This window comes from Podarcis filfolensis (assembly GCF_964270895.1).
Source record: "Podarcis filfolensis genome assembly, chromosome: 5".
Taxonomy (NCBI): Eukaryota; Metazoa; Chordata; class Lepidosauria; order Squamata; family Lacertidae; genus Podarcis; species Podarcis filfolensis.
The window spans coordinates 51,998,705-52,070,793 of NC_139608.1; the positions used below are offsets into that span (position 1 = coordinate 51,998,705).

At 41.4% G+C, this 72,089-nt stretch overlaps 1 protein-coding gene across 2 annotated transcripts; it reads right to left on the minus strand.

Moving 5' to 3' along the window:
- Positions 1 to 7,169: 7,169 nt before the first annotated feature.
- CACUL1 (CDK2 associated cullin domain 1) lies at positions 7,170 to 46,439 on the minus strand. 2 transcript variants are annotated; one of them, XM_083616721.1, is made up of 9 exons: positions 45,710 to 46,439; positions 42,661 to 42,787; positions 35,050 to 35,152; positions 24,824 to 24,919; positions 20,273 to 20,375; positions 17,025 to 17,114; positions 15,783 to 15,855; positions 13,660 to 13,703; positions 7,170 to 11,811 (listed from the first exon to the last, which is right to left on the minus strand). In XM_083616721.1, the coding sequence occupies exons 1-9, from the start codon at positions 46,422 to 46,424 to the stop codon at positions 11,771 to 11,773; spliced, it is 1,392 nt and encodes a 463-aa protein (XP_083472847.1). In that variant the 5' UTR covers positions 46,425 to 46,439; the 3' UTR covers positions 7,170 to 11,770. The 2 variants fall into 2 exon arrangements, with proteins under 2 accessions (XP_083472847.1, XP_083472846.1); XM_083616720.1 differs by having other exon boundaries at positions 15,783 to 15,921.
- Positions 46,440 to 72,089: the final 25,650 nt, after the last annotated feature.

Consider the following 72,089-nt stretch of genomic DNA (forward strand, 5'->3'; position numbering starts at 1 on the left):
GTCTTTTATAAGTTAACTGTTGTTTGTTTGTTTTTTAAGCTGGATTCAGCCAAGCTTGGCTAGAAAAAAAGAATTCAGTGCAATAATTAAAAAGAAATCAAATCAACTGTATATCACTTGTACCTGACACACATCTCAATCGTTTATAACCCTTCTGTTAGGCTTTGCTGGTACAGTTATTTCATGTAATTGTCCCTTTGACTCTTTTACTATTGTTCTGTACGATGGTTGTATAAAAGAAATTTGTACAAGGAACACTATTTAAAAAGAAAGAATTAATCTAGGCAGTACTTAATTTTCAAGTGTTTGTCCGAAAGCTGTAAGTGATCCAAATGCAAAGACAACATTCTTTCCTTAAGCGATGCAAGGTTATTCAAAACGTGGCAATTGTAGAATCAGAAGGGATCTCAAAGGTCATCTAGTCCAACCCCCTGCCATACATGACTAAATAATTCTGTGGATATATGGCACAGGCTGAGGAAATGTAAAACATCTGCAGTGACTCTGCAGAAATGTCCACTTCACACTGATGAGTTGCTGAAGGTCAGCCTCCTTTGAGCAAACGGTTGCTAAAGCAACCAACATTGGCCGCTTGGATGAAACCTTTTGTGTATAATACATGTTTATGGAGCGGTAATTTCATTAGTACTCTCAAAATAGATACTTGAGAGCACACAGCTGCTCACCAAACAGCACTGAACCTTCAGCAGGACCAAGACTTCGGTTGATAAGCCTCCCCCTCTCTCTTAACTGCAGTCTTGAACAGTAATTGACATCAGTTCCTGGAAGCAAAGATGGTAGCCTGGGGGAGGCCATTTGAGTTTCTCACAAAGCCTTTCAGTAACAGATTCTTTAAAAGAGAGAGGGGGAAGTGAAGTTGATTTGGCACTAAGAAGTAAATTCAAAGATAAAATGGTTTACACTGGCTATGTGTGTACCACAAATTAGAAGGTGAATTGCGGTAGTTTGGGAAAGGTTCTTGCTAGTGCTATTTTTCTGGGGGTACACAAGGGCACTTCCTGTAACAACTTCATGATGAGTACCAGCGCAAAAATATTTGTTATTTAACCTAATTAGAAGACTCAATTAGCAAATTAATCACATCATCAAGAATTTCATAGAAATGAAAACAAAGTATAAAAATGAGCATTGCCTTGGAACTTATGATTTATAAATAATCTCCAGTGTTCAGTCAATCTATTTGGTACCCTTCCTTTCCTATTCCTTCTGTAATTTGTGAGAAATGCTATTTTCCAAACTCTTTTATACCACTATCAGTAGTTTTGAAGATTTCCAGTTGCTAGCAGTGACTTGCCTAGCTGCTCTTATCTAATATTCTGTATGTTTGAGATCTGATTCTTCAACCATTTCTTTTAAATTGCCAAAGGGAGTGGTTCTGCTGTCCTTGGGATATCATAACCAGTAATGGCTTCCATTGTATTCAATATCTCTCACCAATTACCATATTTTTTGCTCTATAAGACTCACTTTTTCCCTCCTAAAAAGTAAGGGGAAATGTGTGTGCGTCTTATGGAGTGAATGCAGGCTGCGCAGCTATCCCAGAAGCCAGAACAGCAAGAGGGATTGCTGCTTTCACTGCGCAGCGATCCCTCTTGCTGTTCTGGCTTTTGAGATTCAGAATATTTTTTTTCTTGTTTTCCTCCTCCAAAAACTAGGTGCGTCTTGTGGTCTGGTGCGTCTTACAGAGCGAAAAATACGGCACTTGAGGACAAGTCCAAAATAAATGTAACAGGCTTGCATTTGACATCTCCAGTAATTATCATCCTGAAGATTGTGTTTTCTGCAAATGAACAAACATCAGATACTAAGTTGCAAGTTATATAAATTCTATTTTAATGTCACTAGAATCAGATTTATACAATCACACCCATTCTTCCACAATAATTGGTTTACCGAATCTTCTCTCCATATACCTTCAAAACTACAGTATATGTGTGATCCTGACTTCAGCAGCTGAAGCCATTTACCGGTAGGTTTATCACATTGACAGCAATCAAAACAGCATGTTACTTACATCCCTTGAGAATTGATAAGTGCATCAGGTAAAGAAGTCAATGCAGTGGGATTGCAATGCCTAGCAAACTGTACGTTTTGTTATTTTCCAATCAACCCTTGTCAAAGGCAACAAACCTTCTAGAGGGAACAAGGAACCAGAGGAGTCAATCACACTTGATACAGCAATGTGCCTGCTTATATAACCAAACCCATGCATTTTACCTGAAATTTGTTGACAGACAATGCCATTTATCAGGTGAAAGAAAAGCTCAAGAGGCATTGTTCTGAAGCTTAGTAACTTGTGTGTTGCATCACAGATTGGCTTTCTTTTCAAAAATGAATCTGTGGTTCAAGAGAAGCTTCAAGAGAAACATCTTCAATCCAATGCCATTCTAATTCCACTTTTTAAAATGCCACTGCTTATGTAGCCTGTAAAGAGGAGAGGAGATATAGCCATCTTCTACATAGACAAACTCCGGCCCTCCAGATGTTTGGTACTACAATTCCCATCATCCCTGACCACTGGTCCTGTTAGCTAGGGATGATGGGAATAGTTGTCCCAAACATCTGGAGGGCTGGAGTTTGCCTATGCCTGATCTAAAGGGCTGTCACATGGAGGATAGAGCAAGCTTGTTTTCTCCTGCTCTGGAGGCTGGGACCCAAACCAATGGATTCAAGATAAAAGGAGATTCTGACTAAACACCAGTAAGAGTTGTTCAAAAGTGGGGCCAACTCTCTCAGAAGGTGGTGGACTCAGCTAATATAAACAAATTTGCAAAGCCATTTCCCTTAAAATAATGCATTTATGTGTGTGTGTGTGTGTGTGTGTGTGTGTGTGTGTGTGTTTTAAACTACTACAGTAGTACCTTGGTTCTCAAACTATCTTTTCCGGAAGTCCGTTCCAAAACCAAAGCATTCCAAAACCAAGGCATGCTTTCCCATAAAAAGTAATGCAAAATGGATTCATTCCAGACTTTTAAAAACAATCCCTAAAACAGGAATTTAACATGAATTATATTAACATGAATTTTGCTATCTAATGAGACCATTCATCCATAAAATGAAAGCAATAAACAATGTACTGCAGTCACACAATCAATCAATCAATCAATAGCTGAACTGGGTTCCACACAGTCACAAAAACAAAACAAAAAAAGCAACAAAAACACAAAATAGCAAAAATAGACAGACCTCAGCGTAACACTCAAAACCGAAGAGTAGCACTCAAATCGGAAGCGTAACACTCAAAATGGAGTACGTTCAGCTTCTGAAAAAAGTTCGCAAACCAGAACACTTCTGGGTGTGGGTTCCAAGTTGTTTGAGTACGAAGGTGTTTGAGAACCAAGGTACCACTGTATATGCATTTTTAAGTGCATGTACCAGTCAAACAGACATCTGTTAATGACTGGACTACTAACTGGGCCTTTCCAACTAATCTCAATACTTGGACTGGATGGTACTGGGAGAGGCACCATTTATATATTACATTAGAAGAGACCCCATGTGTTTCTTAATGCCATCATAGATTAATCTTAGAGAAATGAGGCTCTGGCTTCTGTCACAGTTACCCTTGCCCCACTTATCCAAGATATGAGAAGGTCCAGGCCACAGCACTTACCTGGAATTCGCCTTCTTCAGAGATTCAGACTAAACATCAGGAAGAACTTTCTGACAGTAGGAGCTTTTTCAACAGTGGAACCGATTCTTGTGAGAGGTTGAATGGCCATCTGTCACGTATGACCTAGTTGAGATGCCTGCATTGCAGGGGGTTGCATTAGATGACCCTCAGGACCCCTTCCTACAGTTCTATGATTCTAAGTCACACACAGCAAACCTGATGTTTGCTAAGAATGGACAGCCCCTCCCCCCAATACACACACACACACACCAAATGAACAAGTCAAGCCCTATGGGAATAGAGCATGCTCACTGGACACAGAATGCTGATAGACTGTTGAGAGGGAGATGCAGAAAAGTGGGTGAGAAAATGAAATTGAGCAACGGGGAAAGGATGGGGAAAGTGAGGCAAGTACAGAGAGATGAAAACTTTCTCACTGCTGCCTGGTCCACAAGAGAAAAGGCCATTTTTAGATGCTCCCTGAGATGCCTAGAAAAATGAGAGGAGAAATTCAGGATTTTTATTTAGCTGCCATTGCCCATTCTCACACTGAAAATGGAGGGGGGGGAACCTCACCAGCACCCAAATATGCTCAGTGAGCAAGAAATACTGAGGGCTGGAGAGAGAAGAGTTTTGGATTTGATATCCTGCATTATCACTACCCGAAGGAGTCTCAAAGCGGCTAACAATCTCCTTTCCCTTCCTCCCCCACAACAAGCACTCTGTGAAGTGAGTGAGGCTGAGAGACTTCAGAGAAGTGTGACTAGCCCAAGGTCACCCAGCAGCTGCATGTGGAGGAGAGGGGAAGCGAACCCGGTTCACCAGATTACGAGTCCACCGCTCTTAACCACTACACTAAACTGGAGGAGATGACAGGGAGAAACTGAGAACAAAGGAAGGGTAACAGAATGAGGTAACTAGGCACCACTTTCCCCTTCCAATAGCATTGTGGCTCATTGGCTGGCTCAAATGGGTTGGAAACAAAATGGGGCTACCCGTAAGAATACAGGTTTCTGTATATCTGGGGGACCCTGAGCCACACAGATGTATGTGGCTTCTAAAAGAAACCTACTCCGTTAGAACTATGTGCATAGTGGCTGGGCAGATAGCTCACTTAGGCAAGTGCAGCAACTCAGTGGTGGTGGTAGCCCAGGTGCAGGGGACAATACTGGCTGCTCTGAAAAGAAGATGCTGCTTTTTTGGAAGACAGAGTAGGAGCATGGATTGATAACAACCCTGTGTCTGGTGGAATGCATGAAGCGGTACCTAGAGCTTGCAAGGTGGTCCTTGTGGGATAACTTAATGTTTGACAGCCGAAGGAGGGAGGGAAGGATTGCAGGTGGTGAGCGGATGCAAGAGATCCCAATGGACACAGAGAGTGAGGATGGGGGGGGCAGTCTGAGTTGGTGGGCAGAAAGAAATGGAAGAGGGAAAGTCCTAAGGCTATGTCTGTGTGCACACAAAGAGCAGGGATGTAGTTTGGAGAGCTTCCTGCAGAAGGCAGTGAACAAGCATATCTGAAGGTGTTGGCTGTGGCTTTTATAAGTCTACTATTGAGCTAGAGAAGTAGCCCTCGAGCAGATTCATTTCTCTCCTTGCCAACTGAGGATTTTCAGTTTATCATTTGCTGGGTTGGAAGCAACAGTGATTGACAGTATCCGGCAATTGTTTCTGACCTATGTGTCCCTCGTGCCTACAAGGGAAGTCTGGCATATATGATGAAGCTCTAAAGTTGGGTTCAGAGTCTGAAAACATTTACTAACAACCTGATTCTGTGGCCTATCTACTAGGAAACAGGTCCAACCTACTCAGGAACAAGGCACATTATGATTTGTACTACAAATTTTGCCTATGCTGACACCCGTTCATCCCCCTCCACCACTGCTTTCTCTTCAGCAGCTAATGCACCAATGCCAGTCAACCTGGCAATGAGGATAAACTTTGTGGCTCCCACCCGATAGCCAAGAGCTAAGGTAACTCAATATGCATGAGACCCCGCTGCCACATTTTGCTCAAGAGCCTGCCTGTTCACATCCTATGTCTGACCACTGCCCTCCACCTCACTCACATTTGTGGATAGGGCCTAATGGAGCCACTGATTCTGTTGAAAGGATAAAGGCGTAAAGAAAACTTGGTAGGAATAGTCATCCTCACCCTCCAACCCAAGATATAAAGAATTGTATGTAAGCATGCCTGTTTATGAGGGGGAAATTGGGATCGTTGTTAGATGTCAACATTGTGTATGTACCAGGCAAACTCCATCTGCTCTCTTAAGTTTTAACGGCAAGCAGGAGGTGCAATCACATAATTTACATCACTTGAGCAAATTAGTAGGTTCCCTTCTTACAATAGTGGTTGTCTAAGCCAACCCACCACTTTCACAATTAATAAGTCCTGGTAAAATGCCACAGCAACTATAGCATTCACTGCACAGTGGTACCTCTAGGCTAGGGAACCTCATACATGGGACTAACCCCAAGGGGACACATTATATTTTTTGCTGCTTGCTGATAAGAAATCTCCCACCACTATATGACAGATCCCACAAGAGCATTGGCCTTCAGCTCTTAGGGGTCAGGACTCACTTCTGGGTCACAGCATGATCCAAGGTGGTTCGCAACAGAAGCACTACCACAAAACAAATGTATGATAAACGATTAAGAAATGGGCCACCAAAATCTATCTTTGAGTTAAAGGTGGGTCTCAGATTCAGAAATAATAGGAGGCTACTGATCTAGAGAATACAGTTCCAAGGTTATCTCATTCCATCAGCAACAGAAAGCGCAATCACGAACATTATATGGAGGATAGAGGGGGAAGCCATCCTAATCGGCCTAGATAGATGAATTTTTTTATTTAAAAAATTATTTCAGAATAAGGGGTTTCTAGCCACACAATCACCCTACCCTAGCAACAAAAAACTGGCTGGCAGCTTTAGAAATTAGAAAGGTTCACCCAGAGGGTAGAAATACACGAGCAAACAAACCACTGAGCAGTGAAGTGGCTAAATCACAACACTTTTTGTGATGTCTTAAATATGAACTGCTGTTCCATTACCAGCAAATGTAAACTGGCATAATTATGTCTGGCAGACAAAATAGGGATTCAGGAAATGAAGATCAAAAGATCACTATATATGCAAAGCACTTTTCACAGCTCTCCTGCAGCCTAAAAAAAGCAGCTAGGTATAAGACTGATGCTGAAAATTTGTTCATGTCAGTGAATGGCGTGTGAAGAGTTCAAACAGCCTGCAACTCCTATGTGCACTCTGCACAGTAATATATTCAACAGTATAATATTAGGAACCTTTGCACAATATATCTGAGATGGAATTCTCAGAGAAAATAATGTCATTACTTCTCTGGCTGATTACTGCAGAAGCATCCTTCAAAAGGCAGGCAGAGTTTTCCTTGGGACACTTCTGCACTCACTGTGTAATGCCAGCACTATTACTGGCCATCAAAGTTTCTCTCAGCCAGGCAAACCAGTATGGATAAGTGGATGCAAGTTAAAAATGGAAACTTCAAAACCAAAATGTTTGTCTAAAAATATTTTAATAGAGCAAATTTCCCAAGAAACAAATCTGATATATAAGATGACACCTGATGCATAAAATTTTGCTATTTAGGTCTCATTTGAGGGGGAAAACAAAACACACACACACACATACACACGTGTGGCAAGTTGTCTGATTCACAGAAGCACCATAGCTAAGACCATGCTGCTTTGGTTAAGTCATGGCTTTAGAGACCTGACACACTGATTGACCAAGAAAAATGTCTACAGAGTAACCATTGTTTCATGTTTTGTCGTGTTCTTTCATGCTCAGCTCACAAAGATAAAACCCTTTGAAGATAAGGAAACAAATGATTTCAGCATTAGATGCCAAAACATACAGAAATCTTAATACTAATTTACAACATAACACAACATTTTTTTTATTTTTACAAAAAGTTTTCAGTATCCTAGTCAGGCAAGATGCTACATAGGGCTAAAACATTTTTCCCCAAAGAATGTGTAGAATATTGACATTAGAGGAAGGCTTTGTCCTAACTTTTAGAGAAGGACTGGTTTCAAAAAGGTAATGTCCCAAGACTCAACATTCAATGACACAAATAAAATTATATAACCTGAAACAAAAGTTGCATTCTACAGGTTATTTACAAATCACAAATTAGATACGAGTTAAAAAAAAAAAAAGCAGCCCAACATACATAATAAACCTGCACACTCTTGGAAATCAAAAGGGTGTTTTATATTAACATTCTCATCCGCTTGATTCTGATAGCTGTAGTTCTGCCAACAACAAAATATCAAATGAGAATCCCATTCTAATCCGTAGTAACATAGACTATGTGGAATATATTCAGTCTCAAACAGTACCAACACTCCAAATGAAGGGAAATCCATGGCAATGGTATAAGTCACCATGAATACTTTCTGCTTATGTTTCCTTATTGTAGGGGTATATCTCACTGGTCAAAGCAAAATGGCAGAAAGGTAGAAGATTAACTACATGGCCTTTCTGGTTAAACAAGAACCACAAATCCCAGGCATGATCGTCAACCTCCCACCCTTTCAGTGGTACCAAATATTTCACTTGTGCTTCAGATGGCTATCCCTCAGATTACTTTACCTCTGACCACTCTAAATGAAGATAAAGTGGACCAAACGGCAGAGGACCATTGGTAGGAAGTTTATGATGGGTTATACTAAGCAATGTAGTGCTTTACCAGGGTGATCTGCAGTGCAGTGGCGACATTAACTGGGGAGGGCAGAACAATATGGGTTGCACCCAACTAAGTTGCCCCATGAGCACAAGGACTTCCACCTGTGCAATGGAACTTCCCGTCTCTCTCCTCAGTGCCCCTCAAATCTCTTCTGGAGGGCTGGAGGGGAAAGCCAGAACAGATTTGGAGGGGAGAAGGAAAAGGAAGTAAGTCCCACTGTGGAAAACCTTGCATTAATGAGATGACTTCAATGGATACAACTCTTAGGTTTCCATCTTTTAGAGAAGACCCAGCACCATGGAATGACTGTAGGCATGGTGTCCCATATGCTTAGCTCCAGTCCTCATTCACTAACCAGAGCAGGGATGAGGAACCTATAGCCCTCCATATGCTGTTCAGACTACAGGTGATGAGAAACAGCCCGACATGTTCCCCACTCCTGCTCTAGCAGTTGTAGCTCTGCCATCTTCTGCCACACAACTAAAGCCTGAATGGGAGGATTCTGGGGAGAATGCGACAACAATAGGAATCACCTGGATGTAGCGAAGTACCCATCCTTAAAAATAAATAAATCATAAAAATTATTTTCATAACTGCAGAAGCAAGTAGCTTTTATATCAGGGATGTTGGTTTTATTTTCTTCAATCTGTTTTTGTTTGGTTACTAAAACTACTAAGTTGTGCATACATTCTGCACGCTCCATTTTCCATATCCAAAGGTATCCTCAGTCAACTGGTGTGAGTGGCATTTGTACAGATACATTCTGCATTAAATACAGTATTAGATATATATGACCTCCCTACAAAAGATACCCCCCAGATCTTTCCAACATCAGAAGGCCTTATGTGAACTCTGTCCTTGAGGGCAACTGAGGTCTGGTGGTGGGGTGCCAACCTGGAGCAGATGCCAACTGGTCTAATGTAATTCTAGTGGAATGACTATGTACTTGCTCATCACATTCAATGACTGGGAGCTCAGAGCGCAAACTTATTGACACTGAGTGGGATGTCACAATATACTGCTCATGGTATCAATTTGCTGGGGATGAAACCACAAAAAATGTTACACTGGTAAAGGTCCTAGGTAGTCCATTGTTTCTAATGGAAAACAGAGTCTTTCTTCCACAGCAGAATCTGCTCTAACAAAATTATACCTGCCTCTCACTTAGTAATTTTCATCTAATTAATTGTTTCGAAGAAAAAAAAACAAACAAAGAACATGCAAGGGATTAATTTTTAAAACATTTCAAAAATTAACAATCTGTAATTTCCTAGTGTCTTTCATTTGAACATCAAAAGAAAGGAGGACAGCCTATGTAAAAGTAGAAAGGAATTTTCTTGCCATACCTACTGTCATGGTTTCTTTGAAGTGATGCATAATTTTTGACCATTAACTAAGAGCCCAGTTTTCCCATCAGGTCTAAAAGATTTTTTGATATTGCAAGGGTTTCGTTGTTCTTTTTAAAACAAACCAACACTTTTTCCAAGTACCATTTTGCTATTTAAGATAATGCTCTCACACCATAATGGACAAACATATCTCTCAAGAGTTCTACCCAATGAGATTTCAAAACTGTGCAGGGCACTCTGTGCACTAGATAAGCCCAGTGTGACCAGTGCACAAAAGTGGGGAAGGCATGTAATAAGATTATTTTTTTTTACTAATAAAGAGAGCTGCCATTTATTACTTCTGGAAATGCAAAATGCTTCCTCTCCATGGCCTTCCACGGGCACAACACTTATATTAAAGGTTCATTCATAATGAACTTCCCCTGAGCACTAACTTCTCAGAACAACTGCATCCAGTTTGGCTTTGCTGTCTCAGTGGCAATCGATATCTGCACTTACCTTTTATTGCAGAGAACGACCTACTCTTTCTATTTAAAAAACCTCCTCATTGTGTGATATCCAACTAAATCCTACCCAGAAGGGACCTGATGAAATCAATGGACTTTAGTCATGACTAACAAGTCTGCTCTATGGATCTACTCTGAGTATGACCTAGCTGGTTACCACACATAAGACACAGGGGATCCCTTAGTTCTCTATGCATGCATGGCGCTTCTTCATAGAGAACACGGGGTGGGCAGGACAGCACCTTGTGACTTGCCTCTGATCTGGGACCAGAAGTAGAATACAGGGATCCAAACTCATCCCATATGAGGTACAGATTGCTGCATATATATTCATACCCACAATGCAGTGCAATCTATTGCAGGACGTTCAAGCTTTAACAAGAGGAAAAAATCCTTTACGTGCAAATCAAGTACACAATTCACTTACCTTCTGAAAAGGGTACAAGCTTTTCATGGGTGTGTAAAATTGACCTAGAGTACCTTGCTACCCAGAGGTAAGCTACAAACAAAGTTTCAGCTACGTTCTTTAAATCTATTATAGCAGTCCAATAACAAGGTAATCAAACAAACAGATTACTTAAAACCATAAAGAAAAACCTATCTGTACTGTCACAGCCCAACACGGTAGATGTGAGCCAATAACCTGACCCACAATGTCTTGTCAAATCCTTCTATCTGTATGTACCAGCGTTTCAACTCTGAATTGAAATCGCATGTGGGAACCGCTTTCTATCTGGGGTTTAAGCTTTTGCAATCATTACTGAAGCCAACAACAAAATACAATAAATGCTGAGACTTGCATTAATACTTCTCACATGGAAGGAAACAGGGAACTTAATTAAAATTTTCGTTCACTCTTGTTTTCCTAAGTGATAGGTTGCAAGAAAATCTTGCAAATTTGCAGCATGTTTAATCAAATCACAGCTTAAGAGAGACAAAGCTGCAAAGCACACAGCAAGGAGACTGAGGGCACAGAAGGACCTATTAATGGATATCTGAATAAAGGGGGGGGAATAGGGGGAAGGGGGCTGAATAGGTGAACTATATAGATCTGGAATGTCAAGAGCCAATAACATAAGACTGACTCTAGGATGCAAACTTTTTGTGGAACAAAAGAAATACTCCCAAGTGATCGATTTTTATTCTTTCTAAGCAAAACATTTCAGACAAAACCTAATGGGCACAAGCTCAGCAATGTCCACACATTTAGAAAGTGCAAAGTTTCTTTCAGAGGAAGCTGCTTTTTTTTGGCTACCATGTTTTAGTATGCACTGGTCTTTTTAAAACAGAAACAGGAAGGTCTGCTCCTCACAGGATTGCCCAAGAAGAACTTGTCAAGACTGGTCACATTGTTCCAAGTTAGCCCCCAAATAGCAGCAAACAGATATTTTATTACATGGCAAGAAACATGTCCAAACTCCTCTTGTAGGTATAGCTTGCATCAAAGAACCTGAGTATCAGTAGAGCCCAACGGGGCTTCTGGATACCCTCCCTTCCAATGTCACTCCAGTGTCCGCTCGTATTGAGAATAAAATACTCGTTGCACAGTCACTATCTGCATCCTCTTGAGCTTGCACACGAAGCAGAACCATCTAAAACAGTAAAAAAAAAAAAAAAGTTTAAAGAGAAAAATGATTCAAGGTAGCATCTTTGCTGGTGCCCTCCCACCTGATCCATCATCTCAAAAGACAAGCATCCCACCCATTCTTCTATGCGCACAAATACCCTAAGAAACTTAAAGGACATCTTTCCATATGCCGGAAAAGTACATAGATGGCTGTTAAGCCATAAAGCCCTAAACACCACCATATTATACAACACGCTACAGTAGTTTCATCAGTTTGGCGCACCAAGGACTGCAGAACGACACTGTTTGGCAGAACAGACCCGCAAGATAAGGCCTGGGTATTTCTGATCCTGCCAATTCAAGTAGCATCCATTCAATGATATCATGCTGAAGGTAAAGTTAACCTACAGTATGCGGATGATACCCAGCTCTACCTCTCTTTTAAATCAGAACCAGTGAGGGTGGTGAAGGTCCTGTGTGAGTGTCTGGAGGCGGTTGGAGGATGGATGGCGGCTAACAGATTGAGGTTGAAACCTGACAAGACAGAAGTACTGTTTTTGGGGGACAGGAGGCGGGCAGGTGTGGAGGATTCCCTGGTCCTGAATGGGGTAACTGTGCCCCTGAAGGACCAGGTGCGCAGCCTGGGAGTCATTTTGGACTCACAGCTGTCCATGGAGGCACAGGTCAAATCTGTGTCCAGGGCAGCTGTTTACCAGCTCCATCTGGTACGTAGGCTGAGACCCTATCTGCCTGCGGACTGTCTTGCCAGAGTGGTGCATGCTCTAGTTATCCCCCGCTTGGACTACTGCAATGCACTCTACGTGGGGCTACCTTTGAAGGTGACTCGGAAACTACAACTAATCCAGAATGCGGCAGCTAGACTGGTGACTGGGGGCGGCTGCCGAGACCATATAACACCGGTCTTGAAAGACCTACATTGGCTCCCAGTACGTTTCCGAGCACAATTCAAAGTGTTGGTGCTGACCTTTAAAGCCCTAAACGGCCTCGGTCCAGTATACCTGAAGGAGCGTCTCCACCCCCATCATTCTGCCCGGACGCTGAGGTCCAGCACCGAGGGCCTTCTGGCGGTTCCCTCATTGCGAGAAGCAAAGCTACAGGGAACCAGGCAGAGGGCCTTCTCGGTAGTGGCGCCCGCCCTGTGGAACGCCCTTCCAGCAGATGTCAAAGTGATAAACAACTACCTGACATTCAGAAGACATCTTAAGGCAGCCCTGTTCAGGGAAGTTTTTAACGTGTGATATTTTACTGTATTTTTGGTTTCTATGGAAGCCGCCCAGAGTGGCTGGGGAGGCCCAGCCAGATGGACGGGGTATAAATAATAAATTATTATTATTATTATTATTACACACACACACACACACACACACACACACACACACACACACACTTCAGTGATCCAATACTAAATTTACAACTTCTTGAATCTTTTTTTGCTCATCTGTACAAACTTTATTATGGGCTCAGGCTACCAATATTTTAGAGATGTAGAGCAGGCATAGGCAAACTCGGCCCTCCAGATGTTTTGAGACTACAATTCCCATCATCCCTGACCACTGGTCCTGTTAGCTAGGGATAATGGGAGTTGTAGTCCCAAAACATCTGGAGGGCCAAGTTTGCCTATGCCTGATGTAGAGGGAAGTGGAACTACAGAGAGCCAGTTTTTCTTACTCCTCAAGGTTACATTCCAAACCTTCTGCACCCTGGCACCTTCTCTTTGACCCGTGTTGCAAGTTGCCATACACAGGAACTTAACTTTGAAACTGTTGGTGAGAAGGAGTTGTTTGCTTCACTGTCTCAAACGAAGCGTCTGTTGTTAATCAAATAATTTATAATGGTAATCTAAATTACTTACTGTAGGTTAATTCTTCTCCAGCTCTTTTACGTGACTGGTCACCTCTAAAAAAAAGGGGGGGGTAGCAATGGAAGGAATTATAGAAAGTTAGCATGAAGCATGACATCAACATAGAGTTCAAAAACAATACAAATAAAATATAATATTTATGTATGCCAGAAGAGCAACAATAACAGAAGGAACAGAATGTACCAGAATCAATTTATTCTGCCTGACAAGTATTATCTCTAATATTTAGGGCCAAGTTTTGAATTACCTGTGTGTCAGGGTTTTATTTCTGTATGGTCTTACTCCACACCAGCAGTTATTTGAAATGAGCAGCTGCAGAGGATAAGCAAATGATGTGCTTACTTCCCATGCTGGCAGCACACCGCTCTGTGGCTAGTAACACTGGCATGTGAAGCAGACACATAATCTACCTATCCAACACAATGGCCACCTTTCTAAATGTTACAGGGACGGATCCAACCATGCAGAAGTAGCTATCCTACCCAAAATCATAACATGAGATTGACGCCTATGGCAACTTTCTTTTGGAGTTGAACAGCAACTTCACTGAGGGGCTGTTTTCATTAGGATGCCATAACCTTTTCCCATCCATGCTGCTAACAGCCCAGAATCGGCTATCTTAAAAAAATAATTATACTAACCAAGCATGTTAGCAAACATACATATATTTAATGAGCCATCTAATTTTGCCTAAAAGATCTTTGACACAAGGAGCAACCCTGCCATTAGTCACAGGAAAGCAGCTTTATTTAAGCAGCTTATTTAGAAACTGGGAAAGGGCAACAATTACTAACATGGGGAGTTTCATTTGGCATTTGTGCCTCAGCCATCAGACTAGTTAGTGTCTTGATGAAATTTCTCAAATTTACTATTTCTCCAAAGGGGTTTGAACTGAGCATCTTGGAAACCATACTGATAAGCTACTGAAAGAAATGCTACCAAGCCACCATTGTTCCATTTAGTGAACAAAATAGAAGAGTTAACATTCCACCAACATATGTATGACTCATAGCTAAACTATTTTGTATTGTAAGTGACCTCTAGCAGTACAGCTAACTTATCCTCCTGGAACATTGCTAGTACTAAATATCAGCCCCAAGGCTAAATTTACCCAGAGTCACTGGGGAACAGCAGTTTAAAATTCAAAACGAAAATGAAACAAAGCGCTTGATCAGATTACCAGGCTAAAATGATTAGGTGTAACTGTGCAAGAAACCTACAGCCATTCTGCAAGGGTTCAAGTACAGTGGTACCTCAGGTTACATATGCTTCAGGTTACAGACTCCGCTAACCCAGAAATAATACCTCGGGTTAAGAACTTCAGGATGAGAACAGAAATCGCTCGGCGGCGGCTCAGCAGAAGCAGGAGGCCCCATTAGCTAAAGTGGTGCTTCAGGTTAAGAATAGTTTCAGGTTAAGAACGGACCTCCAGAACGAATTAAATACGTAACCAGAGATACCACTGTACAACCTCTTAAGGAGGGTGTTGAGAGAACTCCTGCTTTTCCTGGCAAAAGCTGAAAGTGTGTACACACATACATAAGAAGAACATATAACAACAAACAAAGGAGAACAGTAATAATTCCCATCTACTCCGCCATCATAACATTCAAAACTCTGGTAGCTGGTTTATCAAGGCTATCATATGGCTTTAAGCAGACAGCTTTGGGTGCTTTTGTAGCAGTTGTTCAAAAGGCAATGTCTTTGTTTTGTCCTCTTCGCAGTCCTTGAAAACTGTCCCCATCCCTGATAGCTCCTCAGTGAACACATTCTCCACGGTCAATGGAAACACCAAGGAAGAGAACAAAGAAACACGTGCTCCTTCCCCAAAACATTTACAGCAAACAGACAGTACAAGGGTAGGGAAACAGTTGTTATTATTGCACTTTAAACTCTACTCTCAGGGCAGTTCATAAAATGTTTGCTTTACACACAAGCTGTTCTGACTTTTCTGGGCAAGTACAAGGACTGCTGGCAGCAATTATTCTGACTGTGGCTGCACTTTATTTCAGCTCATAGTCATAGCCATGACTGACCCCACTCCCAAACCCCAACAATTTGAGACACTTGCTGAAAAAAACTGGGTACTAATTTTTAAATGCCAGGGTTATTACCTGGAAAATCCTTCCTGAATAAGTTCTTGTTGGAGTTTCTGGTCTTGAGCAGCATATTCCTCAAGCTCAGATTCTACAGCAGGAGGGAGGATGTTTGGAATAAATTTAGAAAATAAAGCTGGTGCCATCTGAACCCATTCTGTGTAGAAATGGAAAGTAATAGTGAATGAAACAAAATCACTCGCACGCACACACATTAATTCATATGGCAGGCCTGTAACATCCTAGCACTGAGCTTTCACACGACACAGAAAGGATAGCTCAGTTGGTTAGAGCGTGGTGCTGATAATGGCAAGATTGCAGGTTCGATCCCCGTATGAGACAGCTGCATTTTCTTGCATTGCAGTGGGCTGGACAAGATGATCCTCAGGGCCCCTTCCAAGTCTACAACTCTATGATTCTATGAAAGGATTAAGTATTATCTTGCTGCATGCTAAATGCATGTACAAGGCACCAGATTGCTTACCTATAGAAGAGAAAGATGTCTATCAGGGAGCAGCCTGGTGGAGTAGGTGCGCCTAGTGTTTTGACAGCAATCATAACCACAAACGTACCACAAATGCATCCAATATCCCATGTGCCACACAGTTTAACTACACACCTTGACATTAATGGCTCTGATCTAGGACTTCACCTGCAAGTCCACAATCTGGTCAAAATAGAAAGGACTGTAACACACACACACACAGAGAGAGAGAGAGAGAGAGAGAGAGAGAGAGAGAGAGAGAGAGAGAGATATACACCTTCTTGTTGATCTGGTTATTGAGACTTGCCTAAAATATACCGCTCTTGAAGGCTTCAAAGCCAAGCCCTTTCATTTTTTGCCATGCGTACATAAGCCAGGCCATGATGTCAACAGGGCAGAAGTCACAGAAGGGACCCTGAGGATCATCTAGTCCAACCCCTTGCTATGCAGAAAAATGCAGCTGTCCCATCCAGGGACCAAACCTTCAACCATGGCATTATCAGCACCACGGAGACAAAAGAACTTGCTGCTTGATTTTCCAGGGACATCAGTCCTGTAAATTATAATCTATTCAAAAGAAAAATGATTTCGCTCATTTCCTATGTTTGTATTCCTTCTGTGAAGCGTAAGATACACTACGTATCAATATTCTTTATATCTACTATCCATCAAAATGTGATACCATTTCTCCCCCATTGTGTTATTGTTTTCTAAACGATGTGCGAAATTAATAAAGAGTATTTAAAATAATAATAAAAATAACAATAATAATTTACCTGGCCTAAGCATATACAATCCTTTGACAATGTTTGCCATAGTGGAAGGGTCTATCCAAAAAGGCGTGGTCTGAGCTTCTAGGAGTAAAGCTGAAATGATAAAAGAAACTCACTTAAACATTAATTGTATGCCAATTAAGCAGGTAATGGTGGCATCCAAATATCCTTTTCAGAAGACAAAACTGAATGAACCATATTACCAATTGTTACTAGTTCAGTACTGAAGAATATTCTATTTTCCAACAACCTGTTCCGAATATAGAGACAACTGCCTTTACCATCTTTATTAACAACAGTATGAAAATACTGGATCCTTCCAATATCTATTGATACCCCCACATGACACAGTAAGAACTTTAAAGCCTGTTAAAACTTCCCAAGATAAGAAAATATTTTAAGCCTCTTAAAAATAAAACCAAGTAAGATAACAGTTTGTATTAAAAACAGAGGAAAATCTCTGCATGCAATGATAAGTTAACAGAAGAGTTTGAAGGTAACCCTGGGTGGGTTACGGGAACCCCCTGGTGTCCATGGACCACCAACTGGGAACCACTGCTGTAACTTAATGATGAACTGCATGGAAAATGTACTCACCCATTAATATAACTGGGCGGCCAAGAGTTCTTTTATTATGAGAAAATGGGTGAGGAGTTGGTCAATAATAATAATAATAATAATAATAATAATAATAATAATAATAATAATAATTTATTATTTATACCCCACCATCTGGCTGGGTTTCCCCAGCCACTCTGGGTGGCTTCCAACAAAATATTAAAATACAATAGTCTGTTAAATATTAAAAGCTTCCCTAAACAGGGCTGCCTTCAGATGTCTTCTAAACAGATGTCTTCTAAAAGTCTGGTAGTTGTTTTTCTCTTTGACATCTGGTGGGAGGGCGTTCCACAGGGCGGGTGCCACTACCAAGAAGGCCCCCTGCCTGGTTCCCTGTAACTTGGCTTCTCGCAGCGAGGGAACCGCCAGAAGGCCCTCGGCGCTGGACCTCAATGTCCGGGCAGAACAATGGGGGTGGAGACGCTCCTTCAGGCCCATGTACTTTCTCCACACCAGTCATACATTTATAGACCGCTATCGTGTTTTGGTTGTCTTTTCTCCATACTAGAAAACCTAGCACGTCAACCTTTTGATTGTTCCAAAAAATCCCTTATATTTACTGAGGTGACTCAGCCTTTTAATGTCTATTGATTACACCCAATAGCAGCACAGGAAATTACTTCTTGACTTTTAACAATGCCTTTACATCTAAATGCCTTGACCTTTACACCTAAATAAAAAACTGCTGCCATATGTCAGACGCATGAGTCAGTCTCACTAAAATTATAACGTTAATGATTTAGAAAAAGTATCAGTTGCAAGTTCAGTGGTACCTCGGGTTACAGACGCTTCAGGTTACAGACTCCGCTAACTCAGAAATAGTACCTTGGGTTAAGAACTTTGTTTCAGGATGAGAACAGAAATTGCGCGGTGGCAGCGCAGCAGCAGCGGGAGGCCCCATTAGCTAAAGTTGTGCCTCAGGTTGAGAACAGTTTCAGGATAAGAACAGACCTCCAGAACGAATTAAGTTCTTAACCCGAGGTACTACTGTAAATGGAACTGACGCTGAAGCACTAGACAGCAAAAATGTAGAATACTACAAAATGGTATTGCTGGGAGTTCATTAGCTGTGGACTGGAATGTAAGAAGTGAAGAACAGACATTTCCTTTTATTGACTATGATCAGTTGTTTACCTTGATTTGATATAAGGGAATTTTAAATAAGTGCTATTAAACTACTAGCAGAAAGCATTTAGATGCAATACTTATGGGACTTTAGGGTGTATCTAATAATTCTTACCTACACCTCAATTGGGCTGATACAATGACAGTAACAAATTTACCTTAATCAAAGCCGATACAGTCAAACCTCAGTTGCTGAATGTAATCCGTTAAGGAAGACCGTTCTGCTACTGAAACATTCAGCAACCAAGGCACAGCTTCCAACTGGTTGCAAGAGCTTCCTGCACTTAAGCGGAAGCCGGGTCAGACGTTCGGCTTCCAAAAAACATTCAAAAACTGGAGCATTTACTTCTGGGATTTTGGCATTCAGGAGCCGAAACATTCCAAAACAGAGCTGCTTGGGAACCGCGGTTTGACTGCATAGGTTCACAAAAAGCAGGTGGTGCAGCTCTCCTAAAGACAGGCATGGAAAATTGCATGTTTCATGCTTCCACACATACAAAAAAATGAAATATGTAGCTCATTATATGCAGAAAACTGGTGACAGTTTATGAAAATGTCTGAAGAACAGAATTTCCATGAACGATTTCAATGGAGGCCAAAGTAATCACTGAAGTGTTCTTATTTTCTTACTGGGTTGGTTCGAATCCAGAGATAATTGCTGTTTTGCCAATGTCAACATTGACATCTGAAGAGGACTGTTTCCATTTATAGCAAAAGATTTGTAAAAAAGTAACAAAAAGCTGGATGTTGTAGTAAGAACAAATCAACAGTGAACTCTGTGGCTGCAGACTTCCTGGCTTACAATGGTCTTTTGTGAATGACCAGCATGCTACTGTATGCTTCCCAATGTTCCCACTGAACTCCTTTCCAGGCATGAGCAGGACAAACAAACTCGGAAGCCCAGATCTAAACTGTGGATCATGGCTTGTTTGTCCTTAACTACCTCGATGAATAACCTTCACCTCCCATGGTTTAAGGTTAGCTAGAGATCAAGGCTTGCTAGGGAGAAACAAAACCCCCTGTTCAGATGGAACAGGAAATCTAGGCTTTCTGGTTAGTATATCCTGCTCATATCAGGGATGGAGTGCAGTGCAGTGGAAGTGACTTGGCATGCTGCTTGCTCACAATAAAACCACAAAAAGCCAGAAAATCTATGCATGGAGCCAGTTTTTCCCAGTGATGCATTATGACTGTATTTTCATACAACTTAATACTGTCAAAGACATCTGCTTCAAACCTCTTCAGCAGATAGCTGTATTTATTGAAATAATCAATCATATTGCATTTTCTAATATAGGCCAGGAATAAATGACATCCATCATCTGGTCTTCAAAGCCTATTTTGAAATAAGCTATTAAAGGTTCCTTGATATAATATTTGGTCTTAGACTTTTTACCTGTTCAATTTCCCCATTAATACTGAAACTTCAGCATTTTGTAACTCCACAATACGAAAGAAGCCAATTAACTTAATATTTTAGAAAACGTAAGCCCAAGAACTTTACTTACGCATTAGGCTGTAAATGTGCTTTTCTGCAACATGTTCCGTAAACAGTTTTATAAGGTCATTTTTTAAGTCTCGATTGAGCTTGGTTTCTATGTAAAACTTATTCTGAAAAACAAAACAGAAGAAACCATGTTAACTGTTTTGGATTTACAGCAACACAAAAAAAGGCCTGTGAAAATCTTCAGAAAAGCATCATTCATCATCATCCTTAGAACTTTTGTTGTTGTTGCTTTTGAGCACTGCATTTCTTCAGGGATAAACTGTTGGGGACCACATGGTGGTGGTAGACATCGGCTGTACTAGAGACACAAGTGGCCCAACTTCTATTATCATCCACTGTTGTTATTACAAGGTATTTATAGGCAGCTTTCCTGCATGATACCCATTTCAAGAGAAGAGAGGAAATCAACAATACAGAAGTTAAAAACCACTAGCTCACCCCAAGATTTAGGAATTCTTTTCTCTTTCTCTCTCTGCCACTCCCCTTTCCCTTGTTTGCCACATGCATGAAATTAGGCCAAGGAGTGCTTGAAATGAAAATGAGGGCTGCATGTTGCTCATACCTGATATAAAGTAAACATAGCTTTCTTTGAAAGTGATTCTAACAACTTTTGCTACCCCATTACGGTACATAGAAAGTGTTCACAGAGTGATAAAACAGTTCAATGTAAAACCACAGTAGAGCTATCTTGCTTATCAATACTGCAGGTATCACATATTTCTACAGGAGCCGTTTCCTGCTTGTATCACTGCTGTTCTTCAGCATCACACATCAGTTGCCATTATGGTCCTCCAGATAGCAAGCATATAAAATGAATATTAATGATACCTGTCAAACACCAGATCTGCCCAGCTGACCCCACTATTACTTATTTATTTAATTGCATTTATATACCACCTTCTCCCCCAATGAGCTCAAGGTGCTGCACATAGCTCTCCTCCTCATTGATCCTCACAACAACCCTGTTAAGTAGGTAAGACTGAGAGACAGTGACTGGTCTACGGTCACCCAGTGTGCTTCATGGTTGAGTGGGAATTCAAATCCTGGTCTCCCAGGTCATAGCCCAACAATAACCATTATGCCATACTATATTCTACCACTATATATGCAACCTAGCAGATGTCAGGAGACAAAATGTGCTGGTACTTCTAAAGTGATGATGATTTTTTAACATAGAGCAAAGAGATAAACACATCATGTTTTGAATCCTCCATCCAAATGGCTCCTTAAACCAAGGTTACATTTACCAAAATGGAATGTCTACTTGTCATTTTGGGGCAAATCAGCTCAAAAGTCTTATTTTTCAAATGATGGACTGCTTGTGATTGATTATCTGTTAAACATCTGGCTAGTTCAGATGACAACCTTGAGGTGGGTTAAAAACTCTGAGGACTTAAAGAAGAAACATCACTTGATCCAGGGACAGTCCACATATATATTGGTCTATTCCGACCTCTTTTTCTTAATGGTAACTGCTCCTGCTCAGGCTGCACAGAAAAAGCATTTCGGTTCCTGAAATTCATTCCAAGTGTACAGATGAAATATATTTGATAGAATTCTACAGGATGTGGTATTAGGGTGTGAAAACAGTCCAGATCCAATGATCCTCAGGCTTGAGTGCCATTGGGAGATGAGAATACAGAAATTATTATATAATTTCTATGAAGTCTATTGGATTCAGCAGAAACACACGGTTGATTCAGAGACATAGCAAAACGAGAACCAAGACATTAAATCTGACTAAAGCAACAGTTAACACACTGCCCACTTCATACTCCATTTAGAATCACTACAGAGCTGAACATACCACCCAGAGATTTCAGCCAAATACAGGACACCTCAAAGCACTTCGTTTTCTCTTGAGAAAGACACATGCTTCAAAACAACTTCAAAATGTTCCTCACAAAAGGTCAATTGTGAACTACTAGCACATATTCTGATAACGCTAAAATCCTTCACTACCGTTCAGAATGTTTATCATTTAGTCAAAAGCCATTAAAAAAAATCAAATCAAGAAATATTACAACACAAAAGAAAGGCTACATAATGACCAGGCTCAGGTAGTTTTAAAGGACAACACAATAATCTTTACAACATTCATTTTAGTTGTTGCCATGGCAAATAATATAACCCTCCTAATGTGTGTATCATTATTCAATACTATGAAGGATAGCTAATGGGATGCTCTCTAAAAGCAATGGTACCAAGGATACCAGCTAATCAGTTTTCTGGTGACAGCTTGGAGATGCGCATAGATCCAGTCATGGGAGTTACAAATGGCCTCTATGGACCAGGAGTTTTCTAACAGCTTAGCTTGGTTTGTCAGCTGAGATTTCTGGAGAGAAACATAAAAAGCACCTGAAAAGATTTTAAGTTACATATCTTTAAAGGCTCTTAATGAAACACAAGTTTGCATTGGTCCAGTGTTCTTTTAGGACTACAGATAACATGATCTGAAGTCAAAGGGTTATAAACATTCTCTGTGGTACAGTCATTTAAATCAAACAAATACTAAGCAATAAAATTATGGCACATATTTGTAAATCTTATCTGTGACCTGCCAATACACTTCTTTTTAAAATCTGAGATCTAGTAACAGTTGGCTCTATGTGGGTAGGAGAGTTTTGACAAAACCTAAATCATAACTGTGCATACACAAATCCTATTTTTGAGATGGTGTGTTGACAGAGGGTTGTTTTTAATTACAAGCTTATTTTGGTACATTAAAAACACAGCTAGAGCCAAAATTCAATAAATGAATGAAGTGCTCTTGCAATAATAAGCATTACAACTTCTGCTTCTTGGCATGGGACCAGCAAAGTAGATCAGAATTCTCTTGATATGCATAGTTATCAAATTTCTCAAATCGGTTTGCAATGTTTTAGCTGCAAGACATTTTAGAGCAGAACCCATCTAATACCCCTTCCTCATGTAAATCACATTAACATATGCAATGTAAGTGCATTTTTTGAATTAAATAGTCTGAATATGTAAAAAAAAAACAAACACAAGAAGCAAACCTTACTGATCCAGGAAAGATTATGCAAGATAAAAAATGTCTATAAATATGAAAGCCTGGTAACCCATCTGCAAGAAAATAAATGTACCGTATTTTTCGCACCATAGGGCGCACCGGACCATAGGGCGCACCCAGTTTTTAGGGGGGGAAATCAAGGGGAAAAATTTTTTTCCCCCAGCCCCAAAGAGCAGCGTACAGGCTGCGCACAACCTCTCCTTGCCGGAGGGGTTGCGCGCAGCTATGGAGCAACCCAAAGCAGCAAGCGGGATGGATCCCGCTCGCTGTTTTGGCTTCCCCTTTAGCCCCCTCCAGCCTCTCCCTCCCGGGAGAAGCTGCCTGGGGCTAAAGACTCCATAGCCCCGTGCAGCCTCTCCTTGCCGGAGGGGTTGCGTGCAGCTATGTAGCAACCCAAAGCAGCAAGCGGGATGGATCCCGCTCACTGTTTTGGCTTCCCCTTTAGCCCCCTCCAGCCTCTCCCTCCCGGGAGAGGCTGCCTGGGGCTAAAGACTCCATAGCCCCGTGCAGCCTCTCCTTGCTGGAGACGCTGTGCAGGGCTTTCCTGGCTTTACTGGGAGGTGGGGGGATTCACCCACCTCCCGCAAAACCGGCAGAAGCCGCGCAACTCCTTTAAAGAGATCGCGGCTTCTCCTGGCTTTTCTGGGAGGTGGGAGAAGGGACTGATGCGGCCAGTCAGTCCCTTCTCCCTCCTGTGGAAAAGCCCGCAAGAGTGCACGAAGCTTGTGTGCGGCTCTTGGGGGCTTTTCCCGCCTGCCTCCCCCCTGCATTCGCTCCATAGGACGCAAACACATTTTCCCTTGCTTTTTAGGAGGGGAAAAGTGCGTCCTATGGTGCGAAAAATACGGTACATGCACTCTTAAGCTTAACACACCAAGCTAATGGCAAAACTGATTCTTCCAAAGGAGTGCTTATACCAATTTTAGAACACTCATTAGCAATGCTTGATGCAGTACAACCATACTCAACCTGAAATGGTTTCAATACCATCAGCCATGGCATGCTTTTGGACAGGCTGTTTCGGTTGAGAACAGAATGCACTGTGTTATGATGGTTCTGTTCCTAACTGGGTGGTTAATTTCAGAAGGTGCTGCTGGGGGATAAAAGAGTGCAGCACAGAAGTACCTCAGCACACTAGGCGAGGTTCTGTTATGGCCTGGGCTTTAATTAAACTGGTGGAATAAGTCCAAGTGAGCCCATGAGGGAAAGCTCAGTTGGTAGAGCATGAGACTCTGAATCTCAGGTTTGTGGGTTTGAGCCCCACTTTGAGTGAAAGATTCATGCACTGCAGAGGGTTGAACTAGATGGTCCTCATGGTCCCTTCCAACTCTACAATTCTATGATTCTATTCTATGAGCAGAGAGAGGAAATCTGTGGTTCTAGCAGGAGATCATCCCACTTAACTCCCAATGTAAGTCTTCAGGAGAATCTAATTGCTGACCACTGCTATACCTCACACCTAATCAGTTCCTTCCTTCCAGACTATGCCCAATTTGAAAAAATAGTCTAAAAACTTACCATATATATGAAAAGAGGCACAATGCTCTGTAATGCTCCCATATACTGTCCAAGTGCTATGTTAAACCTTTCGATGTAGATGTCTGGAGGGCTGGCCTGCAAGAAAGAAAACATAGCTGCCTTACTAGAATGAAGTAACCAGGTTGGACTTGCAGGTAAAAAACAAGACTAAATAAGGTGAAATAATACAATATCTAGGGTCATATTGGCTAAATGCACTACTAATTTGTCCTTAAGTGGGGGAAAAGAGCTTGCTCAAAAAGAGAAAATGTGCAGGGAGAGCCAAAACGAGCACCATTGTATCTGCTGATATAATATCATATTAATCAGTGATGGGTAGCCTGCGGCTTGCAGGCTTCATTAGGCCAGCCAGGATGTTTTGAGTGAACCAAGGACACTTTTCCATGCTTGATGTCCTATGATGTCAAGTGTGGGAAAGTTCAAGAAAGAATTCAAGTCATGGCAGGAAAGAAAGAAAAAAATCTTCCTTTACTGCTATGAGCTGAAGTTTCAATTATCTGGTGCCAGGTGATTAGCAGGTGAGTGATTACGCTCACTTTTCCAAGTGGTCTGTAGAGTGCCACTTTTAGAAACCTGCTGTATACCAACAGTGAAATCACTCCATGAGTGCGGAACCTTATGTAACCCAAATGGGAAGTTATCAGCAGGCTTGGGCAAATCCCCAATGTTTGTAGGTAAAAAATGTGGTGGGCAGGGAATACTAAAGAAGGGAGAGGACCTGAAACCAAGCCAATGAGGACTGAGCATGCTCAGTAGCCACAGAATGTCAAATGTCTGTTGCAGGGGACAGGGGGATGGTATGGAATATCCCAGAAAAGGGCATGGCTGGCTGGAATCTGGAACTGAGGCACTGCACCATAGTGGTCCAGGTTCTACTTGCTCCAGGTTTTATAAAGCATGAAGAACATCAGTACACACACATTCTATTAGACTTTTCAGGAGGGAGGGGAAATCCGGTTAAATTATTATTTCTATTCAAGCAAAAGAATGTGTGTTTGTATCCTAATTTTACTAAAGAGCATCTAAGAATTGTTGAAGGAATCATTATATCTGTACTCTATTCTGCACTAACATTACAATTACTGCAACACTTACTGACCAAGAAATGCTTTTAGCAATCATAATTGGGTCTTGATGACGTCAAGTGTGGGAAGGTTTAAGAACGAATTCAAGTGATGGCAGGAAAGAAAGAAAGAAAGAAAATCTTCCCTTGTTGCTATGGGTTGAAGGATCTCTTCTTGAAAGTGACACTTCAGAATATTCCAAGAAGTTGGCATCAATTTAATGTAATTATTTATATTCTGAGGAGCATTTGCTCTTCCACATATAACTGAATATGCTGAATACACATCAAAATTCAACAGTAATTCTCTTAAAAAGGTAAAGCATAAAACTCAGGCCCAACAAATCCCAAGTTGCATATGCAATTCATGGAGGGAAGCTTGTCTAGAACAAACTGATTTCCACTTGCGCAACAGGACTGCCATCCCTCCAGTCTTGCTCCTGTGTGCGCTCTCCTCAAATCTGTTCCAGAGGGTTGAGAGAACCCCTAAATAATGACGAGAGTGTATAGGGGAAGAAGAGGGGGGAAGTCCCACTTTGCAAGCAGAAATCCTTGTGCAGACACAACCCTGATGCAGTGCTATGCTAGATACAAACCAATACAACTATCTGAAGAACTCCCTAATAAGTTAATTGCTGACACTTAAAGTTTTTTAAACAAGCTGCACAATGAATTGGTGGAAAATGTTGCAACAGGCTAACACAGCTACGTTACCCCTCTGAAAATACGACTGAGAGTCAGTTTTTTTTATTTAGTTTAATTTTGTATCACATCTGCAAAAACCAGAACCCTTTGCTTCACACATACCCTCTGCCCGCAAAAATGTTTATCCCATGTTGTAGAAAACATTTCCAAAACCTAATGTATAATAGAGACAATCTTTGGCATAAAAAAAAAATGTGATTCTCACAGAATTTCTGTCAGTTTTCCTTAGTATAGACTGAAAAGTGATTTTCCGAGACTGCTAAATTCAAAATTCATATAAATTGTTAAGAAGTTCAAAAGATACCTAGGGAGTTCTTGTATGCATAATTAAATTCATTATTAGATCAAGTGCATACTGTAACAACTTTCAAACAGACTTGCAAGGGCAACAAGTCTTCCAGCATTATACTTATTTTAAGCACAAACTTTTTCAGCTGATACTTTCTTATTGAAGCATGTTCCTTTTTCTTCATTATGTTCCTTTTCTTTTCCAGCAACAGTATTTAAGAATTGCAAATCTGTTTGCTTGAAATTTCTCTGTATGAATTATCATTATTCTTTTTAAAAAGTTATGCTTCACTTCTACAAGCTACTATACGGGAGGATTATTTCCAGCACTATGATTAGGGTACAAGGGATGGTTTTGCAGTGATGCTGGAAGCCAAATCTAAGTCCTATCTTTCAGTTTCAAGTCTTAACAAGTTAAAATTACCCCTTCAGGATGAAATTGCTCAATGCTAAACTCAAAATGAAATACTGAAATGCATTCAACCATTTGAACAGTTGGAAATGGAGAAAAACACCACAACATAAGGTTATCCAGAAAAAGTGATGATTAGCTAACATTTCATTTATATAAAGAAAAGATTAGTATCACCCAGAAAAGACGGAAACTGAAGATGGGGGAGGCACAATTTTTACATATGAAGGACTACAGAAATACAGTGGAACCTTGGGTTGCGAACGTGATCTGTGCGGGAGGCACGTTCGCAACCCGCAGCACCGCGTCTGCGCACACACGATGCGATTCAGCACTTCTGCGCACGTGCGAGCACCGAAACCTGGAAGTAACCCGTTCTAGTACTTCTGGGTTCAGTGCAGTCCATAACCTGAAAACGCGCAACCCACAGCGTTCGTAGCCTGAGGTATGACGGTATCTAAAAACCTGCAAACCTCTACTAACACTGCTGCTAAGAACACCTTGCTCCAATATACTTTTTTGCTTAAGATTTTGCTTAACCGAGGTTCAATTCAGCAGGTAAGATTAAGAGTTTTGAAAGGCACAAGAGCAGGCTTCCTCAGGAGCTTATGGACTCTCCTTCCTTGGAGGTTTTTATACAGAGGTTGGATGGCTATCTGTCCTGGATGGTTTAGCTGAGATTCCTGCATTGCAGGCGGTTGGACTAGATGTCCCTTCAACTCTACTTTCATATTTTCAGGGGAGAATGAAGGTTTGCCTTATGCTGCTTCTTAACATAAAATAATTTAAGAGGTGGCGATGGTGGGTATTTTTGCTTGTACATTATTTAACATGCTAGAAGCTTCATAATGAATGCCTTGACTTTCGAGTGCCTGCTTGTGCTTGGAGGGGACTGCCTTCCAACAAGCCTTATGAGGTGATGATGGCTGCGTGCAAGGCTGTCTGCAGAGTGCTGGAGAAGTTTTGGACAAATTATTTTCAAGCAGAGCAGCAGAGAATTTTTGAAGAAGTTAAAGGAAGTTTCCAACCCGCCCTTCCAACCCATCCACTGTTCTGCTTTAACAACAATAAGAATAACCACCCGTTGATTTCCAGTGTTCCACAGGCAGCATTTCGAAGTCCATGAACCTAAAGAAACACTAAGAAACCAGAGATACAGTGTGCACAAAAGTACAGAGACAGAGTACCATTTGGCCAACTTGGGGCACTTGACTGACATTTCGTTTCACCATAGTGAGGGGTAAAGACATCCCAAATCACTTGCTATTCAGCCCTAGCAAAGGTGCTGCACACCTCTAGTAAAAGTATGTGCTCCTCTTCCTTCCAATCCACTGCATGCAGAGCTGGTGTGGGGGTAGAGTTTGTTAGAGTTCCTGCTCCATGACTGCAGTCATGGGATTGTTGTCTATCACATGATGGTGTACGTTTTCATTCCACAGAGTGGGAAGTGACGGAGACAGGATATTTGTGTTACTTTGTTCCGTGAAGTGGGACTATTGTCCTTTGCTCTTTCTCTTTGTTGTCTGATGCTAGAGAGAGAGGGAGCCATGTTGCAGTGCTCCGTGTGTGTTTATATGTAAATAAAGTAGATTAGCCAAAATGCTGAGTTGCTGAGGTCTGTTACGCAAACCGCGAACACTCTGCAGATCCCTAAGTGTGCCGGTGTCTGTTGGCATCGGTCGCTGTGATGTTCGGGCAGAAGAAAGCTTTTGAAGCTCCCGAATGATCGACCAGGAGGGAGAGAACATGCCAGTCAGGCATGTGTCTCTACCAGGGTCCTACTCGAGAGTAGGACGAGCTCCTGACAGAGAGGGGCTTGCCAAGGACCCCCTGCCCCTGAAAAGCAGAAAGGCAAAGACAACCTATCTCCATCTTCCCCTCCACAATTTAGAGTTAGGCAGGAACGGCAGAGTTGTGCCTTATTTTGGCCCTCCACTTACATCCAGTAAGGGTGGAGCCAAAGCAAATCTGCTTATCTCTGGGGCTGGGAAAAGGGGACAAGAATAATCTCTGCCCCTGCAGTTCCATGGTTTGGAGGAACTCTCAGATTTTGTTACACTTGCCTGAAGATGGCTAGGCAGTCACTATGGAAACCAAGATTGAGCCCTGCAGCTGTTTATGTATATATTTTGACAAAATGTTTGTTTCATTTTCTTTTTCCCTTAGAGAAAGGATCCCAAAGGGGAAATTTATTTATGCTGCAGACATATATGCAAAGTAAATTCAAGAAACCACCCTCATTTCCATTCTTTATAAAATGCTGAATAAAGCAGTCCTTCTATCTGAAGCAGCAGCAAAACGAAAACCTAGCATGTTCTCTTTGACAGAAAAGCCAATATATAGTTTTGTTCACTGCACTACCTTTCTGATTAAAAAAAGTGAGCAGTGTAGACAACCATTTACCAAGCAGTATCTTATCATATGCATATATAACCATTTGGTTAGCCATTATTGAATATATCACCACATTGTGCCTGAAGGACATGATACTTCTTTGTCTGATAAAAAAAAATCCAAGAAAAAAGAGAAATTGCAAGATTCTCCCTACCTCTTGGTAATACAGTAAAACCAAACAACATGCCATGTGGATATATGCAAATAGTTAAAGTTAGTTACCAACTAATCAGTAATGTGAGTTTATTATGAATGTTCATATATAGCCACCCAATCTAAAGCCATAGTATTCTGACATAGCTCAATGGAAGACCAAAAAAAGAAAAAAATCACTCACAGTAGTTCCACTATTCCTGAATTTAACATAAAAAAGAAGATAAGCCTAAGTATACTCTTCAGTTTGTGTTCAACACTTTCAGTGTTTAAAGTTTCTGTAAAATAGCAATTCATGTATTTTTTATTATTTCCAGTTCTTAGCAAGTGACCCATAGATAGAGGCAACCTAACTGCTGTTGTCTAAACCAGAGCTTTCCAAACTGTGTGTCATGACATGTCTGTCGACAGCAGTGTGTAGGTGTGTCACACAAAGGCTACTCGTGCTCCTCCCGGGGCTGGAAAGGGGTTAGTTTCGGTTTTCTAGTAAAACTGAATCACTGTGTCGCAAATGATGCACGTCTATAAAGTGGGTCACCAACATGGAAAGTTTGGAAAGCTCTGGTCTAAACTCTGGTAACCTCCAGGCTAGACAACTGCAATGCATTGGGGCTGCCTTTGAAGACAGTTCAGGAACTGCAGCAGGTGCAGAATTTGGAAGCCAGGTTGCTCACTAGGACAAGATGGTCCGAGTACATAAGATCAGTTCTGGCAGAACTGCACTGGGTCTTGGATGTACTGTACATACAAACCCCTAAAGCATTTTTCTCAGGCTGTGCTTCAAGTTCCATTAACATCCATTACAATACAATATGCCAAGTAGACTTATGCAACCTTTCTATGATATTTAGACAACTGATTGTCATCCGCATCTATCTCCAAGACTTGTTGAATGCTTACAGATGCATAATGAAGGAAGGCTAATTAGAGAGTTGTTACTATGCTAGACCAAACCTAGCAGTTACTATGTGACATAAAGGGGGGGAGGTAATATATCAGGCATAAGCTGTATTTAGTGTAGTGCATGTGGAGGATAATAGGGAGGTGATAAGTGATACAGAAAACAGTCAGTATGGAACAAAGCTTCAGGTTCTGTAAATCTATGAGACAATCTAATGCACAGGAAAGCTACAAGGTTTTCAAAAGAGAAAATCTATCTTGTCTTTTCTGCAGTTTAAACAGTATTCAGACAGTGAAAGCATTCTGCTGCCACCTACAGTACAATTTACAAAATGGAAAACCCTTTCCCCTCCCTTAGCTGGTGAAGAGTCCACAGTAGACATAATCTATTCAGGCTGCTCACTGCAAGTTAAGCTCACTTGTCACTGGTCACACAAAAAGCAAAATTAGTACTTCACTGCACTATATAGAAGAATGGGATAAGAGCTGAATATTATGAAGAAATCCATCGAGTGCTAAAATAATGACAATATTTAATGTTAAATGAGAGATAGGCAAGGACTCTCTGAAGGATATGCTACATCCTGCAGAAAGACAGAACATTCCTCTGCGGCTGTCACAGATCAAGCATAAGCTTGTGCCAACCTATGAAAGGCAAACACATTCAGCTTTAACCTGCTTATCTTATCCCTACCCTCCCTTTCAAGCCAAACCTTGCTACAGTTTCACCAGTGCAAGATTGCACCAGCAACAACTCTGGCCTCATCTTGGATACTGATCAGCTCCTCCTATGATTGAGCAGGCCCCTTCAGAATTCAAGCACCTTCACCAGCGCTGGGAACTAGGAAGAGGAATCACCAAAATCCTAACACGAACAGAGGAAAGGAATGAGCTACAGAAATCCTAGCATTGTTCATCCAGCACTGGCAGCACTTGTGAACATTTTACACACAAACGTTCTCCCGTTTGCTCAGGCCTGGCAATATGCAGTTAGTTATGTGGTGAGATCTTTAGCTCACTTTTCCAGTGTAGAACAGAGCAATCAAGGCAGCTTCTATCTAGTCAAGAGAAATAAAAACAGGATGACAACTAAAAAACGTAACAATAGCACAAGAAGGGCAGTGAATGAGAACCTGCCGCCCTACTCCACAGGTTGGACTGCAACTCCCATAATCTGACCACTGACTTTGCTAACTGGCACTGATGGAAACTGAACTCCAGCTCCAATGAGGAGTCTCACAGGATCCAAATTTGTGCCATAAAAACAAAAAATTGTTAAACAAAAGGGGAGGTCAAAAATTTTACAAATAAAAAACGTATTCTGGGACCTTAAGGTGAAGGCAGGTTAATAATTAATAAGAAGAATCAGAATAAGAATAGCAGCGATATGTTAGCCACTCTCTGCTATTAATATTATTAAGCAAATCACATGACAGAAGGAGTTGTGCTTTCTGGACACCACAATGAAACAGGTGCTGTCTCATGTTCCTGCCAACCTGCATCGGATAGCTGCTGAAGGGAAGGGTATAAATCTCTTAAGTAATAAATAAGCATAGTTGGGAAACCATACATACACGCAGATTTTTCTGGTTCCCATGAGTATCTCAATGTAGACCCAAGAAACATCTTGTTTAGAAGTGGCTGATTATTTAACTTGTAAATACTTACAAGTGGACACTTGCTGCGGCTGCCTCAAAACATTCAGCTACCAATGTTGACATTTTGCAATGAAGTCTTTAACAAGTATAAGGAAGCGCTACTTTTAATAACTAATCACGATGTTCAACCTTATTCCATAGCAAAGCAATACGCAAGTATCAGAACATTCAAATTTACTAAGGGATAATGCTTCAGAGGCACAATGTGCTATCCAGCGGCAAGTTTTCTTTTTAGCAAACAACCTTTATACACTGACACTTCACACCAGTGGAATCATTGCCAATAAAATTGTGTGATGCTGAAAATAAGATTTACAGATTATGGAGAGTGTGTCTAAATAATTAATTCACGAAAAAGCATCAGATTACACGTAAATTATGGCATCTTGTTAAAGAAGCTTAGAAGTTGGGAGGGAATCATGTTTACTTTCCCATCTCTATCAGGACAGAGAAGCAGGGAGAAGATTGGAAGAGGCCAGAGAAAAGCTAGCCTTTCCCCTAGTAAATGCCTGCATTTTCTTAAAGCAGCTTGCCACACACCTTTCTGTTCCTCTCATTATGGGAATATTCATTCCAAAGATTGACAAATTGAGATACAATAAAATCTGTTATGTGGATCAACATATTTTGGGGGGTGAGCAGGCTTCAGGGCTGCAAGATCCATGATCTGAAGGCACGTAAGACCACTACCTTGCTGAAATAAAGCAGGTATTGGTTTGGTTGGTACCTGGATAGGTACCTGCCTGAGAATCACATGTTCATCACCTTGAACACGAGGGTACAAAGGTGGGATCCAAGTGTAAAGTTTTTATTCATTTATTTAGCCAGAACGTTGAGGTGCAACAGTAAAGCCAGTCACAAAGCAAAAGCCTGGGAGAGGCCAGTTAACTGCAACTGCATGCTGGATACCAGTCAGGAGGACCATAAGAGGCACTACACCTGACCCCAAAAATTCTACACAAAAACTACATAAAGATCTACTGCAGGTACGGTGATTAAATGTATTAAGGCTTGTGCATTTAACATAATACAAACTTTATATGCCTATCAATCCCAGCGTCCCCCTCTGAAATTTATCCATATCAACCTCTGCCTTGACAGGCTCACAGAAAAGAAAGCAAAGACCCAAAACCCTGTTCCCAACAGGAAGGAATCCTAAATTCAATGCTGATGCAGAACTCTTGCACTGCATTGCATCACGAAGGACTGAATAGTTTAATGAAATCTAATAACAGTTAAATTCAAAGATTAATCCAAGCATCTAATCTGCAATAACAGAGTAGTATTTGGATGATGTTCACAGCAGAAAATGCAGATTCACAGAAGATAACTGGCAGCAGCAGCAGCAGCAGCAGCAACAACAACAACAAAGGCAAAAGTAAAAACAAAGCAACACAGATTTTTTAAAGGGATTTGATTTTTTGGAGATTTTTTTGAAAAACAAAGTCATTTTTACAAAGGACATTCAAAGCTAGGAGGAAGAGCAGGCAGAGACCAAGAAGAGGTGACTGCAGAAGCAGAGGGGTACAGTGGGCCATGTCTACCCTGAACCAGGTTAGACTTCCGTTATGGTAGGGTCTGTAAGAATATGCCTTTCCCCACTCAGCCAGTACAAGCAAACAAAAGATAGTGGTGGATTAAAGGGAACAGTAGTTGCAGCAGCTGCTCTCAGGAGTCCTTCTCCATTAAAGCCCCACATTCCAGTAAAGAACCAGTAAACATGCATGGGGATAGGAACTTCTAGCCACTTCTCTCATCTTTCTACAAGCCCTGAGTAAGAAATTGACTTAACAATTTTTCTTATTACCACTCACTTTTATACTTGTTCTCTTAATGTACTTCTCCTTTCCTTTGCACCTTGTTGCCCAACTTTGAACGATGAGTGTAAACAGCTCTACATGTTTTAATGTATAGCATAGAGGTATTAGAATATTTGTAGCTCAGTACTGAGGGTGGAACTAAATGTTTGCCCCCAACATCGATGGCAAGCAAGAATGAACAAAAAGAAACTTTTATACTCTAAGAGAAAGGGGAGCTCCTCTTAAGATGGCAATGTCACCCACAAGTGACATTGGCTAGGTAAAAACAAATGTGTATCAGCAGTTTAAGTAAGACTCAATCAAAGCTGAAGTTCTGCGATGGATTTGTGGTTAATCCTAAAAGACAAAGGAATTTACCCAGGCAAAAATATAGTAATGTCTGCTCCTTTGGGAGGAAACAATGCACTTTTGTGCTGACCCGGGGTAGGTTACGACGTGCCATAATTGACCACTAAGGAAATGTTTTTAGAAAATTTAAATATACATTAATAATTGCTCTGGTTTTGGCTCACTTTTATGTTATCCCAGAGAAGTCTAGAGGTCTAAGAGTCAAGAATATTCCATTGCATCTATTTCAACTTTTGGTTCATGACAGTTTTATAAAATACAGGACCTAAGCAAATACAGTGAAACCTCATTTTCCTAGAGGAATCATTCAAAGGTTAGTGCTCTACACTCACACATTACACATAAGGTTTAGTTGAGTTCTACATAGGTAACAGCTGTGATAACAATCATTTCAAATGACCGGTGGCACACTACTCCCAGTAAAATGCCAAATCCCAGGAAAACAAAATTGTGCAGCTTCTTACCTGCAGCTCCTTTGAGACTCTCTCTAAGTGGTTAGTTATCTTTTTTATTAGGTCACTATACATCTGTTCCGAATGCTGCTGGCACACACATTTATACACACAACTGCAGAAATAAATACAGGAACAGTGATGAATTGACAACAGTTTGCAGCACAGGGGGGGAAAAAACAAGAAATGTCAAGCCAGTAGAAATTCTGCTTAAACTTAAAAGGAAACTTCAGCAATACGCATCCGAAACAAAGACCCTATTTATCCAACAAGTTTTGTAGCAGCCTACTACCTGTGCTCCCTACAGACAGCCTTGCAAACATTGAAAAGTTAAGGCTGCCTCATATATAATGTTTGGGATTTTAAAAGAATAGCTTGATTGTATCAAATTGTTATGGAAAGCCATCAAATAATTATTCACATGACTGGAGTCTGTATTAACATGGGCCACTTTCTCAAGCTTTATGCACTTTAACCACAGCTTCATCTAATTCCTTCAGAGAGTCTTTACTTCTGAACATAAAGGTATTCCTGTCAACTAATTTACACTTTCCCTGTTAGGCACAGAATGCTAGTTTAAACCTACAAAGCCCCACACAGTGCAGGACCCCTATACCCAGTTCTCTCATACGAACCTACCCAGCCCCCAAGGGCATTACAGGCCTTCCTCTCTGTGCCCCTCCAGCAGAAGTCTGGAGAGTAGTTACAAAAGAAGAAGGGATTTTCAGTGGTGGCCCCCATTCCAATGGATGCTCTCCCTAAGGAGGCTTACTTTGCACAGACTTTGATATTATTTTGGTGTCAGGCAAAAGTGTGTGTCATCAAGAGGCAGAGGAAGCTTGAAAATAGGCTGGAAAGTAGAGAAAAGTACTAGTCTGGACACCCCTTCAGTGTCTTTCACTTTAAGCAAGTAATCTTTACTCCTTTACTTTACTCCTAGGCACTTAAGTGCAGATATTTTACTGCTACTTCTTGGGGGCTGGTTGAGTTTTAAAGGTTAGGTGATCATATAACGTTTGTTGGGATGAAGAGGTTTCATTGCTTGATTGCTTAAAGAGTTATTGATCTCATTGTTGTAGTGAGTTCTTTTACAGTGTTTAAACTGTTGGTTTTGTATGTGATATTATTTATAATGTATATTTTGACATTTTGACAGCAGCTTGAACTGTTCCATATAAGGAGATTCTAAAAATCAAAATAAATAAGGCTTAGATTAAGCTAAGCTAATATTTGTTGGCTTTCCCAGCAATGCAAGCTACAAACCACAAACAAAATAAGTAGCACAGAAATACCTGCACATTACAAGGATTTAAAGATGCTATTTCTGAATGGAAACTGACAGTTCTGCAATTAGTAGTAACTACATTTCAGCAATCATCAGTGATCAGTGTTCCACGACTTGCTTAAAGTGAAAGACAATGAAGGGGTGTCCAGACTAGTGTTTTTCTCTACTTTCCTGCAGGGTGGATTTGATTTAAATCAAATCAATTTAAATCTCACTTTTAAAACACTAGTCAGTAAGACTTGATTTAAATCAATTTTTTTACAGAAAGACTCATTCCTGCTGGTATAATCTTAATATTTACAACCAGACAAAGGTTTCATTTTTGGAATAATAAATTTTCAGAGTAGTTCTCTCAGTTATATCAAAAATTATTGATTTGGTTATACTATTAGAAATACATAGACTGGTAATTATGAAATTATTGTGAGGTTTAGTAAGTGAACTGTTTATTTTTGGACAACTTTTCTGCTGTACTTTATTGGAAGGAGAAAAATAATCATTTCCTTAATAACAATTTAAACAATTTATTTAACCATAACAATAACATTATAGCATATGTATCCATGTTTAAACAAATCCTTATTTCCTGAATAACCTTTGGACTATAATGTAACTTAAATAGAAAACTATCTTTAGAAAGATTTTTTCCTCCAAAAGCATTTTATTTTAAAAATCCAATTTAAATTTTAAAAAATCTGATTTAAATCAGAAAAATCCATTACAAAAAAAAATCATTGATTTTTATCCACCCTGCTTTCCTGCCTGTTTCCAAGCTTCCTCTGCCTCTTGATGAAACAAATTTTGCACAACAAAACAAATGGTGTGAAAATATAAGCAAGTCCCAGTGAACTCGGATCAGAATAACTTGCACAAAAAGCTACTGGTATAGATTCCACCTAACATTGGAAGTGGTTCTGTTCTGAGCACCTATCTAAAGTATGGCTGAAATTCCATCAAAGCCACAAAACCTCAAGCAGCATAAAGCTGTTCCTTCATCTTGACCTCGAAAATACCACAGATTAAGGGGCATGAAGCCACTTCAGATCAAGCCCAAGTAACAAACCAAAGAATGCTGCTTTAAAAGTATTCAGACCTTCACCAATGTGGCCTGAAACAAAAAGAAGGCTGTTTAGGATCCTTCGTATCCACTTTGGAGCTATATAGGATAGCACCTTCATCACAATCCCTGCTCCCACTGTCATTGACGGCAGGAACTGCTCTGAAGGCATGCGTTGGGGCTGACAGCTACCATGATTCTTCATATGCAAGTCAATGGAGACAAGAGGATCCATGCTGGGTGTGGACTTCTTCACTGTTGCCAGCCATTTTCAGGGATGCAATATTTATTTTCTTTCTCTGGCAACTGCTCCAATGTGCACCCGCAGAGAAACTCCTGCTCACATTGACAGTGGCTGTCATGTAGTAAGCAGGTGGACATCAAATTACTCAGAAAATCAAAATCAAGGCTGTATCCTGAGTACAAGGTGAAACAGGCCCTACCCAGGGTACAGAAGTTGCAATTTGTGTGTGTCTCTAGATCTCTACTACATATCGCATCAATTTAATCGGGCTCAAAAGAGAAATCCATCCAAAGTTATTATCTACGTAAGTCTTAACATCCAAAGCCTTTATTGCCAAATACTACTGCGTTTAAGAACTTTCCAAAATTGCAAGAGCAGCAAAACTATACACGGGGAGTATATCTGAAAATGCATGCAGTGTTCTTAGATCAAAAGTAAAATAGTAAAATGAAAACAAAATTATATTTAAATAACAATTATAACATGTGGGACTCCAAAATGCTTCATTTTAACTTTTAAGTACAGTGGAACCTCAGTTTTCGAACATAATCCGTTCCGGAAGACTGGTCAACTTTCGAAACATTTGAAAACCAAGGCACAAGGGGCAGTCTGCAAATTTACAGAGAAAATTGAAAAAAATACAGTGGTACCTCAGCAGAAGACTTCTGATGCACGTTTGAAAACGGAAGCATTTACTTCCGGGTTTTCGGCGTTCCGAATTCCAAAACATTCATCAACGGAGACGTTCGAAAACCAAGGTACCACTGTATTAATTTCAGAAATACAACTACCACAATTCTCAGATACAAGGCCATAACCATTTTTCTAGTAGAGTCCTTCCACGCCAAATCACCTGATTTTAATACTCGACTGTACTCTCATGACTCAGATTTTCTTCAAAAAAAAATTATGTGTAGATACCTATGAGATAATCTCAAATTAATTTTTTAAGATTTTTTTGGTCCAATACTGGGCACAGGAGCATTTTTTTAAAAAAATTCGATTTTCACATGATATAGACTAATGCAATTCCTGCGTCAGCTTAGAAAAAAACCTCCTGTTTTGCTTATTTTTCAACCAATTGGGCTTATTTTGGTATCAAAATAAAGCTAATTTTTGTCTCTTTCAAAAGAAGGTATAAAAATGGTATTACATGCCACAGAAAAGGTTCACCGACCAGTCAAAGTGAATTTTAGTCATTTTGTACCTTGGTAAGTTCGATAAGCCATAGCACACAAAGCATAACTAACACATGTACCATACTTTTTTTGCAGAACGGGCTAACAATGAACTTATGTTTTAAAAACCAGTGTTTATTTGGTGGTGATAAAATATTTTAAAATTAAGTTTTATTAATTAATTAATAAAAAACACCATACGTCTTGGAACCCTTGTTCTTTTTATTGTGTAAAACACTTCTGCAATGATATGGTCAAAGCTCTTTTGTTTCCCATACGTGTAATATGGACAATGGTGCTGTTTTGGCCACTGTATGCAATATGACGTTTCTGAATCACCAAGAAAAAAAATACATTTTTTTTTACTTTCAGATTTTAAAAGTCTAACAAGTTTCTTGTGAGTGAAACCAAAGCATTTAGGAAATAAGTCTACGTGAGTGTGCCTGTCTTTAACAGGAAAAAAACAAAAACAGCAACTTGCATTGGAATGGATGGCAACATTTTCATGAGTGAGCCTATCTTAACAGGATAAAGCAACAGAATGAAACAGCTTCACCAAAATAAATGGGACTACTGTACACCACAACTAACTTTATATTGATTGTGTATAACTCTGTATATCTCCCTCTCTTCAGCCCCATGTTAGAATTCCCAGCACAACAGAGGAAATGGAAGCACATGCATTCAATTTCTTTGACACTTGGTACATGACAGTACCCTGATCCATATTTTCAAGAAGTGAGTGGTCACCTCCGCTCTCCTTCTCAAAAAGATAATTTTACAGTGGGGCAGATGAAGCACAAGTCAGATGGTGTCAGCTTACAGCAAACAGAATGCTGTTTTTAGACACTGGGCTGCTTTTAGACAAATATTTGGGTGAGAAATAAAGAAAATTGGTTGGTCATGGACAAGACCCAAACATCTCTCGGCCTCACCTATTTCATGGAGTTATTGCAAAGCTCCATGAGATAAGCACTGCAAAGCACTGTGTGTATACATAGCAAGTGACTGGAGATGAGGAAAGTAAAGGATAACAAAGAATTGAAGTTTAAGCGCCAGTGGTATTCTGCCAGCATTACAGCTTTTGTTCATTTCCATGGGGTCCTCAAGTAACCCATGATTCTCAGCCCATTTTATTGAGGGTTCTCAACACCCCAAGTGCCAACCTGTATTTGCTATTCGAATCAGAGTTGAAGGGACCAACAATCCAATCCCTGCCCAAAATCACCAAGCCCCTTTTAACTAAAAAAAGGCCACTTCATATCTCTTGAGGAATTATTGTAATCCATACTGTATTTGGCTGGCCCTTAAATATTTCATAAATTTTCACAATCATAGATGATCCAGGACCTATACCTAAGACATTAACACACCCAGTGATTCTGAGCTAAGGAAATAAACCGGCAAGAGTTTCACCTAAACATAATTCTAAATAACCTTAATGCAGTCCTTGGAACATTAAAATCCACCCAGCAATACAAACAGACAACCCCTGAGGGGAAGTCTGGCGGAGCATTCTGTTTGGGACAAATCATCCCTAAGTGATGGGTTGAACATATCTATAGATCTGTCCCAACGGGAGAGGGAAGAACTAGGTAACAGAGGATACATGATAGCTATTCTAAGAGCTGACAGCACCATAGTGGAAAACACTGTACCAGAGACATTTGGAGAGAGACACCATTTATAGGTATTTATATGCCAATACTAGAATATTCCAAGACCAGATGGGAGAGATGCGGTATTTGGTTTTAAAGAACAGCATAGATATACTGGGCATAATGGAAACCTGGTGGAACCAAGAGAACCAGCAGCACAGTCATCACTAGATTCAAACCCTACAGAAAGCACAGGAAGTGCATACTAGGGTTGACACAGCACTGTAAGTCAAAGAGGACATAGTCAAAAAAGCTAGAATTCCCAAAAGGGACAGGCTCCTTTACAGAACCACTGTGGCTGACACTAGTAACTTAATTGTTAGGGACATATTGTCATCTCCCACCACCCTAACTAAAATGGTGAATTTGAGATTGTGAATCCAAATCAAGGAAGCATTCTAAGGAGGAAGTGTGGTAGTAATAGGAGACAAATTACCCACACATTAGCTGGATGACTAAAGTCAGAGATGTAAGATTTCAGGATGCCCTAAAACGTTTGCCCTAATGGAACTGATCAGATGAGAAGAGACTCAAGACTTAAATTTAAGTGGTAAAGAGGGGATGTAAAGTGCTGTTGAACCAAATGCATACTGTATGACAAGGCTATCAAGTTCAACATATATGGAAGTGGGGAATTGCCAAGGAAACTGAAAGCAGTCATACATACACTTCAAAAGAGGAACCTTCTCAAAATTCAACAGAAGGGTAAAAAAGGAAGTTGAAAGAGAAAGTTAAGAAAGTAAAAACTCTTCAAAATGCTTGGGAGTTAACTAGCTCAGCTAGAATGTATATAGCATTTCAGGAAAGGTTCCACCTAGGTCAAGAGGACAACAGCACAGTTAGTGAGTGGAGTCAAAGAAAATGAAAGTCCTGTCCAAATGAAGAAATCAAAAGAAATTCAAGCTGACAGGAAGGGGTGCAAAGAAAAAGACATCACAGAGCATGCCACTAAAATAAGTAAGACCAACAGCAAACATTCTTTAAACATACCAGAAGCAGGAAACCAGCCAAGGAGGCAGTTCATTTTTTGAATGGCAAGGAAGTCAAATGTGTGCTAAAGGAGGAATAGGAGATTGCGGAGGAGCTGAATGACTTGCTTCTGTTTCCACAGAAGACAACATAGGGCAAATCCCTGCACCTGAACTAACTTTCACAGGAAGAGAGTCCGATGAACTAAAGCAAACAGTGGTGGCAAGCAATGAAATTGTAGGTCTTATTGACAAATTAAAAATGAGCAAATCACCAGGTCCAGAAGGCAACAAACTAGAGTTCTTAAAGAACTCAGATGTGACATTCTGGATATTCTTTTTTTTTTTTTTTTATGTAGTCTGTCTCCAAGATCAGCCTCCATACCCAAGCACTGGACCAATGTAACATCCATTTTTAAAGAGAGATCCAGGAAGTGACAGATGAGTTAGCTTAACATCTACTCCAAGAAAACTGGTAGAAAACATTATTAAAAATAGTATTATCAAGCTTATAGAAAAACGCATCTTGATGAACAATCAACATAGCTTCTGCAAAAGTAAGACCTATCTAACCAACCTTTTAAAGTTCTCTGACAGTCTCAATAAGCACATGGATGGGGTACTTCAGCAGACATTGTGTATTCCAACTTTCAAAAAGTGTTCAATAAAGTCTGATCCCAAAGACACCTGAGCAAGCTTAGCAGTCATGAGTTGAGAGGAAGGGTCCACTACTCTTATAGATCAGAAACTATAGAAGAGGAGGCAGAGAGTAGTAATAAATGGACAGTTCTCACAGTCAATGGATGTAGGAAGTGAGTTCCCCTATGAATCTAAATTAAGACTTATGATTTTTAATTAACCAATAATGATCTAGACTTAAAAGTGACTAGGCCAGGTTTGCTGATAACACCAAGTGTTCAGCATAGCCATATAAGAAGTGATTATGAGCTCCAAAAGGATCTCTCCAACAGTCTGAATTGATTAATTGAAATTATTCACTTTACTTTGCAATAAATGAAAGCTTCAAAAATCTGTTACCTGGTTCATTTTTTTACTTTTACCCTGTCTTTCAACCTTAAGTCTTAAAATCTAATATTAAAATGAAAATTGTTACCCAAGAATGCAATACTAGTGCACTAAAAGTAGCTTCTGTGCACACAACTGATATACAGCAAACCTTAAATGCAAAATAATTTATTCCAGAACCATACAAAGCTTGTAAATTTTTCTTACCTGTATATTTGTTCATAGGAGATGGGGATGTAGTCACCAGGACACTGAGTTAAAAGCTGATCTATGGCACTATCCAACTTTGGCCAGTATGTGCTCTTATAGTCTTCTATTGTTATAACATTCATTACTACAAGAGAAAATAAATCATCTTAATGCACTTACGGAACATAACAAAAAAAAATGATAAAATAATTGCATCAACATTCTTAGCAACATCTGTAAAGCTGTCTTAAATTTAAATCATCTCTATAATGCAAAAAACGTATTTTTTGAGATGCAAAAAACACATTTTTCACTGTGATACAAGAACTTGTTCTCATCAGTGTGCTAGAGACATTAATGTTTATTTCAACACAAAACGTGTTTAAAGACAAGACATTATACATTTGCACCTAACCCCAAGCCAAACCATGGTGAAATGTGAACAAGCATGTGGGTACTCAAAAGAAAAATTTGCTGTCATTTTGCCCTACTCTGGCCCTGCTGCTACCTGGAACAGAGCCATGGTCTGGCTTAGCATTACATCTCAATCCACATTTATGGTACTTTTTGCTCCAGACAAATCATGAGCTATAACCAAGGTTTGTTCTTGGCTTACTGCTCATTGTTTGTGCGGTGGGGAAAATTCAGATGTAACAGTAAGGCAATCTATGGCATGGCTCTGAATAGTGTGGCACCAAAGGGCACGGGCAAAGAAACTGATAGATGTTTGCATTCAATTGCCTCCTGAAACACACAGATGTTTACACAGCAACTGTCCCAACTCAAATATTTATACTTTTCTTAGTAAAACAATAGGGCAAACAACATGCACTTCCATAAGCATGTGTGTGCACGCATGCAAAAGTAAATGCACATTGGGTAACTTTTTATACTTTTATGTCATTGAATTGTTCAATTGCCTCCTGAAACACAGATGTTAGGAGTTTTATCACACCAGCTGCTCAGCAAGTAGCACTATGGTTGTTTATATCATGTGAGTGTCTGAGAGCATGAGAAAGGGAGTCTGAGTACTGTGAGAAGTTACTTTCACTTATGTGTGAGATGTTGTTCTGTACTGCTGCTGAGAGAGAGCAGACATGCTGATGGAGTCTTTGTATATAGACCGCTGAATAAAGTAGTTTTAAAGCTACTGATTGTCTCTTTCTTCTGCAATGAGATGCCAGAAGACGAGTGTGCTCCTCTCAGGAGGGAGGGGTCGCTTATCACCGGTCTCTCTGGACTGAGAAAAATTTACAGCGAGAGGGTGACCACCAGAGAGACGCCCCCGGTGTCTTGGGAAGGTGGTGGCCTTCCTGGGCGTTTTTCCAACACAGAGGACATGGGCAAAGAAGCTGATAGATGTTTGCATTCAATTGCCTCCTGAAACACACAGATGTTTACATAGCAATTTTCCCAACTCAAATATTTATATTTTTCTTAGAAAACAATAGGGCAAACAACATGCACTTCCATAAGCATGTGTGTGCACGCATTCAAAAGTAAATGCACATTGGGTAACTTTTTATACTTTTATGTTGTTGAATTGTTTTTGTTGGTTATGTTTTATTGTAAGCTTCTCTGGAAACCTACTGGTACAAGAGGAATTTAATATAACCCAGTTTTCCAAGCGCTCCAAGTGCCTTGCACACTTGATTAAAACAATCCTTCCAACTACCCTGTAAAATAAGCCATATGCAGTGCTAAGCATAACAAAATGGTTTGGGGATCAGTTTATTTGAAGGACTATCTTATTCTGCATAAATCTGACTGTTGGTGTTTAGAAGAACTGCACAGCCAAAACAATACCCACATATGTAGCCAAACTAGGGAGGGCAGCAATTCATGCACACACAGTGATGCTGTCAGGAAAACAGTTTAAGCAGCAAGAGGAGCCATCCTCAGCTGGAGACCATATGGTGATGGGCATATGAAAGCAGTCTCTAGCGTGTATAAGCACACAAATTCATGTCACCAGAGATCAGACACATGTCCCATAGTTGGCTATCTCTTAACATTTCCATGTGTAGAGCTTTATAGCTGTGGAGCAACTTGGACAATAATCATGAACCCACAACTGAAGAGAAAGCATCAGCCCCTCACCTGTTAAGACAGGTACAACCAGAATCACATCACCCTAGGACCCTCGTACTTACGGGACCGCGTCTCCCAGTATGCCCCACGGAGGACCTTAAGGTCCATAAATAGCAACACCCTAGAGGTCCCGGGCCCTAAGGAAGTTAGATTAGCCTCAACCAGAGCCAGGGCTTTTTCAACACTGGCTCCAGCCTGGTGGAACACTCTGTCTCATAAGACCAGAGCCCTGCAGGATCTGATTTCTTTCCGCAGGGACTGTAATACAGAGTTGTTCCACCTGGCTTTTGGCTTGGAGTCAATTTGATTCCCTCCCCCTCTTTCTTTTTTCCTTTCTCCTCCTGTGTTGAGGCTGATTTTTAATGTTTTAATGTTGTATTTTAATCTTGGCTTTAAGTTGTATTCATTCAACTTGTTTTTATTATTGGTTGTTAGCCGCCCTGAGCCTGGCCTTGGCTGGGGAGGCCAGGGTATAAATAAAATTTATTATTATTATCACCACCCCAGGGAGCAACTGTGGTTATTACCCGTCCGCCCCCACAAAAAAAGGTGCATCCTTTCACTAAGATGCGAGGACAGAGCAATGCTACAGGATTTACGGGCCGTAAACTGAATGTCGGTTTCTGGGGGCCGCTATTTGCGGAGGACCCTGCATGTGGGCATCCTGGCACATCTTTGGGTGGCCACGGTGAGAACAGGATATTGGACTAGCTGGGCCCCTGGCCAGATGCAGCAGGGCTTTTCTGACGACCTGAAAAAAGGGCCAATGGGCCGGGATGCTCCATGCCTGCCCCCTTAGCCGACACTCCTGGTTCTGCAATGAAAGGGGGAGCACGAACCAAGCTGGCCTCCTCCGCTCAGCCCCAACAGATCGACCGTGGTGGGGGCGGGATGGAGGTGGCGCAGAACACGGCCGCTTGGGCCCCGGCCTCCCTTGGCCCGGAGGGCGGCCCTTTTCGGCCTCTCTCTCACTCACAGAACTTGGAGGCCGAGGGGTTGATGTTGAGGTTGATGCTGGAGCCCCCCTTGACCGGCGTGGCTTCGCAGCCCTTCCCTGGCCCGTTGGCGGCCTCGGACATCATGTGGATCTCCAGCTCCTCGTGGGGCGACAGAGAGGCCCTGTGGGGCTCCCCGGGGGACGGAGAGCCCGGCCGGCGCCGCGACTGCCCGTAGCTCCCTCCTCCTCCTCCTCCTGCCGCGGCTTCGGCCGCAGCTTCCCAGTTGTTGTGGTTCTGGTCGTCCATTAAGGCCTCGTAGCTGCTGCTGCTGCTACTGACGCTTCCGCCTCCTCCTCCTCCACCGCCTCCTCCCGCTCCTCCGCCGCCCCCCTCCTCCTCCATGCTCTCCTCCTCCATCCCGACAGGCCTGGAGGGGCCCGCTCTGCCCGGGCAGGGAGGAGGGGGCGGGCACGGAGAGCGCCGCCTGTCACAATCGCCTCCCGCCCATCGCCGAACGGCGCTATCGCGTCTCCAGGTTACGCGGAACGGCGAGCAGCGGCAACGGCTGCCTTCGGGGTGGCTAACTCCGGAAGCGGATCCGACACTGGCAGCCGTAAAGCGACCGTCGCCCGCGCGCCGCTCTTTCCGACGGCTCTCCCCACCCCTAAGGAGTAGTTTGCGGCACAGCCCGGCCCAGTTTGCTGTCGCGGGGCATGCTGGGAAATGTCGTTTAATGATCGGCCTCCCCGCCATGACACGAGAGGCAAAGGATTCCAGGAAACCTCGAAGCTGCTGTAGTACTGGGGGCGAGGCAGGGGCGGAAGTGGTAGAAGAAACGCTCGTCTTCTTTCCCCGCCTCCCGCTTTCCTGCTATGTTATGGGGTGCTAGATGTTTCCAAGCCCCGAACTGAGTATTTTGTTGGAGGAGAGCAATTCTGAAGAGTGAGGAAAGCAGTCTCTGTCTAACTCATCCCTTTAGAGTGCAGGGAGCAGAGTTCTTTTAAAAAAAAACCACAAAGCAGGTGGTCTCTCGTTACCCCTGGATCAAGCACAGACAAACTCGGCCCTCCAGATGTTTTGGGACTACAACTCACATCATCCCTAGCTAACAGGACCAGTGGTCAGGGATAATGGGAGTTGGAGTCCTAAAACATCTGGAGGGCCGAGTTTGCTTATGCCTGCCCTAGATGCTCACAACCTGCTACAGACTCCAGTGGGTCGGCTCCCCTCCTCCATTTTGCTTTCCTTGGTTGCTGTCCATATTTGAGGGCACCCTGGCCAAGTGGTGGCTTCCTTTCCTAGCAGGCAGGGACAAAACTAGGCTTTATTTCACCTGGGTCAAAGACCCAGTTTGGCACACACACCCCACACGCATTTGTGTACACAGGCTGGGAGCCTCAATGGCGCCCCTCTGGAGGCTTCACCTGGGGCAAAAAAACACAAATACCATCCCACGCTAGCAGGCTTACCTCCAAGCCATGTTGGACATCTTCCTACTTACACATTTCCCACAGTGGCACTAGATCAGTCTGTGGGCAATCAAAGGGTGACTAGGTGCAGCTGCCTTTCATTGCTCAGTGTGTTAGTCTTAAAAAAAAATTAAAAATAAAGGGGGTCCCAGGGTTGACATCAGCTGTGGGCCCTGTTGGCACTGCCTAAGTATGCTAAGCTGTGTTCAGTTGTTAAATTTATTGCCCATTCTCCAACAGCAGGTCCCGGGGCAGGTTACAGCAATTTAGAAACTCATATAGAAAACAGTTAAAACAAATTAGTCACAGTTTCAGGGAGCGGGGGAGGCCTGCAAACACGCCTCTCAGGTTTCAAAGGCAAGAGCACAGAGATGTATCTTCTGCATTCATGAGAAGCTGTACAGAGAAGGTGTCAGATGCACCTCTGTACAGAAGGAGTTCTGTGATTTAAGGGCTGCCTTAAGGAATGCCCTGTCATGGGGCCATGGCTCAAAACTCGCAGTCTCTACCATAGACTTAACTGATAGATCACACAAGCCCTATTTAGGCAAACCATTCAGGTATTCTATCAAAATCTGATAGCGAGGGAGCTTTCACATATACAGCTAAAAGGTCCCTATTAGGTCAATGGGGATTTATTTATAATACCATTTCCTTTTAATTTGCAAGTATACAAACTTCTATACCTAAAGATGTATGCATGTATTTGTGTAAAGCATTGTTTTATCACCGTCTTGTACCAAAAAGGCTCACCGAGCAGCTTACAGTTCAATTTTTAAAAAACAAGATAATCCCTGCCCTTGGATTTCCACAATAAAAGACAAGAGAGAAAAGGCACCAGCTCTTAATGTTACATTTCTCATAATATGGTTGTTATAATTTGGATGGAAATAGTTCAGGGTGGTAGCCTGATGGAATGGGTGCTTCTCGCTGAAAATTGGGGAAAAGCCAAAAGCAACTAGTCTCCCAGCACAGTGACAGAATAGCTAATTTCCTTTACCTCCCTTTGATCTGTAGCCTGCTGGAAGGGCTGGTGCTTGGAGATAGGGAGAGCCAAAGGGATCTTGTCTCTCAGCAGAGATGGAATAGCCCTTCTTCCCTTCTCTGCTGCAGCTTGACAAAGTCTGGCTTTCACTGCTTACAAATAAAAGCCCAGATTCAGTGCACTTGTATACTCATAAGTGTAGGGGAAGCCTGTCCCTGAGTTATGTTTTTCCTCAAGACAATTAATAGATCTCTAGTCATTTGAAAGAAACAAAGAAAGTAACCTTTTGGGGGAACATCTAGTGGTGCAAGATTCTGATGACTCACATGAAGTATCAAATGGTCCCCATCAATTTAGAATCATAGCAATTCGTTTCAAGCAGCCTGTAACAGTTGTAACCCACCTCTCAACCTGTAAAGTTACTGGGAACTGTTCTTCAATTTTCAGAATTTCAAACTACATTCAAAGTTCAAGTTTACTTACAAATTGCAAAAGAAGGTTAAGAATACACTTAAAATATAGGTTGTTTATTTCTACCAACTATAATTTGGAATCTGCTCTATTCGTTTTTATGAAAAAGGAAAAGATAGACAAATTATGATAAGCATATGCAAGTCATTATATAGTTATAATGTGGTCCCTTGATATCATTCCTCCAGATGCAAGCCAAGCGATAAAAGCCACTCCGACTGCTTCCTAATCATAGCACCCATAATGTGCCACTCATTTCTGTGGAGGCACACATACTAGTGCACAGCCCTGGAAAGTCTGGAGGGAGGTAGAGTTAACCAATGTGACCACAAAGTCTTGCAAAGTATGAATGAATAAAAGCAGGGACATCACATTCTGCTACATCTTTTCACATAAAAGATTACCTCAGCATGGCACATTAATTTGCTGTCTCTGCTATGGCTAGTTTTTATTGATGTCCTGCTATCCCTGGCTTGCACATGGGGGAAAAGAAACAGAGGGTTAATTTATTGCCTTTGTCTGGTATTAGCTTCACATCGCTGCTCTCTTGGTACACCAGGTGGTTTGCTGTTTTTAGCATCACTGGAGCCTATTAGGATGGATATAAAACTCTGGAACCTCGGTCAAGAAGCCATTTCTAACATAATTTCTGGTCCCTGCACAGCTCCATATGCGAATCTGCACATCATTCTCGATAGCTATTGAGAAGCATTTTATATTATTCACCAGCAGGGAAAAACGATCACCGTCCTGCAGACCTGGCTGTCAGTCTCAGTTATACAATTGTCAGGCATTTAGAATTGGTAGACATAAGGAGCACCGCAGAGGTATTTTTGTTTTTCTCCCTCTCGCATCCTGTTTTTTAGGAAATGGTTTCATTTGCAGCCCTCAAATACACACTGAACTGCTGAGATTCTTGAAAAAAAGACATGGAAAACAATGTAGTTTAGAAATAATAATACATTATCTCTGTACATGTCCCCTGGTAGGGATATACAGTACTATATCCTGACATTCTTCCCTGTGAGAACAGGAGGAGCTAGAGCAGGGGTAGCCAACACTGGAATCCAGCAATATTTGGGGAACACTAGGTTGACGAACCCCTGAACTGGAGGCCTGCTAAAAATGAAAAATGCATTTTGCTGGATTCTAACAAGGGCAGAGAAATATGATATGCCTTCTGATCCTCTTCTTATTTGCTCATAGGTAAGCTCCCTGAATTCAGTGGGACTTACTTCCAGGTAAGTAGGGGAGAAGTCATTGCTTATACAAGAGCAGCTATGCAGGACAGAGCTGCAAGTTGCCTGGAATGTAGTGTTCGTTCTATGCCACACACAAAAATTATCCACACACACACACACACACACAAACACCCATGTTGCCGGATCCTTAATCCTAAAACTGATTGTTCCATGGAAGGGGTGGGGTTTCAGGGGTTCAGAATGCTCAGATGAGTTGGCCCTTTCCTCCCAGCTGGCACCTCCTTAAAAACATCCACTCCCTTATGGGGTAATTAGGCTTATGAGGGAAAGCTCTAATTCAGGCAAATGATGGGGGGGGAGGAAGGTCTAGGCTTCAATTCTGTGCAGGATCAAGGGAATAGATAGGGTCAAGGGAATAGAGAACATGGTCCAGGTTCAAAAACAACATGGGCTGCACCCAATCACAGTCTGGCAGTTCTCTACCCTTAGTTTAAATACATCAAATATGTTATATTACTTCAGGGGCTTTGTCAGATAGCAGGAATTAAGGAGTGCAAATGTCTAACCTTTTTGTCTGATTGAAGACAAAGTTTCAAGTCTAAATGCACTGGTTCCCTGAAGGTTGGCTGATTCACATCCAAAGAGGCTTATAACAGGGGGAAATGTATTCTCTTTCCTGTTTGCTGCTGACAGCTGTATTCCTGTTACTTTGCCCACTGTGTGGAGAACCTGAAAATATGATTTTGATAAAAGTAAGCCAGGATGAAGACGAGAAGTGTGAGGCCCCCAAAATACATGCAGAAAACACGAGCGGATTATGAATTTGTTAAATGTGATGATTGACAAGGAAATTGTTCCTGAACGCATAATACAATTGAAAGCCTGGCTGTAAAGCAATATGAGTGATCTTGATTTGAAGTTAAGAGGATTAAAAGAGTGTAAATAATTCAAGTCCCAAGGGCTGCATTTAGAGATTATTTTTTTCTTACAATTTATACATGCATCCACTCGGGGGAGTACTTTCAATTTGATATTCCTTTTCATGTGCTTTTCCGCTCAGTGCTTCTTTCCCTGATCAGAATGTCAGCTTTCTATTCAGCAGAGAGAAGGCGATAAGAAGTAGTCAGAAAAGGAAACTTAACAAATAAGAATTATAGGAGCAGTCCTGGGAGCGGCTGCCTCAAGAATTGCTATCAGCAAAAGTGTCTCTCCAGACACTGTTAGTGGGGAAAGGGGGGGGGGGAGAAGAGACATAAAGGCACAGCAGCCATTTAGTACTTGGTTTTAAAGCACATAATTGGAGCTAAATGTGGTATCTGCTTCCACTTGCCAGTGGAGCATGAGGAAGCCCTGCACTCCACCATATGATCCATATACATATCCACATCCTATTAAAATTATGCTCATTTCATGAACTACTGTTTATATCACATTGCTGCAAGACAGAGCCATCCATGATTATTTTTTTAAAAAACTTTATTAGTTGAAAGCTTACTGCTTACTAATAATATATTTTATGGATACCTCTTTGAGGCTTTGACAATTAAAGGTATATTCCGGTAGGTAAAGGTAAAGGTACCCCTGACTGTTAGGTCCAGTTGCGGACGACTCTGGAGTTGCGGTGCTCATCTTGCTCTATAGGCCGAGAGAGCCGGCGTTTGTCCACAGACAGCTTCTGGGTCATGTGGTCAGCATGACTAAGCTGCTTCTGGCGAACCAGAGCAGCACATGGAAACACCGTTTACCCTCCCACCAGAGCAGTACCTATTTATCTACTTGCACTTTGACGTGCTTTCGAACTGCTAGGTTGGCAGGAGTAGGGACCGAACAACGGAAGCTCACCCCGTTGCAGGGATTGGAACCGCTGACCTTCTGATCAGCAATCCCTAGGCTTTGTGGTTTAGACCACAGCACCACCCGCATCACTAAAGGTATATAAATCCTGTTAAATAAATTCACATAACATTACAAAAATTGCTGCATATATAACTAGGTGCCCATGTGTTACATGATGTAGATAAGCCCTGTTCAGAATCCAATATAGACAGAGAGCAGAGAGGGAACAGGAGACAACAGGGCTTGATCAAGAGTAGTGAACTTCGCTGCTTGGAGTCACTTGAATTCCAACCTACAATACCTGGTTTTGAAGGTGTTTGGTTACATTGCTAAAGGAATCAGAACCATGGACAGCTCTTCTCACCTTGGAAACATGCAGAGATTACCCTAAAAAGTACGAACTGTTGAAGAAGCTGTCTTGCAATGACTTCAGCAACTAAGAACAAGGTGACTGTAATAGGAATTGTTTTAATGGGGAAGCAGGAGTCAGCAAACTTTTTCAGCATTGGGTCAGATCCAGCCCCCGAGCCTTAGTTTGCCTACCCATGGGTAAGACAAGTATCCAGTCACACTAAGGCATCCAAAATTAGTTACTTAGATATAAGATTATATTTTCATTTTTTTTAAAAAAAGAAAAGATAGGTCTGCATCTGCTTCCAAAGGATTCACAGGACAGCATCTCATTAAAGATCTGTGTAGCTGTGTCAGGACACAGCGAGTATCATGCACTAACATGGTTAGCATTTGATACAAACATGATGGTGGTGGTGGTGATGGTGATGATTTTTTTTGTACCCTGCCCATCTGACTGGGTGACTTCCAACAAATATAAAAGCATAATAAAACATCAAACATTAAAAACCTCCCCATATAGGAAGGCAGGACAGATATCTACCCCTGCACTATAAACAAGGTTCCACATTGTCACTCGCCACAGTTAATGGGCTATTGTCCTCTGGTAAGTGCAACAAGTCCCAGCCTTGGAGCTGCAGAAGGGGTGGGAATCACTCCTGAAGTTACATGGCAAATCCCATCCAATTTCTAGCTCCAAAGTTTGGGAAAAGGTTGCATTGCCAATGCAATCCAAAGGTCACAGAAGCTCAAGTCCAGACCAACAAACCTCTACCACCCTTTTAAGCTCCAAAGCTGGATGGAATGGCAAAGGTTCTTTTGGCCACTGCATTATCAAAGTATCTGGACTCTCTCAGCAGAATCAATCTAGTGGTAGAGTTCTGGTGTCCTTACATCAAAATCCTCAATTCCCCCTCCCCCCAAGCAATCCTGGTGGAGAGGGACTCATGTGATCAGCTCTGCACACGTGGGGCTATAAGCGTGATGTAGCACCTTGAGATGAACCCACACAAAAATAACTCCCACCCTGCTGCTTTAATATCTAAAAAAGATTACTATGAGAGAGAGAGAATTCTATGCCCACTTTTCTGACAGTAAGCCCCTTTGAATGCAATGGGACTGATTTCTTAGTAGACACGTGTAGGATTGTGCTGCTGCTTATTGTGCTTGTAAAGCAAAATATTTGAAAGTGGCCCAGCTGTTGCAACTGTCACCTCTTACTCCCTGTCACCCCATGACAGACCTTTATCATGCCAGTTTAAATATGGCTTAACGTGCTGAAAATGAGCAAATCAAACATTTCTGTAAATCAGTGAATTCAGAGACACTGAGAGATAAGAAATACACTCACGATATATGTTGCATTGGCTGCTTTACACTAGGCCTTTATTTTGCAAGCATTTTTATCCAACATTAAAGTGGTTGTATTATGCTGCTTGCACTGACACTCAATTTTAATCAGTGGTTCTAAAACCCAGCCTGCTGTAAGTTTCTCATTTAGATTTCCACTCTACAAGGCTAGCTAGCTGCCTGTCAGAAGCTTGGCTTAGACACACTCCTGCCTGAACAAAATGAGTTGGCTGGCTTTCCCTGCATAATGCACACCACCTGTGTTCTGGAGGAAAGAACTGGCATCCATTTGTTTTCATTGAGGCTTACCTACATCTATCTGTCATTTCAGCCCTTGCATCACAAGTTCATGAGAGCTTGGCAGGTTTGCGGCGGTAATGCAAATTCAAAAATCCCAAATGGTTCTTAGTTACACCATTATGTTAGGCAAACATCCTTCACTAGAGCAATAGCTGAGTTGTCTCCTGATGTAGACACTAGGAATGCATTCAATATTTACCATTTTTTAAAAAAGAAATTGGGTATCAGAACTAATGCAGAAATGCAGTAGAAATTTATCCTGAAAATCCACTTTGGGTGCTTCCAGATGGATGCTTTTATTGTTAGGTCAATGCTTCTCATGTTTCTCCCCACCCTTTCTTTTTTGCGGCATCTCACCAAAAATGCAGCTTGGAATAGCTCAACAAACTATTTCAAAGTTCCTATCCGAAGGAAGCCTTAGGGCACAAACTTTACCCCTGGCCAGCTGCAGTGCAGCTTAATGGAGCGATGCAACTAGCACTGCACCCACTGTCTCTATGCTCACACCAACAAGAACAGAATGGGGGCGGGGGGGGATGCCCCTTCACTGTTTCAGATCCCAGACTGGTACAGTGAAGAGGACCAGATCAGGACCATTGCTATTGCATGACAACAGGATGCTCAGCACAGGAGCCAGCATCCCATCTTAGCCTGCACTAGCTTCTGCCCACCTGCCATTTGGGTAGGTGGGAGCATGGGGTGCTTCTCACTGACAAGACATCCCCACTGCCAGTGGATCTCCCCACTACCAAGAGGCCAGAAGCGTCAGGCAAGGCTGGAAGGAGGGACATCTCAACCCTATCAAAGCCCTCTTCAGCCCATTGGATCAGGGTGGATCCTATAAGCTGTGGCAGTTATGTAGAGAAGGGAATACTATCTGGTCACCCTACTCCTGAAGCTTTTTACCCTTATTGCTGATGCTCCTTTCTAGACTCATGACATATGTGATCCCACCCAACCAGTACCATGCCATGAATGGAATGATGGCATAATGCTACATAGTGAATCAGATTTGGATACATGTTGACATCTCTGAGGGCAACTGAGAGTGAGGGCAGGTGGAGGCAAATTAAACAAATACGTGGGGAATAAGTAAGAGGGAGGTGCACCTTGTATTCTTTACACAAAACATGACAAACAACCTGTTTTGTTTACAGCAAACTCTAACCAACATTGGGCATGGGCAAAGCCCACCATAAATCTCTCTCTTCAACTGTCTTAGGGCCTGTTCTCAAGAACTCCTGAGCTTTGTGTCAATCCTGAACTGGAATTGCTCAAGATGCTTGAGAACTCAAACATGTAAAGCACACACTGGATTCACTGTAAAGCACACACTGGATTTACTGTAAAGCACACACTGGATTCCCTTAACACCGCAAGCTGTATTTTTAGCATGGCTTGAAATATTTGCAAAGAATAGTGAGTATTGTTGGCTCAGTCCTGGGTGGAATCATGACCATGTGAAAAAATAGCACCAGGCTTTTATTCTATTGCATGATTTGGAAGCCATGATGGTAGTGGCAGCTATTTTATGCCTCAGAAAGAAGGGCAACCATGACAATATGCACAATTCCTGCTGCTTGGTTGTGCTCCTTTATTTCCTGGCAATCTTTCTTACCATCTCACTAACCCTGCATTTATGTGGCCAGACCATTGAGAGCTTTCAAAACCTCCTCCATCTCATGCAAGTCTTTCTTGATTAAAAGCATAAAAGGGAACTGAAACTTTCTCAGGGAAGGAAAGTAGTCCCCCCCCCCTTTTATAATCTTTGAATCCTTCTCGGTTTGTTCTCGGTTTGTTTCATATAATAAAGGATGGGAGAGAACAAAACCATCCCAGCCAAAAAATTCCAGTGCGGGAGAAATAATCTTTAATCATATGTCAATGAAATTTTGTGTTTCTTATAACAATCTGCCAACAGGGCTTTAAAAAAAACAACCAAAACCTACAATTGCATTCTTTGGAAACAGCACAGTAACTGAAATTATGCCCACAAAAGGGAATAAACCCCTGTAATTCAATTTGGTTATATTTATTTAAAATGTGTTTATAGGGGCTAGAGTTGGTGCCAAACTCCAGAACAGTGGTGGTCCAGATACCAGATTTTGTCTTGGAGACTGGGTGAAATGCTCAGATTCCATACTGTCCTGCAAACAGCTGGATTTATTTTGAGTCTATCCCAAGGGCTGTAGGCCTGGTGTGAGGAACTTATGCTTGTTGCTGTTGGTAGACTACAACTCCCATCATCCCTGAACACTGGCCTTTCTGACTGTGTGCACACCTACTCATCTGTAGTGTAAAGATGTTTTCCTCAAGACAGGATCATGGGTGCTGGTCCTCAGGAATTCTGCTTTCAACCTAGATCAATTCTAGATCCTGCCATCCACAAGGGTCAGTGAGTTTTCATGATGCACATTGGAAAATCACCGCATTGATTAGCTAATGTGATGGGATGAAGAGCTGCTTGTGCGTAAAAATTCTAGTCCCTCAGGGTTTGGCTAAGTCCACAAACCCCTGTCTGTAACGGAGCTCCATCAGCATGGCTCTGTCAGTCGCTGGCAGAATCCGACAGTGGGCGTTTACGGAATTTCTTCCAGCATAAAAGCTCCTTAACGGAAACACGCCTTCTGGACTCTCTGCGTGACAGTTTCCGGCGAGGAGTGGGTGTCCCTATAGGAGGTCCTGAAACCTCCCCACTGTTCTCGCTGGAATTGTCTCTGAGCCATCCCTCCGACTCACTTTCCCTTGGAGCTCTTTCTCTCCCCCTGCTGGTTCCCTCCTCAGCTGATAAGTCTCTCCCAACCTCTGGGAGCCCTTGCACCTCCGGTTCTTCCGATGACAGTTCCCTGACAGCTAATAATAATAATAATAATAATTTTTATTTATACCCTGCCCTCCCCTGCCAGAGCTGGGCTCAGGGCGGCTAACACCAGTAAAATTACAATAAAAACGTAATGGGGGGCGGGGACCAATTTAAAATACAGGTTAAAATGCAATTTAAAATGCAGCCTCATTTTAAAAATAGCCCATAGATCAAAAACTGTAAGGGGAGGGAAAACATAAGGGTCAGACTGAGTCCAAACCAAAGGCCAGGCAGAACAGCTGTGTCTTGCAGGCCCTGCGGAAAGATGTCAAGTCCCGCAGGGCCCTGGTCTCTTGTGACAGAGCATTCCACCAAGTCGGGGCCAGTACTGAAAAGGCCCTGGCCCTAGTTGAGACCAATCTAACCATCTTGTGACTTGGGACCTCCAAAGTGTTGTCATTTGTGGACCTTAAGGTCCTCCGCGGGGCATACCAGGAAAGGTGGTCCCGTAGGTACATGGGTCCTAGGCCACGTCAATTCCTCCCCACACATGCCCCAGCTGAATGAAGAAAGAAGTGGTGGTTGCGATCTTGGTATGGTATAGTATGGGTTCCACTCCTTGTGCTGGGACTGTCATCTATCCATTTACTAATGGATACACTGGAGAGCAATGCAGAATCAAACGACACTGAGCTTTTACTTTTGGAATGAAATAATTGGTCTGGAAGAAACCATACTAATTTTCAGATTTCGGAAGATAGCCAGGTAGTTATTGTGCCTTTCTTGGTTTAACAATAAGATTGGGAGGGTCCGCTCATCTGTTATAAGCCATTACTTACAGTAGAATAATTGTTTGTTTGGTCTGGTTTGTTTTTAAGAGGAAACATGTTCAAAACAGCAGCAGGGAAAACCAATTTCAACACATTTTGTTATTTCAAAAAGAATTACTGTTCTTATTGATCTCCATTTCGACATCTTCCCTGCTATTGAGCAAAACAGTATTGTTCTGGAGCTTGAACCACAGGGAATGAAATTGACTAATCCAGTTTTATTTTCCATGTTGAATGTAAATAAATAGCATAAATGTTGTATTACATCCACTTTTTCAAGCTGTGTCCCATTTCCTCTTCCTCAACAGCTCAGCGCTGATAAGACGGCTCATGATGGACAGTTCAGTCAGAAGAGCAGGAGACTCTAAATCTCATGGTCATGGGTTCAAGCCCCATTTTGGGCTGTTTCATTTTTGCTTATGTTTCTTTGGCTCTAATCTGTTATCTTTAAAAAGAAAGTACTTTAACGAACAATGCATAAGAATAGGGGGTTCTAGTTTGAGTGTGAGGGGAGAAAGATAATAGCCATGGCCCAAATGCAGCCGAAGTTAGTTATTAGCTGACCTTACTGGACGAATCCGTGACCAGAAAGAAGAGGAACATCAAGAAAATTGGAGGAAATTTAAAGATTATTTGAATAAATATTGTAATATTAAAAATTAGAAGTTACGTGAAAGTACCAAACAGGCCTAGGATTAAATTACGATTTATCTAAACAAATGGGATTTAGAACATTAGGAAATGTGATTTTTTTATTATAACCAGAATATTGTGCTTTAATAATGATATTGGAAAACTGTTACATTCAGTCACAAGGAAACTCAGAAGGGAGGGATTAGAGGAAGTCAATTACTATGTTTATAAGATTGGATTTTAAATAACTAAGATTGTTTGTTTTGGTTTTTTGTTGTTATTTATTATAGATGTATCTTTTATCTTTTTTTCTCCCCCCTCTTTTTTCTTCTTTCTTTTTATTTTTTCTTTCTTGTTGTAGAATGTGTTATAATTGTATAAAATTTAATAAAAATTAATGGGGGGGGGAGAAGTTAGTTATTAGTCACCCAGACACCAATGGAACAAGTTAATCATGGTTGGCTTAACTCCCATTACTTTCAATGGGGTTAACAGTGCAGTCCTGTACATGTCCACTCAAAAGTAAGCCCCATTAACTTGAATGGGGCTTACTCTCAGCAAGTAAAGGTACATAGGATTGCAGCTTTAGTCATAAGTAACTCTCATTGTATTGGAGCCCATAGTAAAAAACATTTCAGTGTTGATAGTGACTGCCTAGTCTGGCAGACTATTATGAGCTTCTTTCTTCCATTTAATTTCCTGTGTCAAGAGAAATGATCTGTGATAATTACATAAATTAGATAACTTCATCTCACTTTCCTTGACTGACAGTGCAATTTAGTGCATTCTAAGCACCGCCTGCCTGGAAAAACCCACAAAAATATCCTTAATAATAATAATAATAATAATAATGCATATAAATCATAACACAGACGGCTAGATTTTAATTAGATGGACTTCTCCCTATAACAAATGGTTGAGTCTCTGCCATCCATTTAAATCTGTGGCCTTGTTTGGTGTGATTATATCAAAAATTTGCTTTAACCATGTTCTGGATGTTTTTGTGACTAGAATCCTGTGTGTTTCAGGTTCTTTTTACTTTGAATTGTAGGTTTGTTGGTTTTTATATTACTCCAAACCTTGCCTCCCACACACTTTCCAGAATCATGGGCTGCCAGGCTGGAGAGCTTCTTCCTCTTTTTACATTTTATTTATTGATATATAAAAAATTTATACTGCTGCATCATAAATATATGTCACAGTGGTTTATTGATATAGGAACTGAAGAGCGGCTTGTGAGAGCCATGCAGTCTGAACTGGAGCTACCAGTTGAGACCTCCTCACACGCTGAGTTTCTCAGATAAATGGAGGGGGAACAAAGGCTTGATTACCTAGTCCATGGGTAGGCAAACTAAGGCCTGGGGGCCAGATCTGGCCCAATCGCCTTCTAAATCCAGCCCGCGGACGGTTCGGGAATCAGTGTGTTCTTACATGAGTAGAATGTGTGCTTTTATTTAAAATGCATCTCTGGGTTATTTGTGGGGCATAGGAATTTGTACTTTTTTCTTCTTCCAAAATATAGTCCGGCCCCCCACAAGGTCTGAGGGACAGTGGACCAGCCCCCTGCTGAAAAAGTTTGCTGACCCCTGAGTCCTAGTCCCTTCCAAGGTGAGCTAAGCCTAGCAGGACAGCTTACTCTATGGTTTTAACCCCTTCATGCATTAATTAGACTTAAGCATGTTGGTTATATAAGGCTAGTTATCCCACAAAAAAGTATTTAATATATCTATTAAGAGATAGAAAAATACAGTTGTTTGGACATTTTACTCTTATCTTCACTCTCAACAGGAATTTAGCTACAGTTTCTGTAATAATCTTATTTGTAACAGAGAAAAGAAGAAAAATAATACTTAGACAGTATTCTAGTATACAAAGAGATTAGTGGATTAACCACCTCTTTCTGGAGAGCTTGATAAAAGTTACAAAATAATAGAAATATGGCTTACTGTTTCAATTTCATCTGAATCACAGGGGCATACCCTACTAAAATAGGCTATCCCATTAAATCTCTCATCGGCTGACAGTATAACACTGAAACATACAAAAGAGGACCCCCTCCTGTATTTTAGAATGCTTAAATTTTGAGAATAGTTGGCTTGCAAATTAACAGAATAGAGTAAATGCTGAATAACAAAAGGGAGTACATCTTATTTGCTACTAAAATTTATTTGAAATTTTATATCTTTGATGTTCTGAACAATACAAGACCCCAGTCCAATACAGATCATGGGCATATCCCTAGATCAGCCAATTCCCTAATCTTGTCTGAATTAAAGATCATTTTGTGGTCCATATGCAGCAAATCAATTATCTCAGACACCAGTTCAGGGATCTCAATTGCCTTCCTAGGATACCATAAAGAGAAATACAGCTGGGTTCCATATGCATATGTTAATACTATACTCCAGATCTGCAGGTCACCAGGTTCTATGTAGATGTTAAATAGTCTGGCAGAAAATATATAACCTTACAGTGCATTGTAGGCCATTGACCACAAGTTGAAGCATCAATCTTTTAGTACCATATTCTGAGAGATTCACTCCAGGAAGCCACTCCAGAATGGTTTCCCTCTATCTCACATTGACAAGATGATCCTGAAGGATATTCCATTGCATTGTCCAAGAGAATTAAGTAAGTCACCCTCCCCCTATTGGTCCCTTCATAAATGTCATTGACTAGGATGTACCTGTTCCAGAAAGTCAAAGTCAATTCATCATCTGTTGTGCTGTGATTCTGATAAAGTTAGCTAAATTGATGCATCTTTTGAAAACATGGCTGTTAGCCGACCTTAAAGCATTTAATTTTGGAATGTTTAACAAACAAAGACACTAACGGACACTGGCACCCATCTGCCATTTTTTATTTGTTTGTTTGAAAATCTGACTTTAACAATCTATTTGGACAAGATGTATGGCGATGCATTCAGTGCAAACTCTTATGAAGCCGATGAAGCAGATACAAAGATAAAGTATACCAGTCAGCTACCATCGCAGCGGGAAATCTAAATCAAATCTAATTACCTCTAATATGTTTTTCTTAAATTGTTTTCTGCAGAGGTGAAATGTGAAGTATCATACAGTGTGAGTGAGCTTCTACCTGCTGCTTTATAAGATAACTGTCATGCATAAATTGCTATTATGAGTTTAATTTGCTTCACACAGTTCATCCAAACACTGTATAATCAGCCTTGACACAACCAATAGAACAATTGCTGCCTATTTTGCCTTACAAAAATCGAGAATTGCTGCCTTCTGCCTTCCCTCCTTGTTCACCTCCCCTGTGTCCGGTTAGAAGAGAAATGACATACCACAGGGTATCTTCCACAAGATAAGAAATCTGAAACTCCCTACACATGAGGAAGCTTCAGTGTGCATTATGGAGAACCTGCCTACCCAAGTGATTTGCCATTCACTTCCAACAGTGGAGGAACATGCCATGTGTTCTGTGTGGAGCTGGCTGACATGTGGAGCTACTCTTGATCTATGAAAATGAATAAGGGATTTTTTTGCTCATAGGACATTCATGCATGTAGAAAGATACATGCACACAAAGCTTGAGATCAGGTCTGTTTTACTTGTTCAGTCCAAGCACAATGCTTCCAGCCAGTGGGAATTGGTCCTTCAGATGCCATTATACTGGAGAAAGCTTCAGCTCACACCACTCAAAAAGAAGCAAAAAAACAAAACAACAACAACAACAACAACAACAACAACAACAACAACAACAACAACATTATGTTGGGCTTCCCTTCCAATAAGCATTAAATCATTGCAAAAAAATGCATATATAAATATGAATATTATCAATATAAATATTGATAAATATGGGTTTGGGTTTTCTTTCCCCAAGAAGGTGAGAGGCAGAGAGCGGAGATTAATATTTGTGGCTCTGGCTTCTCCTTCTCTAATTCAATTAAATTGTCTTACAATTAGCTTCATTTTGACAAGTTGGCAAAAAGAAATCCTGCTGTGAGGAGGCTGATGTACAGCTTCCAATAGCAGAGCGGTTTAGAAAGGAGAGAGTTAAATCAAAAAGCCCATTTCAGAGGCCAGCAGCCCAGCAAGAAAAACAACTGACCCATTTCTCTTTTTTGTTTTATTTAAAAAGAACTTGTGGTGGTTTTTTCGCCTCTCCCCTACTGATCTAAATTTGATAAAGCATTAGCTAGATCTAAGGAAGGAAGAGATGAAAAGTGGATATTCCAGAAACTATGCCAGAAGCTAAAAATAGTTACCTCTGGTTTACTGAAAGTAAATTAAACAAAAAAGGGAACTAGCTTTGATTCCAACTGCTTTAAAAATGACTACATCATGCTATGTTCAAATATATGGGGAATAAACCTTTCTACAATGAACTTTTTAAAAGCTATGCCAGTATGAGAGAGCTTGAAAATGCACACACAAGGAAAGAATTATTTCTCTACCTCGTGAGAATAGTTATGTAACTCATCCCACAAATTGTTGTTAGGAATTACACAGAGTGACATTCTGGTTTGAAGAAAAGCCTGTTGACATCACTAACCATAAAAAATCCTCTATTGTCCTCTAGGTAAAGGGACCCCTAACCATTAGGTCCAGTCATGACCGACTCTGGGGTTGCGGCGCTCATCTCGCTTTATTGGCCGAGGGAGCTGGCGTACAGCTTCCGGGTCATGTGGCCAGCATGACTAAGCCGCTTCTGGCGAACCAGAGCAGCACACGGAAATGCCATTTACCTTCCTGCCAGAGCGGTACCTATTTATCTACTTGCACTTTGATGTGCTTTTGAACTGCTAGGTGGGCAGGAGAAGGGACCAAACAATGGGAGCTCACCCCGTCGCGGGGATTCGAACTGCCAACCTTCTGATCGGCAAGTCCTAGGCTCTGTGGTTTAACCCACAGCACCACCCATGTCCCTTTTCTATTGTCCTCTAGCACTCTTCAAACTTTATCTCCTCCAATAGGAAAACTGATGTCAAACAAGGGCAATGTTCCTCACTAGCACAAGCAGTCTTGCTTGTCCCAGCATTGTCACTAGATCCCAGGCATCTGCACCAGAGCTCTGGATCACAGTTCAGCAACTAAAAACCCCAGGACTAGTCCAGCCTGAGTGGGAGCTGCCTTTCTCACCCTCACCCATTGGCAACCCAGAAGCAGAAAGGAACAACCCATGGTTGTGCCAATGGGACTTGCTGGTAATCCCTTACTCAAAGTGGTCCGAGATAGCTGACCAGGCATATACAGTGGTACCTTGGTTCTCAAACTTAATCTGTTCCGGAAGTCCATTCCAAAACCAAAGTGTTCCAAAACCATGGTGCGCTTTCCCATAGAAAGTGATGCAAAAGGGATAAATCCGTTCCAGACTTTTAAAAACAACCCCTAAAACAACAATTTAACATGAATTTTATTATCTAATGAGACAATTGATCCATAAAATGAAAGCAACAGTGTACTGTACTATAAAATAAATAAGACAGTCTGTAGATGATAAAAAAATTAAAAAAATAATTCTTACCTGCACTGATGACAGTCATTGTTTGGATGGGGGGGGGGGCTTTTATCCATTTCCGCAGTCACACAATCAATCAGTCAGTAGCTGAACTGGGTTCCACACAGTCACAAAAACAAATTAACTGGAAAAACCTCAAAAACAAAAGCACCAGACTTAATCTGTTCTGGAAGTTCCGAAATGTTCGAAAACCAAGGCACAGCTTTTGATTGCTGCAGGGGCCCCGGAAACAATAGCCGACAACCACATTGGACATTTGGCTTCCAAAATATGTTTGAAAACTTATTTCCGGGTTTTCGTCGTTTGGGAACCAAGGCTTTTGAGTACCAAGGCATTTGAGAACCAAGGTACCACTGTAGATAATAGAGCTGCAGGGATAACAGTATCTGTCTAAGACATTTTTCTGCCTGAGGTGGAATAGATAAATGGTGCTTCATGATTCCAAAGCCGACCAATATATATTTGACATTGTAAAAGAAAATCTCACAAACTCCTCTCCTCCTCCCTGGCTGTAAAAATAATAACGATGCAATAATAAGAAACAACTAGCAATTTTCTGCTCTTTGATGACATCCAAAATTAGCTGCCTGAGGCAGCTGCCTTACTCTGCCTAATGGTAGGGCCTGCTCTCGCTGGGGAGAACAATGGTCCAGGACTGGGGACAGAATTGGCATGGCACTGTCCCTATTGATTGCTTACACAGGCATAGGAAGAAGAGGCTTGGACAGTCTCCAGGACATTGAAAGACCATGCAAGCCGCCACGTCAAAGGGAGAGCTAGTACAATGGCATCTACTTTATCTTCTCTCTTTGTCGGCATTCATCCCAGAATGGTTTGGTTTCTGTACATCCAAAATAGAGGCCAATGCATTTTTGAAACTGTTTTCAAATGGTTGCTTATTTCAATCAGTTGAATCAGATCGAAAACTACGCATGCACACACACACACACAAACTTTGTTTAGCAATACACCCTGGGAGCACAAGAATACCTTGGGGGCTATGAATGGATTGTGGTTTATGTATTTCTCATTCCTGTTCTGCTTTACATACCCGCATTTCCCACAACTGACAACATTCATTTTGTTGCATATGTGCAGCAGAACCGACAGCTTCCAATAAACTCAGGGGGCTTATTCCTTTTGAAATAAAGAAATGAAGGTCCCTCAGGACCTATTCTCACAAACCTCATGGGATCCAGGAGCTGTTCTGACTCCCAGCCTTAGTGTTCATGGATTCAAGTACTTACAGAGATGTCAGCAGGCATGCTAAAGTCACATGGATCAGATTTGGGTGCCTTGTTGCAGGAATAGCCTTTGAACTTTTACATTAATGTGCCAAAAGCTGGACTGAACTGACTTCAGCATGTACATAACCAGTGCTACCATGGTCAGAAGGTGGCATTTGGTCACTGAAAGCCATGTTGCCGAAGGATCATGAAAACACACTCTTGTTTTCTTTGGGCTCATTCACTCAGAGAGCCCTATTCCTGTCTACTCATCCTCACCCCACTGATGTCACTGCAACTGATAAAGCTCACCTTCTCTGGGCAGCAGAAACGAAGAGGAAGGAAGCTACAGCAAGGCAAAGGCAGAGGCAGAGAATCTTTTTCTCAGCCTAAGGGCCACATTCCCTTGTGGGCAACCTTCCAGAGTCACAGTGGAGCAGCCACCTCAGGCAGCTGGTTTGGGGTGTTCATGACAGACCAGCAATCTTTCGTAGTAGTAGCAGTAGTAATTTCATGCCATGGTTACACTTGTGGAATTTTCTGCCTCAGGTTCCAGAACAACTTGGCCAGCCTTAGGTACCACACACCTGATTCAGGCAGCAAAATGTTTGCATTTAGGGCTGATGTTTCAAAAACAGCTATGCTGGTAAGAGGAACAGACTAAAGATCTCTGGGAATCTGTAGCAACTGCGAGCCAACAGCTATTTGGGCAGCCAGGAATTTCTGTACAAATGGGAACTGGTTCATAGCCTCCCACGTCGACCAAGTCTGTCATATACATTTAGGTACACTTTACAAAATCTTGCAATTCAGTAAAAATATGAGCTGCATATATTTCAAGCTGTTGTGAGATTTATTTATTAAGAAACAGTATTATACCTCTACCATACCAGTTATGTCACATGGAATTTTTGAGGTGGTATGAATGGTTTCTCTGGGAGGTTTGCCTATGGTGGCTGTTTCACTCATTCTAGACATCCCTCAAAGTTACTTTCACTGACTGATGAACAGGTATGTATGTGAGTTAACATTTTCGAGACTACTATCAGTCAATGTGTTCTTTTGTCAGGTGGTTTGGAAAGATTACTTTCTCTTCCCTCTACTACCTTTTCCTTTCACTACAAATGTCAGTTTGGCAGCTTAAATAACAGGTCCTGAAGGATTAAATGAATATTGTTATGTGCTACCCATTTCTCTAAGAGCAGAGGTGTTCATGGGCAGCACTAAGCAGTTTAGTTTCATGTGGCTGAAAGAAAAGGCATTGCAGGCTTATGTTTTTTTGTAGCATTGGTTTGTGTGCAAATAGACAGGCAGAGCACAGCTGAAGCAAATAGGCTCCTCAAGCAGGCAGCACAACTACTGATCCTGCTTCAGATTCCCAGCTAGCTTAGGCTACAGCCTACTACCAAAAGCTTCACTCTGGTTTTCTTGCTAATTTTAACTCTGCCATGGTCTGCATCCACATTCAAACTAACAAAATACATCTCCTTTTCCTCTTACTCATTGAATTCAGCAAGGTTGGGTAACATGGGACACAGGCCTAATATGGCTTCACTTAAAAGACTGGTAAAGGGCTCCTACAATGACATCACAGAGCCAATGCTTCCAACCTTCACTCTGAAGTTTAGAGTTTAAATAGTAAAATGTTTTCCACTCTGTTCTTAGTCTTCCCTCTGAACAATCAAACAATCACCCAAAGTAGGGATGCTTTATGCAAGAGGGAAAAGTGTTCACAAAAGCGCCCAAGTTTGGGGCTCATCCATAGTTATTTGAACAATATTATGAGCTTAATCACATTTTCCAAAATATTTCTAGATAGAATTACTATGATCAAGTCTCTCCAAATTATTTGCCCAGTTCATGTGAGGCTGTATCATCAAAGTAACCAACGAGCACCTGGAACTAAATCGCAGTTCTCAGGCTTAAATACCTTTAAATTTCAGCTATATGTGGTTTCTAAGTAGCTTCAAATACGTTTTATATTCCTTAGTATAGTAGCCTGACATCTATTGTAAATGAAAACACTATATTTGAAGTGTGAGCTGTGCTAAAAGGTTTGATTATTTTGACAGTTCCTGTTGCTGAAAGATGAAAATGTTAGTTTATGAATAAGACCATGAATTGCAGGCAAATGTCTGGTTTCCAAAATTAAAATGATGCAGATGTGTTACTGAAATTATTATGAACTTCCCCCAGTAAATCAATCCCATCATTTAATAAATTATTACCTGTGTTTCTTTTGATGGGAAGAATTTATTTCCATAGATGGGAAAGGAGAAATAATACCCAAATTTAATGTTTTTAGTTCTTCACATGCATAGGGATGTGAGTATGCTTGGGAACATAAACCTCAAATAGTGTTGCCTACTAACAGGGATCCTATGGTTTGGATCCTAAGATTAGTTACTTAAGGAAGTTCACAGAAGGTGGATATTTTTGTCCATCCTCCCCACTTCAACTCCCTCTGCACACACACACACACCCCAAATTCAGGGAGCTGAAGAGTCCTCCAGAACCATGTAGGAAGAGACTGTAAAAGGAGGTTCACCAAAAATTGGATGAAGATTCTCCTCCTCTAGCTGTCTCCTGTGCTTCACTCCACATTGTTCAAGAGGGTCAATCTTCCAGTGGACCTTGTCAGGGTCCACTGGCGACTGCAAGCAAAAAGAGTGGGTGAAAAAAATTCCCACTGTGGATTTCCTTAACTTATCTTAGGATCGAAGCCAATGTCTTCAACAGTCACTTGCTGGGTAGGCATTCAACAGCTGATGCTTTGCCTGGCATGGCAATATAGGGAAAGGTTTATGAGCTAGATTTTTGTCTGCTGGGCAAGTCTTAAAGATGCAAGGGGCCTGCCAAAAGAAACTCAGCAACCCAAACCTCCAAATCAGTTTTGATTTTCTCAGTGATTCACCTTTTATGTAGAGCTTTTGCAGTCCTGACAAAGCAACAGAAGCGGACCGGTGCTTTGTTGAACAATATAAGTGTTTGCATCTGCCATTGTGGATAGATGTCCATTCATTATATAACTGAGAAAGTGACAGCTACAATTAATCTTCTTGCATATGGAGTTGATTGATACCAAACAAAATTCAAGGGCTGTCATCAATTTAGTCACCACAGATGTATAAAAATATGACTATAGTTGAGGAGGGAGGTTCAAGCCCATTCTTAGAGCTTGTGTTAGAGAAACAATGATAGTAAAATAGCAGAAGTGCATTAATGTGATACATGATTTAATATATGTACATACACACATACAAACACACACACACCAGAAACAGCCACACTCATCAGTCTTACAGAAAATGACACAATGTGTTAATGTGTGCCCTTGTGGAAATTGTTAGCGTGTGAGTGGCTCGCTCTGCTGGGATATGCACTGTGTTTCAAAACACTCACACAATGCAAGACCGATAAGAGTTCAAAAGCTGCAGGCTGCCAAACAGGTATAATGAGGGTAAAATACAGGCCCAGTTAGGTGTGAAAAGCTGCTCTGGGGAAAGGATATTGAAATGCAAAGCAAGGTTCTGTGAGGACAATTAGCAGCTATGGCAAAAGGTCCTCAGTGGCTGGTGTCTATTGCTATCCCAGCAGGAAGAGGAGCAAGATTGTTACATGAATATTTGATAGTTGGCAAAAGTAAGCCTCCCTGAAATGTCAGAACAAACCTTTTGGATTATACTTTTGTCCTGTAGAGCAAAGGAATTCTTTTCAAGATTGATTTAAAAGGGGGGTGGGGGGAATCAAGCAGCATTAAAATCAATTCACATCACACGCTTGGCTTCACCATGTTTATGGTGCTCAAACCAGTGCCCACATGTCTGGAAGTCCTTGTGGCCAAAGCAGTTTATTGAGCTCATTCAGGGTTATTATTTTTTTAACACTTTGTCCCTTCAGGGAACACTTATGACATCAACTTGACTGTCAGTGATCCCGGACAGCATGCTGGAAGGATTCCAACAGCCAGTCTTTAGCAGTTTACCCCTTGAGCTACTAACATTCTGGTCCCTTTGCAAACCAGAAGTATGGATAAAGGGAACCCTCTAAACTGCAGTTCTGACCTGAACATGGTCAGCTGTCAGGGACAGGCTGGGTGCTGAGGAATGATGGGAGGCAGCAGCTGGGAAACCCCCAGGGGAAGAAGGGTCAGAGTTAGGGGAGTGATGGGTGGTCAGAGGAAGAGAAGGGAGCAGACTGGGAGGAGCAGGTGTCAGAAGCTGAAGAGGAAACAGGGTTTGGTGAACAGGAAGGGGCTGTGGCAGAGAGCAGTTCGGGATGTGATATAAATTCTATGAACAAACAACACTTCTTTCTGACTCCTGTCCTTCTCTATCTTGCCTACTGTAATCCTCCACCTTAATAGAGCTGTCTCTTAATACGGCTCTGACATCCTTTCTTCTTCACAGCAAAAGAAAGAAAGAAAGAAAGAAAGAAAGAAAGAAAGAAAGAAAGAAAGAAAGAAAGTCACAAGCCCAGTGGATTTCCTTCATTGTAATAACTATATAGGTCATGATCATACCAGACTGAAGGAACAGGGAATACCTTTTGCTAGCAAAACTCACACATTTAATTGTGGGCATTCAAAATATGTTCTGGGCTACATGACAAGTTGCCTTCTCATAAATATTTGTGTGGCAAAAACTGGAAGCTTGCATTTCTTTGTGCTCATAATTCAAAGGGAAGTTTTAGGGCTATAGAATATTTTACTAGAATGTTGCCATATGCCTGATTTTGTTTGCTGGTGTTAATCTACTAACACAAATCTGCGGCACATTTGCTTTTGGTGCATTTTCTGGAAGGATCAGAGCAGATGAATTAAACTATTAACTATGTAAGCCAAAGATCAAAGGCAATGGGTGTTAGGCATTCTCTGTGAAGATCTTGTCATGATATTTGCATGTGGTTCAAAGTGAGCAAGAATGGATCAGCAGAAGTCTATAGGAGTACTTTCGCTGTTGCTGGAGAGAACGAAGCTCAGGGCAAAAGTAATAATTGCATGAATTTGAGGGGAAACTTCATCAAGAACATGGTGGAGAGGGAAAGGTTAAACTCTCCACTCTCCTGCATTTATGCTACTGATCAGACCCCCTGTGGCTAATACTGACATTTTGTATTTAAAATGTGCACATTAGTTGCATTCACACAATTAAAGTTACATCTAATTTGGCCCTTAGCTTGAGACCCAAGCCTCACAAAGGTTTTGCGTAATCTAATCTGTATGATTTTTAATAGTTCATTTAGCCAAGTCTATCTATAAAGTACTCTAAAACAGGAGAATACTTTGAGCACAGCTAAATAAAAACTAAGACGCAATAATTAAAGGAAGTCATTTTTCTCAAAAAGGTACTGAAGTACAGGTGCATTTAATATTCCCTCACACCTAACCTTCTGGTCCTACCTTTTCTACAATGCCCCGACCAGGAATAACCCATGTCCTGACATTCCATCCTCACTCAGACTTTCCTTGCATGGCACTGAAGTTTTTGTTGTTGCTACTCTTGTTGTTAAACAAGCCACCACAGACAGCCTTACAGTCTTCTAAAGCTGGGGTGGCTAAACTTCGGGCCTGTCCACACCTCAGTGAAATGTGCACATTTTGTTCTCAGTAGATCTGATGCTGAGGAAATCTAAAAGGGAATCTGTTCTGGTTTTAAAAGGGCTTTCCAAACCATCCGTGGACATCAGTCTCTAGGTTTTCCAATGTGGGCAGTCTCATCCATCTCTTTCAACACCACCTGCAAATCACAACTTTCTCTTTTCTGTTTCGGGTTGCAGTTTCGAAACACTTCCACTTGCGGTTGGCAGCACCGATTCCACTCCCAGCCCTTGAAATGAAAACAGGAAAAAAAACCATGAATTTGATGAAAGTGAACAGGGAAAAGCTTTTCTCCCTCTCTCATAATAATAGAACTCATGGACATCCTATGTAGCTGAATGTTGAAAGATTCAAGACAGATAAAATAAAGTACTTCTTCACGTAGCTCATAGCTAAAGCATAGAACTCGCTCCTACAGGTGGCAGTGAATTTGGATGGCTTTAAAAGAGGATTGGGGGGGGGGGACTTGGAGGATATGACTACTGACATGGATAGATATGTTCTACTCTCACAGTCAGAGTATGCTTCTGAATACCAGTTGCTGGAAACTGAGGAGGACAGAGTGCTCCCGCACTCAGATCCTGCTCAAAGGCTTCCCATGGGCATCTGGTTGGCCACTGCGAGAACAGGATACTGGATTAAATGGGCCACTGGCCTAATCCAGCTCAGCTCTTCTTATGTTCTTAAGTGATAAGCTCTGGATGGCGAGCATAGACTATCAACTAGGTAATGGAATTTAGGGACGCAGGTGGCGCTGTGGGTTAAACCACAGAGCCTAGGACTTGCCAATCAGAAGGTCGGCGGTTCAAATCCCCGCGACGGGTTGAGCTCCCGTTGCTCGGTCCCTGCTCCTGCCAACCTAGCAGTTCGAAAGCACGGCAAAGTGCAAGTAGATAAATAGGTACCGCTCCGGCGGGAAGGTAAACGGTGTTTCCGTGCGCTGCTCTGATTCTCCAGAAGCGGCTTAGTCATGCTGGCCACATGACCCGGAAGCTGTCTGCGGACAAACTTATTCATGAAGGACTGACTCTTGACCCATGAATGAACCCTAATGCGTCTGCACCACAGGCCAACCCACACTGCCAAAGCAATTAATCCAGAGACTCTGCTCAAAATAATTCATAGTATGTCTATGTGCGAGTTGTAGGAGCCACATGTTTTGCCCTGCCAGTCATGGAATCTGGACCGTGTTCCAGCGACAAGCAGTGTTGGTGACTTTATGCACACGGTGACTTTTGGAAGGAACTGGAGCCACAGAGAAATGTTGGTACAAAAACCTTTTACTGTTCAAACAACTGTCTCTCACTCCCCAGTAATTCTGAATCTGTCTTCATATTGAAGACTAGATGCTGAGCCACCAAATTAATTTACTTGGTCAGCTCTATATGGTGAGGACATGTGTGTGTGTGCTTAAAAAACACACAAAAAACTACCCTGCTGTTCAAACAGCTTCCTTGTTTTGAGAAAGCACTTAATCCTCACAGAAGCAATTTCTTGTCGCTTTTATGACATGAGCCCAGGCCAGTCTATTATCGTTCAGTCTAAGTACTATATTTAACACAGTCTTCTACTTTCCTAACTCTGGTCTGACTAAAAGAGGCTGTGGGTCAGAATTGCAGTCATGAATAAAATACCACAAGGGAAGTCAAATTGTTCAACCAGCTTTTAAGCAAATTATATACATAAAGAGCCTGATTTGCAAGAGGTCCTTCAATATTTCAAAAGGGTTTCCATGCCACTGCACAGTTTCAGAAATGGAATATGAAACATTAACATAACATTATGGATGTAGCATAGAATGTGGCCCTTCCCCCAACAACTGTGCTGGTTAGCACATTTATATTCTGCCTTTACTTCACCAGTATGCATGACGTTT

Coding starts and splice junctions, on each gene's coding strand:
- CACUL1 (XM_083616720.1), bottom strand. CDS start 46,424: ATGGCGGGGAGGCCGATCATTAAACGACATTTCCCAGCATGCCCCGCG. Junction 35,153..42,660: donor TCCTATGAACAAATATACAG/GTAAGAAAAATT, acceptor TTATTTCTGCAG/TTGTGTGTATAAATGTGTGT. Junction 15,922..17,024: donor ATTGTATATGCTTAGGCCAG/GTAAATTATTAT, acceptor ATTTCTACACAG/AATGGGTTCAGATGGCACCA.